This window comes from Lactuca virosa, chromosome 2 (genome assembly GCF_052849685.1).
Source record: "Lactuca virosa cultivar CGN04683 chromosome 2, Lactuca_virosa_CGN04683_v6, whole genome shotgun sequence".
Classification (NCBI taxonomy): Eukaryota; Viridiplantae; Streptophyta; class Magnoliopsida; order Asterales; family Asteraceae; genus Lactuca; species Lactuca virosa.
In genome coordinates this window covers 71,770,166-71,842,254 of record NC_136427.1, presented here as the reverse complement: position 1 = coordinate 71,842,254, position 72,089 = coordinate 71,770,166, and the positions used below count along the sequence as shown (strand labels likewise).

Below are 72,089 nucleotides of genomic sequence, written 5' to 3'. Positions count from 1 at the left end.
AGTTTCACAACCAAGTTATCAAATACATAATTATCCCAAAACAACTAGTATCATAATTATCAGAGTTCATAAACATGTCCCAATAGTAAATCCCCCAGCGTGTGTGTGTACAATTAGACCTTCACCTTCCTACGGTCTTGATAAGTACGCGTCACATACAAATCAACAACTGTAAGAACAAAGCTTAATGAGTTCCCAAAGATACCACATACATCACAACATACATAATAAACTATGGGTTATCAGCAACCCCAAGGACTATCAGCAGTCCCGATGAGCTAACAGCATGCCCGGTGGCTTATCAACAACCTTGGTTGGCTATCAACAGACCCAGTCACATACAAATAGGATAACATAATCACAACAGCTAGACCGAGCTGGTCACCATAAAACACAACTCTCCTACCATACAGGTATGAGTAAGTGAGGAGACTCACCTGATACAGACGACACGAAAACCTAGCACCTGAACTGTCGGATCTAGACTTCGCCTAATTAACAAAATAATTAACCCTAATTAATAATTAAGGTCGAAAAACTCACTTGCAATTCGAAATCCCACGACTAAACCTTAAAAGGGAAAAAGGACCATTTTTCCCTTCTCATGGTCCAAAAACCCTAAATATTGACCAAGGTTCAAAGTCAACAAAAGCCAACACTCAGCACGTACGCTGAGCGTACCACAACCTATGCGGAGCATACAACTTGGATCAGCAAAATGACGGGGCTAGTACCAGCTATGCAGGGCGTAGCCAGGAGTACACTCAGCGCACTCCGTTTGTTCCCATTTCTACCAACTTGTGTCTTAAACCCTTAAGAAAGTTACTCCCAAGCACATATATGATCATTCATAGATGTCTAGAACCATAAAGTCATCAACTTTAAGCCTTTGCATGGCCCGAAAAGTCCCAAAGCAACATTCACAAACTCCCAACATATTCTAACCTATTTTGCTCATGCATGAACGAAAAGAAGTGATCAAGCTACCATTTTTATGCATCCACAAGTCCCATAATACATGAAAGGACAGCTACAAACCCCTGCAGTGCCCCAAAATCATAAAGGTCCAATCTTTGGGGACAAAACTCTTAAAACATCAAACATGGAGATCTAATGAAAGACTTGTCAAGTATAAACTTTATACCTGAAAATGATGTACAAGGAGGGAAGTTTTCTGGATCTACAAGCTTGCTAACTCCCATTTCTTATTCTCTAGCTTCTATATATAGGAGTTTCGTTTATAATAAAGATACAATGAATATTAAAATACCTGAAAATCAGGATGTTACAAGTCTCCCCCACTAGAATCAGACTTTGCCCTCGAAGTCATCCTCATGAATCAACCCTGGATATTACTCACGCATCTCGGACTCAGGTTCCCACGTCTACTCTGAACCTCTCCGATGCTGCCACTGAATTTTGACCAAGTTCACAAGCTTGTTCCTCAAGGTTTTCACTTTCAGATCCAAAATGGCTACTAGCTTCTCCATATAATTTAGGCGATCATCGACTTGAATGTCCTCCAAAGGGACCACATCTATCTCATCAGCTATACACTTCCTCAGCTAGGAAACATGGAAGGTATCATGAATCTGCCTCAACTCCTCCGGTAGCTCCAACCGGTAGGCCAACTTTCCCACACTGGCAAAACTCGAAAAAGGCCAATGAAACTGGGGCCCAGCTTGCCGCGCTTCCTGAAGCGGATAACACCCTTCTAGGGTGACACCTTCAGGAGCACTAGATCTCCAACCTGAAACTCTAACTCAGAGTGTCGTCGATCCGCATAACTCTTCCGGTGGCTCTGCGCTATTAATAATCTATGTCGAACCTACTGTATAAGCTCAATCTTCTTGATCACTACCTCCATGCTCCCAATGACCCTCTGCCCCACCTTACCCCCAACAAATAGGAGTCCGACATCTCCTACCACAAAGGAGCTATAACGGCGTCATACCGATATTGTCATGATGGTTGTTGTTATATGAGAACACAACCAACGGAAGATAGGAGTCCCAACTCCCACCAAAATCAATAACACAAGCATACAGCATATCCTCGAGCGTCTGAATCGTCTGCTCACTGTGCCCATCCGTCTGCGGATGGTACGCAGTACTGAAGTGTTGCCAGATACCCAACTCCTCATGAATTCTCTTCCAAAACCTGGAAGTAAAGCGCACATCCCGGTCAGACACAATAGAAGTCGGCACTCCATGACGAGATACCACCTTTTAAACATAAATCTCGGCCAACTTCTATGCAGAAGAGTTCTCATTAATGGCTAAGAAGTGAGCACTCTTTGTCAAACGATCCACTATCACCCATATAGTGTCAACACCCCTCGCAGTCATCGGTAACTTTGTAATGAAATCCACAGTAATATGCTCCTACTTCCATAGAAGAACCTCCAGAGGCTGCAACTTTCCATGAGGGCGCTGGTGCTCAGCCTTGACCTTCAGGCAGGTCAAACATCGTTCCACAAACCATGCCACATCTCTCTTTATACATGGCCACCAATAATTATGCTACAAGTCGAGATACATCTTGGTAGCCCCTGGGTGGATGGAAAATATCGATTTGTGGGCCTCCATCATCATCCGTCGGGCCCCACTCGCATACGATACCCATACCCGCCCATGAAGAGTCAAAAGCCCTCAACTGTCAATATCAAATGTCGAATTCTGACCGATCACCTGGTCACTTTTTTGATTTTCCTCTTATATGGCCTTCGACTGCGCTTCCTTGATGATCTCTAGAACGAGAGTCGTCACGGTCATCCTCATGCACACATCCGAATCTAGGTACTTGCCGCGCTCCGGCTCAAAGCATCGGCCACCACATTAGCCTTTCTCGGATGATACAAGATCTCCCAGTCATAGTCTTTCACTACATCCAACCACCTCCTTTTCCTATCAAGTTAGGCTGATCCACAAGGTATCTCAGACTTTTATAGTCCGTATATATGGTACACCGAACACCATAGAGCTAGTGGCGCCAAGTCTTGAGAGAAAAAACCACCGCCCCAACTCCATATCATGAGTGGTATATCTCGCTTCGTGAGGCTTGAACTACCTCGAAGCGTCTGCTATCACATGCCCTCTCTGTGACAGCACAACACCCAATCCTACAATGGATGCATCACAGTAGATCACAAAGTCCTCAACTCCCTCAGGGTTTGCTATCACTGGTGCCTCGCACAATCTCTAGCGAAGAGTTTCAAATGATGTCTGCTGCTCAGGCCCCCAACTGAAAGCAACATCCTTCATTCTCAACTTGGTGAGTGGAACATCAACCTTGGAGAAGTCTCTAATGAATCTCTGATAATAACCTGCCAATCCGAGAAAGCTTTGAATCTCAAATGGAGATCTCGACACCTCCCACTGCATCATCGCCTACATCTTGGTTGGGTCGACCAAGATATCGTTCTGATTGACGAGGTGTCCCAAAAACTGAACCTCATACAACCAGAAGTCACACTTGGAGAACTTAGCATAAAGCATTTCCATCCTCAAAACGCCAAGAATCTCTCGTAGATGCTCCTCATGTTGTTCGCTAGTCTTCAAATATACCAAAATGTCATCGATAAAAACGATCACTGATCGGGCCAACATAGGCCTACACACCCGGTTCATAAGGACCATGAATGACGATGGTGTGTTGGTGAGCCCAAAAGGCATCACCACAAACTCGTAATACCTATAGCGAGTTCGATAGGCCGTCTTCTGAATATCCTCCTCCCATACCCTAATCTGATGACGGATGGACCTCAAATCGATCTTGGAAAACCAAGATGCCCCCTGAAGCTGGTCAAAAAGATCATCAATCCTTGGCAAAGTGTAACGGTTTTTCACCGTCAGCTTGTTCAGTTCCCGGTAATCAATGCACATCCGGTGTGAACCATATTTCTTCCTGACGAAAAGGATCGGGGCTCCGCAAGGAGAACTTCTCAGCCGAATAAACCCCTTTCCTAACAGCTCCTGCACCTGAGAGGATAACTCCTGCATCTCTGGAGGTGCAAGACGGTAGGGTGCCTTTGCGATCGGCGCCGCACCCTAAATCAGATCGATCCAGAACTCCACCTGCCTCTCAGGAGGCACTCCCGGTAACTCCTCAGGAAAAACATCAGGAAAATCACATATCAGCGGAACATCAGAAACAGAGATCAATCCCCTCTTCTTAACCCGAGTATCCACTACATACGCCAAATAACCTATACACCCATGCTGCAAACTCTGCCTTGCCCTGGCGGAAAAACTGAAAGCTGATCCCGACCTAGTACCCTCGCTGTAGATAGTCAGCACTCGCCCACCAGGGTCACGAACTACCACCAACTAATGCTCACAGTCAATCAGAGCTCAAAACTGGCTCAACCAATCCATACCCACGATCACACAAACATCTCCCATCATGATAGGGATGAGATCTATCGGATATCTAACACCGAAGATCTCTAACAGATAACCCCGGTGGACATCAGTAACAGAGACTGGACACTCATCATGTATGGAGACTCTCAAGAGGCCGCACAAGTTCTATCGTGGAATACTAAAACCGCGACAAAATGATGATGACACAAATGATGGACTCGCACCCGAGTCAAATCGCACAAGCGCAGGCACATAATTCACAAGAAAAGTACCTACACAATCGATAATATAAGTAGCATAAATAAATCCACAGAAATATAAGGAACACATACCATCCAAGATGTTTGGAGCTACGCGGGCCTCCTTTGCTATCAACTGAAATGCTCTCCCTCGATCCCTCGATGCCTCGGCCTTCCCCTGCTGGCCATCAGTGATGCCTAGGGTCGTTGGTGTCGTAGTCTAAAGCGCCCTAGATGCAAGATGAGGACAATCTACCTTCACGTGGCCCGTCTGGTTGTAGCTAAAAAAACCTAAAATCCATTGTGGTAATCCCTACCCAGATACCCGTCGTTTCCACACAGGTAGCAAGCTGACCCGGACCGACAGGGTCCCTCGTGTCCCATGCTGCACTTCCCGCTAGTGAGGCCCTTCTGGCCTCCAACTCTCTGATCAGCGGGCTTGGGCCGCTTAGTCGTCAGCTGCAACTGAACTGGTATCCTATCTCTCCCCTGGGTCTCCCTCTCCTCCCTAGCATGAGTCTCTAGCTTGATCACTCTCCTCCCGACATTGGTCTGCAGCTCAGCCAATGTCCTATACGTGGTGTTCGCCACGAACTCCCGGATATCCCTCCTCAGAATACTCAAATACCGAGTCACATGGGCTTGCTCCGTGGATACCTGCTCAGGGCAAAACGAATACCTCTCATGAAACATACTGGTGATCTCAATCACCATCTCTGTCTTCTGCTTGAGAGACAGGAACTCCTAGGCCAACCTTTCCCACTCAACTGTGGGTACAAAATCATCCCTGAATAGTTCGGTAAACCTTTCCCAGGTCATCGCAGTATGCTCTGCAATAGAGTAGTCAGTTGTCACAAACTTGAAACAATCCTTTGCTCCTAAGAGAAGTAGTTTCAATGCGAATGAAACACTCAAATTCTCCGTACAGGAATAGGTACAGAAACATCCCTCAACATCATAGATCCATATCATAGCGGCAAACGTATCGTGGATCCCATCAAACTCGGGTGGCTTCATGTTGGTGAACTCCCGATACCACAACGAATCAGCCACGTGCGGTCTCGCAGCAACAAGAGTTGCGGTGGCTGCGGCAGCAGTAACCTCAGCGACAGCGGCACAGCGCTCACCAAAAGTCTCGATCAATGTGGTCTTGACGGACCCAAACATCTCCAAGATGGCCTCTCTATTTGTTGCAGCCACCTCTGCGGCAACAATCCTGTGAATCTCATCATCAATGGCACTCGGCCTCTCAGGGTCGCTGGAGCCGGAACCTCGGGTAACCACCATACTGAAACACATAAGAAAATTATCAGCAAACAGGCTAAAGCGAATATACCGACACTCACACCCCTACAAACTCTTTAGTCCGTTGAGGTTATTCCTCAAGCTATGTACGGATCTAGTGCTTCCAGTAGAACGAGCCCAATACTACCTTCCACACCAACCCGTATTTGTCTCGAGTCGTACCCTCAAGACCCCAAGTCGCAAGGACTCTACTTCCTCAAATCAGCTGGGGACTCGCCTTGATGCTTCCCTAGAACTAGCACTAAGCATCTAGACCCTAACTTTAGACTGCTCCCAGCACTGCTCTGCCTCACAAGTTCTTTGTTGCCCTCTCCATTTGCTTCGTGTATGCCAATTATACATAATACAAGATTCAATAGACATTCGAATAAATGATTATACCTCAAATCCACAACCAAACAAGGAATAGGAAGAAAGGCCAAATCAGGCATTTTAAGGCTATAAAATCCTAACTATGTACAACTATGTAGCATACACTAAGCAAATAGTAAGTACAAATTCAATCTCACAGGAATGAACTCCTAGGCTAAGGCGTCACAAATCAAGCAACTTTACCACACTATTCCTGCAAAGACCCAACCCTACACCGGTTAGACTCAAATGAGAGCTACGCAATAGGGCTGAATCAATTATTCTAAAATTATTTAACCTTTGCAACATGTAACTTAACATATTCATTGCATAGTTAACTCCATCAATAAGAGTCCTTATATGCAAATCCTGACCACGAGGCCTAAGCATCTAGGGTACACATACATCCTATATCTACTCACTTATGAGTAACTTATTTGTTGTCTTACTAATAACCCCACTTGGTCATGAAACTTCCACTAACACTGCAATCGCCTTGTGTATGATAATCATACATAACACTGGATTCGATAGACAATCAAATAATTGATTCTACCCAATGTCAACAACCAGACAAGGAACATGAAATAAGGCTAAATCAAACATTCTCAGACTATAATATCTTAGTTATGTACAACCATGATGCATACACTAAACACCTACAATAATAACGTCAGTTTCATTTAACATATGAAGAAATCCCCTAGTTTATCATGCATCATAAATCAGGAAATTCTATCATGCAATTCTTGAAGATCCCTAACCAATAATCTAGCATGTATTTCTAACATATCATCAATGAACATAACACAAGTGTAGGTATCTTGGGGAATAACTTTCCTTGGGCTCTGACTGATTTAAAACATCGCATCCTATCGTTTGAATATTTAATATTATTTATGAAAAATATTTTGTACATCCATAGTTTGAGTCTAGAATTACACAAGTGTTCATCCAATTCTCTTAAACCAGGACTCTGATATCAACTTGTAACGTCCCAAAATTCATAGTAAGACTTTTCATTTTTCAAAACCATTTTCTAATACATAAGTCATCCAAAACATCGTTTCCAGAAACATAGTTATGAAATCAGAGTACCCAAAAACATCTCTCAACATAAATCCTAGGATGATGTGTATAATCACGCATTTGCCTTGCCCCGATCATTTGATATACCTGAAACCATAAAATCAATCTCTAATCCAAAGCTTAATTAGTTCCCCCAAAATACCCCGCATAAAAGAGCATAAACAAACATACATGATGGGTCCGCAGTCATCGGACTGGATTACCCCCGCTTCACAATCATCGGACTGGATTTCCCAGCACAATGGGTCTACAGTCATTGGACTGGATTAGCCTCGGTCCACAGTCATCAGACTGGATTACCCCCAGCCTGCAGTCATCAGACTGGATTACCTTGGCTCACAGTCATCGGACTGGATTGCCCCAGGTTAGTTGACTTATAGCATAGAGCAGTAACGATTCAACCCAACCACACTATGTCAACATATGCAATAGATAAGATATAACCAACAAATACAAGTAATCATACAGATCTACCAACCTAACATATATCCAACAAATACAGGTAATCATACAGATCTACCAATCTAACATATATCCAACAAATACAGGAAATTATACACATCTACCAATCTAACATATCACTACTGCATAACATCATCCTATATACCAGGATACATGACACAACCTGGTGGTCCGACATTAGTGCCTTTGACCCATGAGTACAGTGAGGAAAACTCACCTTAAAGTCCACAAGATAACTAAACTGATCACTGCTCCAAATACCGGCTCTACAAGTCACTAAAATCAAACTTGGTCAAAGTCAACAATCAATGGTCAAAAGTCAAAGTCAAAATCCAGCCTGAGTATGCCAAACATACCAGCTCTACGCCTAACGTAAAGCCCAAGATCGCAATTACAGGTGGAAATGAGGCTACATGTTGCGTAGCCAGAATTATACCCTATGTAATAAGTTGTTGTCCAACTTTTCCCATTAAGTGCTTACTACAGAAAGTTAGCCATACAATTCTCAGATTCGGTTCCTAATAGCTCCATAATGGATAAAGATTCCAACTTTATCCATTAGGATGGTCCAAACAACCAAGTTCTGGTCTTTAAGTCTCAAAGGGACAAAAAATGCATCTTTCTCAACTTAATCCATTAAGTCAAAGTCACCAACTTTCAGATCTAAATCAATATGATATTTAGATGGATAAACTTTAAAACTTTATCCATAACAAGGTCACAAACTTTCAAGATCTAAACTTTATGCATTAAAATGACCAAAATTGGTAACATAACTTACATGGCTTAATGAAAAAACAGCAAAGCACAACTTGCCAAGTCCAATAAGTCCCAAGAGTGTTCCATAACTCAAAGGTGCTGGAGTTGCCTCAACTCCAAACACAAGCTCAAAGGACCAAAAAGTGACAAAAATGGCCAATAAAAAGATCAAAGAGATCAGTAAGCAGTATAGAAGCTTTTTACTCAGAATAGTCCAAAAATAAAGCAACCTTGCTAGATCTATATATAATTGAACTCTTCTTCTATACACTTTTCCGCCAACTTGTTCTTCAAGATTCCACATTCCAATGAAGAAATAAGCTCATAAATAATGTCAAGGACAAAAAATATGTAAGAGGAGGCTAGGGATTCTCAAGGAATGATCTTAGGTGATTGAGGTTGGTTATGAGAGGGTTTCCCACAAGTTAGAGCCCTTAAATTGGCCTCAAAACCGAAGAATTGGGGTTTTGATCTGTTGTGATTACGTCGTGTGTAACATAAATTATGCCATGTGTAGTTAATTAAAACTGCATCCCAGATCAGCAAGTTACACCCTGTGTAATTTTTAGTTACGCCATAAGTAACAGCTATGCCCTGTGTAACTTTCCTCGGCCCTGCGTAGAATAAAAGCCCCTAATTCCACTTTAACTTCAAACAACCATAACTTCTTCGTTTCAACTCCATTTTCAGCGTTCTTTAATGCACGAAAAGGTATTGAAGAGCCCCCACAATCCTATCTAATTACTTTCGAATTAAAACATACCAAACTAAAACCATAATCCATGCAAGAAGCCCAAAATATTACTTTTCCCATTTTACCCTTTTTGCTTCGAAGCACAATTCGATGGCTTTAATCACTTAACCCAAATATGTCAACATCCAATAGGGTCTAAACTTTATTCCCTTGAAGACCAAGGACTTTACTTGATCCATTTTTTGTGCACAAACCTGAAATAAGAAACTTCTCGAAAAAGGATGTTACATCTATCTTTTTTGGTTTATGAGATCGCTCCTTCAATTGTTTCTTCTAACAAATCATACCTCTGAAGATCATTCTTTTCGACCAATCATTCCTTCCAGCGATGGCATGCCTGTAACAACTACCACCTCTGGTGGCCTTCCTCCATCTCCCTATATTTCTCTCTGCCAAAACAAAAGCACGTTGTTCCATTACTACTATCACCGACGACAATGAAACTCCAAAAAATCGTCGACTCCTTGCTCCCAATGACGTTCTAGAATCCATCATCGTCGTTAACTGATGTGCAAAAAAGTACCTACTAGTTTTAAATTTATAAACCTAACTAACTCAATTAATTTATGCAACTATAGGCAGTGTACCTAGTCGGATTATAGAATAGCTTAGGTAAGTCGAGCATCGAACACATGGAACGGAACTTAATTAATAAAATAACTACTTTTAATTAAACTATGTAAACAAACTTAAAGTGGGGGGATTTTTAGTGATTTTGTAAGATCATAATAACTTAATTCAAATTACTACCAAATTAACAACCAATCAAGCAAATAAAACGAATTTACTTCAATATTTAAAGAGTATTGTTTAGTTCCGATTTCCCCTAATCCTATGGTTGATTTCTAGTGGATGGATTAAATTAATTACCAATTCATTAAATTACTAGTTATTATGATCAAATACCTAGTTGTATCAGTTTATGAATTACCATGCAATGATCAAGAACAGTTTAAACACAAAATCGATATAAGCACCAACTGGACTATGAATGATAAATCTTCTAGTTACTTTTCTATGATCAAGATAAGCAACCAAGCACAAATTAAGATTTATTATGCTCTCTCTAACATAGTTAAATTTACCAACTTTAATTACCTAATCTAGGATGTGATGAATCTTAGTGCTAATTATTAATAATCATAAACATTTAAGTAACCAATTCATGTAACGAGAATGATCATTTGTCACACATAACTTGATTAAACAACAATGTAAACTATAACTTCAACATGCTAGGGTTTTGATTATTAAACACAAGTAAAATCAATATAAATCATCCATAATCAAAATCAACACATAAGGATTAGGTTCATCTTCACCAAGTAGAAGTATAAGGTTTTTAACCTCTCACCATAACATAAAAACACACTAAATTCATGCAAATAAGACTAAACATGAGTAATGCTTGGCTAACCGAATAGATTTATGAAGATGCAGATTTCTTTTAGATCACTTCAAATCTTAAGCTCGAATCAGTTTATGATCTTACCAGGGTTTTCCAGAGGGTTTTAGTCACAATCCTCCTTAGAAAACCAGCCAAAAGTCTTACCATTCAACCTAAAGTTCGAATATATATATATATATATATATATATATATATATATATATATATATATATATATATATATATATATATATATATATATATATATATATATATAGTTTCCATAAATTTGATCACCACGGTGTGGTGAATAAGCACCACGTCGTGGTCTTCTATGAAATATCGTATTCTCCAAGTCGGCTCATTGGTCGCGAAGTTTCCAATTTCCACGGTGTGGTTGGTGATCACCACGTCGTGTAATCCAATTTTCAAGCTTTCTTTGTCTTCGATTGTTTTGGCTCATTCATTCCTGATTCTAGCTCCACATTTGCTTCCTTTTTATCGTGAGCATGTCTTTGCTACTACAAAACATATTTCAAACTTAATAAGTATCGTATATCCCAAAATAAGAATAATTGTAGCTAAAAGTTTTAGAAATATGCATGAATTATATGATTAAATATGCACATATAAAAATACCACACACTTGACTTTTGCTTGCCCCAAAGCAAAACTAGTTTTTATTATTATCATACTATCACATCAAAATTCTAGCTATCATCATCGCACAAGACAATCCATTTTAAGCATCTCCATTACATCAAGACTGCAATGCATGTATTTGTGTCTAAATCCTAATTACCTCCGAGTCCTAAATACTTATGATCCTCATAAACGCTTCTAACTTATTTTGAACAACTATCATTTTATGCATCCCTCCGAATCCATCTCCAGAAAGCTTTCTTAACCTCAAGGTATTTTTGGTTAAGCTCCCAAGCAAACATATGGGAAAATAACTTAGAAAGAAAAATTACAATAAATAATAACTTTGCAAATTGCCTTATTCTTGAGTATCCGATATTTGATTTTCTTGAACTTTTCTTCATGATAATTCTTGATTTTCATAGTTTTGTAGAGTCTTATTCACTCAAACTTTGCAACTTTTTAATTATTGTAGTAAATAATCAACAATTCCTTCTTCAACAAGCTTTAGAAAGCAAGCACCATAAATCTCGTGCCTCTAAAGATTTGTACCCAAACCCTAACATAAAAATACTTTAGAGGAGAGAGGAGAGGGTAATGAATTTCAGCTCTAAGGCTCTTAGAGAAGGAGTGCCGAAAATATGAATCCCATAAGGTGTTTATATAGGTGAGTAAGGAGTCTAGGATAGGTCAGGTTTCCCTGGATAACCCTTATCCATTTTCTTGCTTCCTAAGGTTTCCAAGAAGCCCTAGGAACCTCCTCTAAAACCGTTTCCATCATGGGAAGGTTCTGGAATACTTCAATGCTTAACTTTTGAATATTATCACCTTTAGTCGCTACACTTTTAATTAATCCAATTAATCCCAAAATTAATTCAAATTATTTCTGATTAATTATTAATTAAATAAAATGATTTCTAATTAATATATTAACCTAATAATATATTAATAAATTATTTATTTCTATTTATTAATCTTATAATAAACCAATAAATTAACCTCCCTCTCCAAAAAATCATTTCCTTAATTACTAGGTTTGAGAGCAACCCAAAAGGACTCTGCTTTTAATTTAAGTACATATTAATTTAGTTATTGGCTTAGATACTTAATCCAATAGTCCTGACTCTAGACGTTCTGCTATTGGTTATTATGTTTACTTGGGAGACAACATCATTTCCTTGTCTCCCAAACGCCAAGCTATTGTTTCTAGATCTAGTGTAGAAGCTGAATATCGAGGGTGGCCAATGCCGTTGCAGAAACTTGTTGGCTTTAGAATCTCCTTCGTGAACTTCATTGCTCATTAACAAGGCCACCATTGTATACTGCAACAATTTCGGTGTAGTGTATATTTCTAACAATCTCGTACAACATCGGCGGACGAAACACATAGAGATTGACATTCACTTTGTACGGGATAGAGTTGCTATTGGTCAGGTCAAGAGTTTTACACGTTCCTTCCTCACTTCAGTATGCAGAAATATTTATAAAGGGGCTACCATACTCTCTGTTTTCTGATTTCCGGTCCAGTTTGAGTGTTCGACCTTTATCTACCCCTCAACTATGGTGGTGTATTAGTGTATATTATCCCAGCTATTAGCCTAGTTATTGTTTAGTCCATCAATGTATAGTATAGGCCCAATTTATACATCTTATGATGTATATATTTGTTGTATACACGTTAATGGAAAGGCAATCGGATGATATTACAATCCAATATATACAACCTTTTTACGTCAGGATGACAAAGAGCCATGTAAGCATTCATGTGCTTACATGGAGAAAATGAAAACGGAACTAAAATGTGTCACCACAAAATATATTTGTGATTTTATATAAATATCAATTGATGATTTACTTAGATAAATTACTGAATTAATTAGAGAGTCACCGACACAACTTTTTTCATGAAGATTAATGAAAAAGAATTCCACGATAATGCATATATAGTTTTAAGAAATTCTGCTCGACATCAAGAAAAAAAATTGTACATAACTTGCTAATTTTAAAGATAAAGTGCAAAACAAATCGAAGATTTATTATCTCTCTTGCATCACTTCACGTATTTTTTGCTCTACTTGAAGATGGAGGTTAATCGTAAGGAAATCACAATCTACGCACTCTTATTGCTAGAGAAGACTTCCCCAATCCGCCAAGCCCAAGGTCATGAGAGTCATCGGTTAATGAGCGACAACCGGCAACGATGGCATGAACTGTGGAGTGACAGTCGATAATGGTGGTGTGGTTCATCAATGTTGATGTGACGCACGTGGGATGGGGGCGTAAGGGTTTCAAATTTAGACCTTTTGGTTTTTGGTTGTAAAAAACGTAAGTTTGTTGGGTTGGGTGGGGAATAATGGTTAAATTAAATTTTGCTTAAATTAATTTATTACAATTTTGTTAGAATCATATAGAGGGAATATCATTTGCACTTTTATGAAATTAAGTGGGTGAATATAAGCGGGGAAAACAAAAATAAAATACAAATGTTAATTTTAGATTAAGTTACACGAATCATCCCTCGTGTAGGTGCCAAAAGATACATTGGGTCAGCATTTTCGAAAATTAACCTAGACAATACATTGTTTGGTTAAAAGTTGCACGTTTCATCCCTCATTAGCTTAAATTTGCACATTTCATCCTTTGTCAGACATAAAATAATTATATTGCCCTTTCGTTGATGATGTTGGTTGTCTAAGTAAGAGAAAGAAGGAGAAAAGTGGCGGCCTCTAGTGGTAGTTGACATTGGTTGTAAACGGCGGTGAACGATTGTTTATGATAGAGAAGCGGTAGTCGTGGTCTCTGTATGAACGAAGAGAGAAGTGGTCTTTAGGTTGTAGGGTTTTGAAAACAAAGGGTATTCATTCAAAGGGGATGAGAGTGTTATGGTGGGGCCCACTGCCATTTCTAACAAAATAATTAATAACAAATAAACAAATTAAATTAAAATATTTTTAATAATTAACATTAATAAAACATTAAAATTAATTAGAAACATTAAAAATAAATGAAAATAATTTGAAAAGACGATATGGTAATTTCATTTTTGTTAGGGACTAAACGTGCAACTTTTTACGGTTCGGAGGACGGTTCGAGTTAATTTATTAAAATAGGAAAAAACATGTCTTTTGACACCTACACGGAAAACGATTCGTATAATTTACTCTTAATTTTAAATATTTGTATTTTATTATTTATTATATTAATTATTTTATAATTTTTTTAATAAAATAAAAATAAAATATTAATTACCTAGCATAAAAATAAATCTAAATTTATTGAGCCTCTAAGACCCTTGTTATATACATAAGCCGATAAAATATCAAAATTTAAAATAATCATAATTTTTATTTTTAACATGTCGCTATTTAATGTAAACAAAACTCCTAATTTAATAGTACATGTTATTAGATTTTGTTATAAGTCATATTAATCCATAAACCTTTAAGACATAAACATTAAGCCATAAGCTCTAGGCCTTAAGCCCCATTCTTCAAGCCTTAAACAATCAACCTTAAGCCCCAAACCCTAAGACATAATATTAAAGCCATAAACCTTAATCCATAAGAACCAAACATAATACATAATACATATTACATAAAGCGGAAACTATAAGCCCTAAACCATAAATCCACAAGCACTAAGCCATATGGCATAATCCTTAAGCGCTAATCCATAAGTCATAAGCCCTAAGTCGTAATCCCTAAGCATGAGCCAATATTACATGCCTTTAATCCCTAATCCATAAGCAATAATCCCTCATATATAAGTCATAATCTCCAACCACTAAGCCATAAGCCCTAAGTCATACATCATAAGTCATAAGCCATAATTCTTGAACACTAACTGCTAATCCATATGCCTTATGCCCTTGATCCTCAATCTATTAGTATTGAGGCATGTGCCCTAATTCACAAGTTATAAGCCATATCCATAAGACTTAAACAACATGCCTTAATTTATAAGCCCAAATCCCTAATCTCTAAACTATATGTTATAAGTTTTAAGCCCTAAGCCATAAACTATAAGCCACAAGCCCTAATTCCTAATTCATAAGTCATCAAATATATGTACTAACATACGTTATATATGCCATAGCTTTAATCACTAACCTATAAGCCTTAAGCCTTAGGCCACACATCATAATTCACAAGCCCTAATCCCCAAGCTATAAGCCTTAAGCCTTAAACATAATCCCTAAGCCATAAATGATAAGTCATAAGCCCTAAGGTTTAAATCTTGACTCATATATTCTGAACTATATCACTAAGCCATATACCATAAGTCATAAGCCCTAAGCTAATAGCCTTAAGCCCTAAGCTATAAATCATATGTCATAAGTCATAAGCCATAAGCCATAAGTCATAAGCCGTAAACCATATTTCATAAGCTATAAGCCATAATCCATAAGTCGTAAGCCATATGTTATATAACATAATCCATAAGCCATAAACCATAAGCCCTAACTAATAAACCTTATGCCTTAAGTCATAATCAATATGCCATAAGTTAAATGTCGTAAGCCCTAATCCTTAGCCCTTAAACCCTAAGCAATAAGCCTACCCACCCATGATGCCATCGATCCCCATCTTGATGTGATCACCATCACAATAAGATATATTTACCTTCCAAAAATTAAAACCTATATTGTTATTTTCTATCCAATATTACATGTTTTTTATCTAACATAAATCGTAAATCATGATTATCCCTACCAATTTCATCTTGTTGATTCTTCAATTTATTGAAAAAACTTCTTAATTTTCTATGATTAACCTTCTTTTTTACAATTTAAGAAATTATATAACTCAGGTTATCTTAGCATGAAATTTCAAAAACATCATTATTTATTTTCTTTTACTATTTATTTAGTTAAAAATACATATTTTCTTCATAAATCCAAAATCAACAAATCAAAATTTAAAATAAAATATATACTTCTGAAAATTTCATTTCCCCTTAAATAATTTTCCCCAAAATGAAGTTTTGGGTTCCCTCATTCTAATCACCCAAAAGTCGGATACCATTTTGGTTTCAAATTTTCATAACACAGATCTAGCTCACACAAGAAAACCTTAATCTCTTCACAACCACTCACCATCATTGCATCTCACCGTTCCCTGACTTCGTTACTATTTTATCTCTAACCCTAAACCACCGTCGATCTAAACACAACTCTTAAAACCGTCGCTGTTTTCACCATCAGGTTTGCTCACTACCGCATCCTTCTCTTAAAAAAGCAGCTACTGGTGAAGCATCCACTAAAAACTCTAATTTATGTTTGAGTCAGAGATTATGGTGGACACCAGCTTCGACTAATCCCTAGTCTTTAAACTATGTTTTTGGTGTGTTCTCTGTTTTCTCTCTTTTCTCTTTTTCTGTTATCGAAACCCCAATAACCCCACCCCATCGGACACCTCACCCAATCCCCAATTTCAGTAAAAGCACCCACCAGCCTACCCATGCTACAATAAAGATAATGAAATCCCATTTAATGACCTTGCTTTAATCACCAAGCGATGAACCCCTAACCTGGATTATTACATTTCTATTTATTTTGTAGATTTGTTGAAATATGTATCTAAAACATAAGGGTTTAATATGTTTGAGTATTGTATGGTTTATCTTTAAAGTAGAATGCATTTAGCATCATCACTTCATCTGATGTAAGAAATGTAACAATAATTTGGTATGTGATTGTATGCCATCGTGTCTATATATGTTTGAGTGTGTATATAACTATCTATGTATGAGTTTATATGTGACTATGTTACTGTATATGTCTGTGTAAGTAATATGATAAAGAGTAAAGTAAAGTAAAATTTTATAGATTCTGTATAAATAAAAATATAGATAAAATAAAAGTCCAATGTTATAGTTTGCTTTGTAGATACAAAGAAAAGTTATCGTTTGATTTGTAAATACATAACAAGAAATGACATTATACTTTTATTGATTCCTTTATCACTGAAAGATCTTTACGTCCCAAAGTCATTATAGAATGATATTTTCTAATGAAATAAATATGATCTTATAGGGTCACAACTTATACAAAGTTACTACTAATTGCTTATTTATTAACGTAATTTTATTATTAATAAATATTATCAACACTTGTGCTTTAATTGGATAATTATTATTTTATGAAAATAATATTTTAAAAATTAACTGGAAACTATTGTTTCTAGGAAATAATAATAATAATAAAAGAACAAAAAAAACTACTTATATTCATATAACATGAATATATAAGTCATGTACAATTAAATGGACATTTTGAGTAACCATCTATTTGGAATTGTAACTAGCTAATTTGTAAGAAAGTGTGCAACATACTCTTGGTTTTGACTTTCTTGTCAAAACCTCCAATCTCCACTAGAGGTTGAGTTTGTGTGTTATCTTTCTTATTTCTTTTCTTATTTCTTTAAGACATGTTTGGCATAAAGTTCCATACTTTCATTTAATGACAAGCTTTGACTTGGTTTATTAATGGAAGTACATAAGGAAGACATGAGGCAAAAACTAGCAAGTTTTTCACTCTTCTCTCTCATTTAACGGTTGCCGAATTCATGGTTTTGGAGTCCTCTTTCTATCTATTATTTCTTGCAATTTGGTGCAAGAACTAAGTGCTTATAAGTTTCTTCTGCTTAAGAATTATTTAGTATATGTGTCGATTCCTTAAGAACAACTTATATACAAGTGAAGACTAGCATCTTGAAGTGGTTTATCCTTTATTGTTGGATACTTCTAGAGAAGCTCTCATTTGAGTCTTTTTCCATCTTCATCAATTTCCAACCTCTTGAGAGGAGTCAAAGTCTTCAATGGTTGTAACAGTTTTTCCTTCTATGGTTGTTGGTAATCTTTCCATGCTTTGCAAAATTATCACTGGTTGGTTAATAAGAGTTTTATTTTTTATTCTAATTATAAAGTTTTCGTTTAGGTTTTAGCTTTTTTAGGAAAAAAAGATTTTGAATAAAACCCAACAATAATAGCATCCTACTTTTTTTTAATGATGGTAGGATGCTATAATAAAGGAAATAAATGAAAGTATGTTGTTATATTGTGCATTTAGAAGCTACTGAAAAGTTCAAGTATATAAATTCATATTTTATTTATGTTTTATTTAGATATGAGAAGGGTGGTTTCAAAGAACATTAGATGCTAACATCTAAAAGAATGGCTTACTAATTACATCTTGATATGTACGAATCAATTCATCTTGTCAATGGATCTCCTTATTTTTATATACTTTATGCAAACTAAACTTGCTTAACTGGATCCCTATTGTGCACGCAAATAAGAGTTTTGTAGAATTTGAATGACTATTAGTGGGTCATTCATATGAATTGTTGGAGGCTTGTTAAATCAATGAAGATTATGGAGGTGATCTCAAGCCATGGTTGAACTTTAGAGGCGCAAGATGTATGGAAAGTATTTAAAGGTTCCTTAGATCGTTTTCCCTTATTGTTAAACCATTTTACTTATTTATTTTATTATTTGAAAAAGTGATAAATACACGAAAATAGAAACCCCACTTTCACTTAACTGTGTATTACAACAACCTAGTTTGATTTCTTTCATCCTTATGTTAGTTTTAAATATGGATTTGTACAAAAAAAAAGTTGTATTTTGATCCCATTAATCAAATGATCATGGATATGTGAAAGCAATTGATGGTGGGGTGGGGTGGTTAGTTTTTGTCTTGTGGGATGAAGATAAGTAAATGTCTATGTGTATGGTTTGGTTAGTTGATGGTGGGGTGTTTGGTTTTTGTAATGTTAGTTGATGAAGTGAAATCGTGTTTGGCCAGATAAATGTAATTAGATCGTAATATGAACAACGGGTTTCTTTTGTTATCAATGATCAATGAAAACATATTAACTTTGTATGTTAAAAATTAACTCTTATTTGGTATTTTTAGAATTTCTTAATCTGTTTGTTGTAATGCTCTTGATGAGATGCCAAAAATATTTGTGTCAGGTCACTATAAAAACACAAATTCGTATAAATTAATGTTTACGAATTACATATGACCACACAACTAGACATATGTATAAAGCAATAACAATCATATCGTTTTTCTTTTATTACGAATATTGTTTATTTTTATACACACATAAAAAATTACATCGTGACAATAAAACTATTATATTAATAGGTTCATTTCTAAAAGTGGCAATAAAATAGTTAGTTACATGTTTTTTAGTTAATCATTAATTTTTTTTTTTGCTATTATAAACACATAATAAATAAATCAATTACCAATACATAGTTACGGTCATATTTTCTTCTTTTAATATGATTATTTTAAACTTTTAGACATAGAACATAACGAAAAAAGTGACCATAAAATACTTATAGTCACAATATTTTTGTTTAATCAATAATTTAATTTACATTTAGACAAACATAAGTAGTACCACTATCAGCTACTTATGTGAATTAAGTTTTTCAAGAACTCTTCGGGAAAGCACATTTCTTTGTACAACAAAATATAAATTAAGTGGATTCGTATATCTGATAAGTATTATTTGTATGTTAATTATTAGTTTTATTAGTTATCCACTATTTTGAAGAATTTAGATCAATGATCTTGACAACTATAACACTTTCAAGTGGATAATTTGATTCCAAGGAAAATAAATTGCTTTGTATGGCAATTAATGAAGAATAGAGTTCCAACAATTGATGATCTCATTAAGGCTATTAGGTGTGGGCAACGGTGTCCCATGTTATTACATGTTATAACATGAAGTGGGGGTGGTGTTCCCCATGTTATTACATGTTATAACATGGTGCTAACATGAGAGAGATAGAGAAAAAAAGAGGAAAAAATGATTTGATTGGGTGTTATCTCCCATTCCCGTTACTAGATCTTAATAACACAAAGTTGGGCCGGTGTTCCACTGCGTTTTTAGGCATTTTTAGGGTAAATTGACATAATAACGTGAGTGGGCATTGCCCACTCCTAGTAGTCTAAAAGAGGGGTGATCGTTTCTTCTGATTTGTGTAGGTTCTGCAACAGCATGGTGGAGGATATCGATCATGTGTTCTTTTCACGTAGCTATAGTTTGAGGTTGTAGAAATGGCTTATCAATTGGTCATCTATCTTGCAAAACCAACCATTCGCCTGTTCTGATCTAATGAAGCAATTGAGGGTGAACACATGATACAAAAAAATCAAAAGGTTGCAATTATCTTTGGTGTACTCACCCTTTTGGACTATATGGAATGCCCAAAATGTGGTGGTTTTCCGAAATGAGAGAAACGTTGTTATGTTCCTTGAAGATGACATTAGCATTTTTATCGTTAATTGGATTAGAAATAGATTCAATTTTTGTTTGAGTGATTGGTCGATTTGGTGTATGTCTCTCATTCCAAACTTTTTTTTTTGTAATTTGTCTTGAGCACCGTGCTTAAGTCTTTCTGTTAGTGCTAATGCTTTTGTTTGCTGTTAAAAAACAGGATTGGAATTATATATATATATATATATATATATATATATATATATATATATATATATATATATATATGGAAAAGTTCAATAGAGAACCATTATTAATCAAGGAACCAATCCAAAGCGTCGAAATTTAAAGCGATCAACGACAAAAGAAAAGGTTGTAGACTTTAACAATAGACGCACATGCACCGGATTATAACAAAACTCACTTCATTTTTTTCGTTTAAATTTTTTTAGGCCATGTTTTTTATCGAAAAAAAAAACCGAATATACCGTTCTTCACGATTTTTCGTCCTCTTTTCATAGAGATTCATGATAATAAATAAAAAACGAACTTTTTTTTTCGAAAAATACCCACTTAATTTTCTTTGTTGAAAAGTTAAGGTCTATTTTTTTATAGAAAAATATTAATAAATATATCAAAATTCATAATTTTTGGTACTTTTTAAACATAGATTCATATTCATGTGGAAAGGAGCATCAAGAAAAATAGATTGTGCTCTTCGTTTAGTAAAGTTTATGTTGGATATAGTGTCTAAGTCCATAACTATATTTGGTATGTAATTGAACAGACTTGGCATGGTCCATTTGGGTTGCATGGCATCACAACAATTGGATAGACAAAATGAGAAAAAATGACACTTATGATTTATTAATATATTATAAGTTCTAATATATTAATATGAAATCATATTATTTAATTAGTATTGATCAAGAATTAATTTGGAATTAATTTTGTGATCAAAAGGAAACTATTTAAATATATGAGGATTGATTGTGTAAATCATTCATTCTTATATAATGGGCTTATGATCCATGGTTCATAAGATTGGGCTAAAACCCATAGGGTGCTCCATGGAGGTTAAAACCCATGGATCATGGAGTAAGTGAAAGGCCATGAACATTAGGGTTTGCATGGTGTAACCCTAATTGCATGACACTATATAAGGAGCCTCATATGGAGCAAAATCGGCACTTAGACAAAAAGGAGAGGGCTGGCCGAATTTGTGACACAAGTGTTCTATTCTCAAGTTATTCCAAGAGTTTTGGTGTTGTGTGAAACATTTGAGGCATCACACTTAGCGTGTTAGGCTCACAAGGTCTTAAGGAATCAAGCAACAAGAAAAAGGTATGTCATTCTACTAGTTTTATATTACATGTACCTTATGATATGCTAGATAGGATGAAACCTTGGAAAAATCAATATTTGCATTTATAATAGAGAAAACATAGATCCAATGTTTCTAGGGTTGCATGTACACCATAGGAGTGTTAGAATGCTCAAAACCCAACAATGGTATCGGAGTCTAGGCTTGTTTTCTGTTATATTGTTGTTTATATGTGATTTTGCAAAGCTGGAATGCTGTCTGACAGATCAACTCGCCGAGTCCACGAACAGACTCGACGGGTTGATCTTTTTATTCATGGACTCGACGAGTCTGTTCTTGCACTCGGCGAGTCTGATGAACTGACAGCATGTTGTTTGAGTTTTTTTACCAGAATTGGGTTAGGATCATTACCTGTAACTGTTTTCAATCATTTAAACCGTTTTTTATGATATGGTAATGATTATCCTAATCTAATTACAAGGTAATTGTCATAATTTCAAGAATTAAATTAATATGATTATGCTAATGTCTTGAACTTTGATGATATGAATTGTCTTGCTTCTATGAGTTTGAATATGATCATGCTTGCTTGTTTGATGATTATGATTAATTAAATCCATGATGCATATGTTTTAACGGAGTCCATAACTTGTCCTCAAGTTATGGATAACCAAAAGTCTTTTTCCTTTAAAGAGCCATTAAATAAAACTCATAGGTTATAAAATGAAGAGTCTCCATTTTATGAGCCATTAAACTCATAAGTTATAGAAATGAAAGGTTTTGAATAGTTTCAAAACTTGCACTCAAGTTTTGGAATTTGTAAAACCACTTAGAAAACTTTAATTCCAAATCTCTAGAATTTTTAAATGTTAAAATTCAACCCATATACTTTATAATATTATAAGTTAATAATATATATATATATATATATATATATATATATATATATATATAAATATCAAGTCAGTCTTACCGTTAGTAGGTCTCATTCACGAAGCCGGTCTATAAAGGGGTATAAGGTTGTCGCCTATAAAATAGCAGCTTAATGGGTGTCCACTCTCACGCACCGCTTCCTTGACTGGTGGAGCGTCGTTAGCCGAACGGGTAGGACAAAGCTAAAATTCTCATTACAAGTAAAATGATAAATATCAGTGTTGTAAAAATCAATCTAGGCGGCCGATTAATCGGCGCCTAGGCGCGTGGCGGCCTCCAACCGCTTACAAATAAATGCTAGAGAATAAGCTAATCGTCCTTGGCCTTATTCGGTCAAAATCGGTCCAATTCGGTCCTAATCGGACTAAATCGGTCCAACTCGGACACTAAATCGGACCTGACCATTCAAGCCAACTCTAAAAAAAAACTAATGGCTCAATAGAGCCACCTAGGCAAGGAATATTCCGGCTCAAAGGAGCCAGGTAGCCAAGGAAACTGCCGGCTAAAAAGAACCAACTAGCTCAACTGACGGCTTAGTTCTTTCAAAAGATGACCCAGGCCCCTTTTTATAAAGTATATTTTCCTTCATCTTTTGTTCCATTGTCGATGTGGGATATCAAACCTTGAACTTGAAGGGCGCAATCGAGATTTAAACATGTCATTGAATCGTTCAATGAATCTCAAAAGATCTAGGAGTTTCAATCTAATTAAAACTTAATAATTTATTCTGTTTTTCATGGTGGAAATTGGTAAATCGTCATTTACCTACCTTCAAATATTTCGTAGCTTGGATTACGGCATCCCTCTTCTAAGTTATAAGATATTGTGTTGGGTCCTAGCCTTATTATTTCATTTGGGTGACTTATTAAGGATTCCTTATCTAATCTAAACTTGTCTTTCTTTCTTTTCAGATGTCTTCCAACACTGCCACTGGCTCAAACCCTAGAGGCTCCTTTTCCCTCATGAACTTGTGTGGGAAAGTCACTTCTGATGGAACTAATTTCAATGATTGGATTAGGAACATCAGGATGATTACTCGCTATGAGGGCAAGGAGTATGTCCTTGATAAGGAACTGAAGGTTATTGATGAGTCGTCTGCTACTCCCGATGGGATTGTTGAGTACACTACCCATGAGAAAGATGCCACTAAGGTGTCTTGCATCATGTTGGCTACCATGTCAGTAGAACTCCAGAAATACTATGAAGATTTCTACCCTTTTGAGATGCACCAAGACCTGATGGAAAGGTACCATTAGAGTGCTCGTCAAGAGAGGTATGAAATCATCTCTTCCATGATAACAGCCAAGATGAAGGATGGTGAACCCATCACCGGCCACTTGTAGAAAATGCAAAGGTTTGTGGACCGGCTGCTAAAGCTAAATATGGACTTTCCTGAGGAGATGGCTATTGATATCATTCTACACTCCTTAACTCCAAGTTATGATCAGTTTCGCATGACTTATCATATGAACAAGGAGGAGGTCACACTTAGCAAACTTCAAGGACTTTTGAGGACCGCTGAAAGTGGTCTTAAAGGTAAATTGGTTGTTACTTCTACTCTTACTACTACCCCTGTTCTGGCAATCGGGCAAGGTAAGGGGAAGAAGAGGAAAACCCCTTCGAATGGTACCAAGAGAAAGTCTCTTGATGGCTCCTCTTCAAGTGGAACCAAAGGTGGTCCCATCACTCCTTCTTCAAACCCAAAGGAAGCACAATGCTTCTACTGTCAGGAAAAAGGGCACTGGAAGCGAAGCTGCCCCAAATATTTGCAGGATGTTAGGGATGGGAAAGTAAAACCCACCCATGCAGGAGTTTACACTATATTGTCTAATAACTCATCGCATACTAATTCTTGGGTTCTTGATACAGGTTGTGGTATTCACATTTGTACTGATTTGTAGGGCCTAAGAAGAAGTGAATAAGTGGAGCACGGGAAGATAAACTTAATCATGGGCAATAGGAAAGCTTCACCTGTTACCAAGATTGGAGTTTATTCTTTATTGCTTAGTAATGGGTTAACATTAGATTTGAATAAATGTTGTTACTCGTATGAAATGGCAAAAAATATTATTTCCTTTCATAGTTTGTACAAGCAAGGATTTACCTTTTCTTTTGATAATAAGATTGGTGCTATTGATGCTTTTTATAATGGTGTATTTTATTTTAAAGCATTACCTTGTGAAGGTGTATATGAAACTGTGTCGATTGTAGACAACTTAGGAAATAATGTATTACATATTGATTTTTCCATTAGTTTGGATAAAGCATCCTTGTGGCATTGTCGTCTTAGACATGTTAACAAGAAGCGCATAGGCCAACTCCAAAAGGCTGGAGTTTTGGAATCATTTGACCTAAAATCAGATGATAGTTGTGAATCTTGTTTACTTGGAAAAATAACAAAGTCACCCTTCACTGGTACTTGTGCTAGGGTTGAAGGTTTGTTGGACATCATACACACTGATGTGTGTGGGCCCTTCAGAACCGCCACAAGGTATGCTAACCACTTCTATGTGACTTTTACTGATGATTACAACAGATATGGTTATATCTACTTAATCAAGCATAAGTCAGAAAACTTTGAAAAGTTCAAAGAGTTTAAGCAGGAAGTGGAGAATTAGCTGGGCAGGAAGATCATAATGCTTTGATCTGATCGGGGTGGTAAGTATCTTAGCATCGAGTTCCTTGACTATCTTAAGGAATGTGGAATTGTTTCACAATTGACACCTCCTAGGACACCACAGCTAAATGGTGTGGCTGAGAGGCGCAATCGAACCTTGTTGGACATGGTTCGTTCCCTGATGAGTCGAGCTTCGTTACCAATCTCATTTTGGGGGTATGCCTTAGAGACTGCCGCCCATATCCTTAATCTAGTCCCTACTAAAAAGGTTGTCAAAACACCTCACGAGATGTGTACTGGGAAAGTTCCCACTTTGGACCACATAAAGATTTGGGGTTGCGAGGCTTTCGTGAAGCGCGATTCTCACGACAAGCTCGAACCTCGAAGTGAGAGGTGTATTTTCATCGGCTACCCACAAAAATCCTTTGGTTACCTCTTCTACAGACCCAGTGATAATGTGGTCTTTGTGGCAAGGAGAGGAGTCTTTCGTGAGAGAGAGTTCATAAGCCAAGGAAACAGTGGGAGGCAAATTGACCTTGAAGAGCTTCAAGAGTCAAGTGGTGAAGGAACCTCAAACCCTAGCAATCAACCCGAGGAGGAAACTCATGTTGAATCAACTGACGAGCCCGTACCTCTAACACGTTCCACTAGAGTTAGGAATGCACCTGAGCATTATTATGGTTTCCATATTACTGCGGAAGGTGATACATTTATCAGTGATAGTACATTGGTAAATCTGGATGAACCTAACAACTATAGGGAAGCCATGGCAGGCCTCGAGTCTGCTAAATGGAAAGAGGCTATGGACAACGAGATCCAATCTATGTATGACAATCAAGTTTGGAACTTAGTTGACAATGTACCGGGTCGTAACACAATCGGGTGCAAATGGATATTCAATAAGAAGACCGACATGGATGGGAAGGTACACACCTATAAAGTGCGAGTGGTTGCGAAAGGCTTTACTCAAACTTCGGTAGTTGACTATGATGAGACCTTCTCACCAGTAGCAAATATTAAGTCTATTAGGGTTGTGCTAGCCATAGCTGCATTTCATGACTATGAGATATGGCAAATGGATGTCAAAACCGCTTTCCTTAATGGAAAGTTAGCTGAGGATGTTTACATGAATCAGCCAGAGGGTTTTGTCAATGCCAAGTACCCTGATAGAGTGTGTAAGCTTGAGAAATCCATCTATGGATTGAAACAAGCATCTCGCCGATGGAATCTTTGTTTCGATGAGAAAGTCAAAGAGTTTGGCTTTTCGAGCAAAGATGAGTCTTGTGTATATGTCAAAGCTGGTGGGAGCATAGTTAGCTTCTTGGTATTGTATGTGGATGACATACTACTCATAGGAAATGACATCCCAACCTTGCAGGATGTAAAGTCCTGGCTTGGGAAGTGTTTCGCTATAAAGGACCTTGGAGAAGCTACCTATATCCTAGGGATAAGGATATTGAGAGAAAGGAGTAAGAGAATAATTGGACTTAGTCGGAGTACCTACTTGGATAAGGTGCTGAAAAGGTTCAGCATGCAGGATTCCAAGAAAGGAGAATTACCGATCCAGAGTAACGCCAAATTGAGTAAGACTTAGAGTTCGAGTACAGAGGCTGAGATAACTAAGATGGGTCATGTACCATATGCTTCCGCAGTGGGCTCAATCATGTATGCTATGACTTGTACTCGCCCTGATGTGGCCTTTGCTTTGAGCATGGTCAACAGATATCAAGGGAACCCTGGCAAGGCTCACTGGACTGCGGTGAAGAACATTCTCAAGTACCTGCGGAGGACTAAGGACTGGGTCCTTACACTCGGTGGGAGTGATAACTTGACAGTGGTGGGGTATAGCGATGCCAGTTTTCAGACGGATAAGGATAATTTCTGCTCTCAGTCAGGCTGGGTCTTTACCATGAATGGAGGAGCAAATACTTGGAAAAGTTCCAAGTAAGAGACAATAGCTTATTCTACTTGCAAATTAGAGTACATAGCAGCAAGCGAGGCGGAAAAGGAGGCGATATAGCTGAAGAACTTCATTGGAGACCTTGGAGTTGTACCAGCTATAAAGGAGCCCATGGAGATTTTATGTGATAGCGAGAGTGCAGTTGCCTTAGCCAAGGAAGTAAGGGATCACAGCAGATCTAGGCACATCGACAGAAAATACCCTTTCATTAGACATCGTATAAAAGAAGGACTCCTCGTGGCAAAGAGGGTATCATCAGATGAGAACCCAGCAGATCCCCTCACGAAAGGACTGAGTAAGGTTAAGAATATACAACATGTGAGGCGCATCGGGCTGAAGGATGATATTAGTTTTAGTAATTAGATAGCTTTCGAAACTTGTAATAATTGAAATGTAATTGACATTTGATGTTTAAATAAAAGGTGTCTTTTATTTACTAGTATGGTACTGTCTTGTGTCAATCATTTACTATTGTTTCATTTTGCATGTTTTGACTTCTAGAATAATTTTATTATTCAAACTATCCACAGTCGATCATACTTTGGAAGTAGGTATTGAAATAAGACTGTCATGAATTGGGTTTGTAGATTTGTCTAAATTGTATTGGACATAGCAATGGTTTCTGCAACATTCATGAGTGCTCATAAGGTCTGAGTATTGGATTCAACCCACACTCATTTGTATCACTTCATGAAATTCATCTCGAGTGATCGTGAGATGGTAATATCATATAAGTCTTAAAGCCAAGAGATATGAGTTGTTGAACTGTGAGTTGGCTGTACATTGATAGTACGAAAACGCATCAGTAACTTGATGCTATAAAACGTGTTGTTGTGTACAATTTGATGAATAGTTACTACAAGCATATGAGTCGAAGCTTATCTGTTCCTTCTAGTCCTTGGAGGATTAGAAGCGATATCTTGGGCCCCTCGATGATTTTGTTTTGACCTATGTGTCGGGCCCGGTCAGAACTAAATTGATGTGTTCGATTAAGTTCTATGTCAAACAGATCGGAAATCGAGAAACAAACTGCTACACAATTAGTACGACGGTGTTCCATGTATTTGTCCAGCTGATATCTTGAGAACAGAGGATTATATGATCATTTATCTTAATGGCGCATCATCCTAGTTCCACGAGACTTTGAAAGAGCTACGATTGCTGGTCGGATTCTGAAGTTATACCTGTAACAATAGTTATTAGACTTATCCATGTGGGACACTGTTGGATATAGTGTCTAAGTCCATAACTATATTTGGTATGTATTTGACCCGACTTGGCATGGTCCATTTGGGCTGCATGGCATCACAACAATTGGATATACAAAATGAGATAAAAGGACACTTATGATTTATTAATATATTATAAGTTCTAATATATTAATATGAAATCATATTATTTAATTAGTATTGATCAAGAATTAATTTGGAATTAATTTTGTGATCAAAAGGAGACTATTTAAATATATGAGGATTGATTGTGTAAATCATTCATTCTTATATAATGGGCTTATGATCCATGGTTCATAAGATTGGGCTAAAACCCATAGGGTGCTCCATGGATGCTCCATGGAGGTTAAAACACATGGATCATGGAGTAAGTGAAAGGTCATGCACATTAGGGTTTGCATGGTGTAACCCTAATTGCATGACACTATATAAGGATCCTCATGTGGAGCAAAATTGGCACTTAGACAAAAAGGAGAGGGCTAGTCGAATTTGTGATACAAGTGTTCTATTCTCAAGTTATTCCAAGAGTTTTGGTGTTGTGTGAAACATTTGAGGCATCACACTTGGGGTGCTAGGCTCACAAGGTCTTAAGGAATCAAGCAACAAGAAAAAGGTATGCCATTCTACTAGTTTTATATTACATGTACCTTATGATATGCTAGATAGGATGAAACCTTGGAAAAATCAATATTTGCATGTATAATAGAGAAAACATAGATCCAAGGTTTCTAGGGTTGCATGTACATCATAGGAGTGTTAGAATGCTCAAAACCCTACAGTTTATTCCATTTTTCTTAAGCTCTCATCTTTTTTTAGAAGAACGCCACATGCCTTAAGAAAGCCATTTAGTAGTTTCTATGTGAATTGGACATTGAATATATGTTTGTGTGGTGCAGCTTTTAAAGATGATAATTAATTGGATATAGAAGAATAAGTGAATAACCAGTCTTCTAATAGATCCCAAAAGCTCGCAATTAATTAATGCATGAACTTGAGAAAGGAATTTAGGAAGTGTAGTAAACTGAAGTATGGACTATATAAGTTATCCTTGTATAGATGTGAATCATGAAGAAACGCAACGAATTCAGCTACGAGGAGAATATAGAATAAAAATTTTCAAATCTAAGCAGCTAACGAAGTAAACAGTTACTGCACTCATAAGACTATGATTTATACCTTGGTGCCTTCAATTCCGAATTGCAACAATTGAACCCGATTAGCCTTCAAAAATTCCACGTTATGCTCCTGATATGGTTTCGGACACAAATATATAGAAACACAAAACACCAAAAAAAATCTGCCAAATTTTCTCTTAAATTAAGCAAGCAGATTGATCCGAAGCAGCCACATGACCGAACATCATTCCAGCCGTCGACTGAAAAACCTCGTAATTATCTCCAATTACAGATTTGAATTAATTTACGATACTAATCCAACATTAAAACAAGTGATACATAATTACACACAAATAGTGACTTACACAATGGAGCGAAGCCATAGAGTTTTTGAGAAACAAGAAGTGAGCGGTATTGGGGAATCCTGAACGAAATATGCCATTATCAACCATGGAGAAATTAAGCCGGTGCGTTAAGAGCTCTTCCCCATTCAAATCGAAGTTATCAACGGTGGAGGTTGATAGCTTGCTGACAGATTGAACTACTTCGACGAAGATTTGCTAGTTTTGCGATGATTTCGAGCCTCGCTACAAAATAAGAAATCGATAATCAACAAAAAGAAAAACTTCACGAAAAACAGAATTGAGAGGTTTGGAGAAAGAAATCTAAAATGGAGAGCCATACCCTAGATGACCAGCTTCAATTAAGCCTGATAGTTCGAGGATTAGTGAGCATGGTGGATGGTCGGAGACAGGATGAAGGGGAGAAAGAGAGAGACGTGATGATGGGTTGAATTTGATTTAGGGTATAAATTAACTATGTTATCCCAAAATGTCCTTCGTTCATTTTAGTTTGATACCCTCGCGTCTTTCTTTTTCTAAGAATTTACAAAACTGCCATAAATCATCTTTACCTTCTATTATTTTGATCTAATGGCTTTTATTTGGTTATCAGGTTCTCAGGAAACTATGAGTTCTCAAATGATCCTTCCTATATATATATATATATATATATATATATATATATATATATATATATATATATATATATATATATATATCCAAATTTGCTTATATTGTAATATGTTTCATATATACATATTTATTTTTGAAACGTTTTTCAACACAAATTTTTATGCATCTATGTAAACTTTTTTTTTTTTTGAAAGAAAATCTACAACAAAAATTATCCATGAGTTCTTACGAACATAAGAGTTCTCAAACGACAAAAGATGCTGACCCTATTTATATCACTTAGAAGACAACGGGTCATCGTTCAAATACAAATGCCTAGTTTGAAAAAGATGCAGATGTTCAAATACAAAATCTGGAATCGGTGCTGATCAGCCTCTTCATTTCAAATCAAAACATGAGAATTTATCAATACATTGATAGAAATGAGACATAATCCAAAATTTAGTTTTGTTCCAAATCAAGTTCGAACATTCATTAAACTAAGTCAATACATGGATAAGAAATTACATAATTTCGTGCTTACTTCATTAGACATTCCATTTCCAACCTTCCCTAAAGTACGAATCAATACCAGCAAAAAGACAAAAACTTCAACTTCACTTTTTCTTAAACGGTGTTATCTTAATAACAAGTCCTGGAAAAACATCATCAGGATCATGAATATGCGGGTTTTCTTCAACAATATAAGGATCCCCACACTTTTCACTTATAGTATGCAATGTCTCTCCTTCACGAACCACGTAAATCTCGTCACACGGTCTGTACATTGAATATTTGACAGAAATTCTAATTGCCGTTTCTTCGTCTTCTGTTGCTAATGACTCACAACAACTTAAAACCAACATCAAGGCTAACAACAATGAGCAGTACCATGAGATTGTCTCTGCCAATATAGTGGATGAATGAACTCGACCCATAATGATGACCAAAATGTATGAAAGAATGGAAAGAATAATTTATTTAAGATGATATTGTTTAGGGTTTTTAAAAGACAAGAAGAGAGTCTTTGGAGTTGGTATGATTTGAGTTGAGTTGGGAGGGAAGTTGAAATGGATGCTTTCGATGTAGTAGGTAACCATCAATACCAAAGAAAACAAGAACACTATGGGGCAAAATTTGGTTTAACGACATTTCTTTCAAATGGATCTGTTTTATTCATGATATTAAAAAAAACATAATATCTTATTTTACCTCTTACGAGCGTTAATTTTCTTTTTATGTAAGCAAGTTATAGTTTCATTGATTAAGTAGTTATTTTTTATTTAGTATACGTTTTCTATCAATTATATACGTAACCGATTTTTCTTTGTAGTCAGCTAAATTAAATGCAATTGCATAAATTTGAAACCGGTCGATAATCCTTATTGCATAAATATGTCTTAAACCTTTGTATAAATTATTTTGATTTATAAATTATAACCAAATGTTGTAATTTTAAGAAAAACATAATAAAAGAAACTTGTAAACCTTAGAAATTATATTTTTTAAACAACACAATAATGTATTGTGCTTTTCTTTTCTTTTTTAAATAAAGAGTTTTAACTGATTGTGAAGGATGAGAAGAAAAAAAAATCTCTAATCCATAACTGCAAATAGCACATAAATTTTTTGGGTTCTACTCTTTTTCTAGCAAAGAAAAGCACCAGCAACAAAAATCCAGTCACGATAGAGTAAGAGAAGATGGAGATATATGTGTGGGGATAGAGTGGCTGCTACCAGAAATTCTAGAATTCCAATGGTGTCAAAGACGTGAATCAATTCTTATTGATAGCTTGAAAACAAAGCAATAGACAAGAGTTTAAATAGGAAGCTAGCCAAACAAACAACCTAAACAATAGGAAGAGATTAAGGTAAATATCTAAACAATAGCTATGCTATCAATATCTAATACTCCCCCTCAAGATGGAGCATGTAGATTAACAATGCCCATCATGCCAAGTAGAACTGAAGTTGGTTAGCACCACGAGCTTTCGTGAGCAAGTCAGCAACTTGCATCTTGTTGTCTATCTTCATCAAAGAGACTTCTCGAAAAGCCCCCCGTTCTCAAACAAAAAAGCAATCCATTTCCACGTGCTTTGTCCTCTCGTGGAAAAATGGATTGTTTGCAATATGACGAGCCGTCTGGTTGTCACAAAACAAATTGGTTGGAGTGTCATGACAATTTGTAAATCCTTGTGGAGCCATCTAACCCACAAAACTTCACTAACCGTCGAGGCCATGGCGCGATACTCAGCTTTAGCGGAAGAGCAAGAGACGACGGATTTTTTTAGTTTTCCAATAAATAGGAGCACCGCCACGCAAAAGCAGGTAACTCGTTCGAGAACGTCTTGTGTATGGCTTTGGCGAGATAGGTTCTCCAGTGCGTGGTAAAAGAATTCCTTGACATGCGGTCTTTTAAGTACCTTAGGACTCATGTAACTCTCTACATATGGCTTTGGCGAGGGTCAAAGACAAACTGACTCAACAAGTTAACAACATATTTAACATTAGGACGAGTTGCTTGAAGATAGAGATGTCGACCAATAAGTCTGGAATACCGACTAGCATCAACCGGAGCTTCTTCTTGTCGTCGATCTAACTTCAAGTTTTGCTCAATAGGAAACAAACTCGGTTTGCAACACAACATTCCAACATCTTCAAGGATATCCAAGATGTACTTTCATTTACTCAGAACTAATTCATTTGAAGTTTATGCTAATTCTATTCCAAGAAAGTATTTTAGTTGCCCAAGATCTTTAATGTTGAAAGCTTTCTCGAGTTGTCCTTCTATTTGTTGAATCCGGTCAGAATTATCACCAACTATGATGATATCGTCTACATGGTAGTAAAAAAACCATCTCAATTTTGCAAAACAAGGGAATGATCGGCCTTTTACTAAAAAAAATTAATGCTCAAAAGAAATTTTGTCAATTTGTGGTACCAGTTGCGAGAAGTTTGCTCTAGACTGTAGATGGATTTTTTTTAGACGACAAACACGAGTATCATTTTCTTTTGAAAAGCCTTGTGGAACTTTCATATATACCTCTTCATCAAGGTCTCCGTCCAAGAAGGGATTGTTTACATCAAGCTATTGTGTTAACCAGTTCTTCTTGGCATCAATTGCTAACAGAGTACGCATTGTTACCAGTAGTTTTGCAACTGGAGCAATAGTGTCATGATAATTGACACCTTCAAATTGAGTGAATCCCTTTGGCAACTAATCGAGTTTTGAACCATTCCACTTCTCTAGTTAGTTTATACTTGATCTTATAAACCCATTTTCAGTTAATAGGTCGTTTTCCCTTTGGAAAATCAGTAAGGGTCCATGTTCCATTGTTTTCAAGGGTACAAATTTATTGCTGCATAGCTTGTCTCCGGTGCTCATCCGGAGAAGCTTGTTTAAAAGTTTTAGGCTCATTATTGGAGGTAATGGTCATTAGGTAAGCTTTATGACTTTCAGAAAAACTCTCATAAGAAATAAAGTTAGAATTAGGGTGTACCGTTGAGGCAGCTTAACTGGAGTCGGGTTGTTGATGATTGATCGAAGGGGGAAGCTTGACAAAATAATCTTTGATTCTTTGTGGTTGTGACTTGGTCCTGGTGCTTCTTGAGTTATTTCTATTTTCTATCTCATCACTTTGCATCTGTTCACTCGTAAAATTGTCGGGTTTGTCATATGGGTCTGTTTCGGTGTCACTATGTTGCATACCCTCCTCATGGTCTTCGCTTCGAGGACTAACAAGACAATCATGGTCATTATGTGTTGACTTTTCCATGAAAACGGATTCTATTGGCTGGTTTACGGTGAGTTTTTCATAACAAACATCGTCATGATATTTGGTTGGTTCTTCATCTTTGCTGTAATACTCAACCTTATTACTCCTGAGTGGAAGGACGTCTTCACTAAAGACCACATCCCTACTGATGACGATTCTCTTGGATTCAACATCATAAATTTTATACCCTTTGGTTCCTTGTGGATAACCTAAGAAAGCACTAGGCTTTCCTTTCTTCTCAAATTTATCTACCTTTGTATCGGTAATCTTGTAATACACAAGGCAACCAAAAACCTTCGTATGATCATATTGGGGCTTTTGGTTTCAAATGATTTCATAAGGGATTTTATTGTTAATGACTTTAAAAGGAAGGAAATTGATGATGTAAGCAGCTCTTAGGATGCATTCCCACAACCCCCCCCCCACCCCAAAAAAAAACATTTTTGGAAATTTTGCTTCAAAACAAATTGATCGGACTGTCTCAAGAAAATGTCTATGTTTTCTTTCCTGTTGGGTCGAATGTATATGGTGAGAAGTCGAAAGTAGTCAGAGTCTGTAAGTGCCGAAAGTAGTATGGTTTCGACACTTTATCTATTTACAAGGCAGTTTTAGCTTCGACACTTAATGTCTAGTCCTTGTATTTTTTTTAAGTCTGTTGTACCCTATGAATAATATAAGTACTTAGAGTAGAGTAACGAACTAAGCGTCATTTTTCATCTTGTACTTAAATACTCTCTTGTACTCTTCACACGTTAGCCAAAAAGATCTTATTTAGATCTCGTGTTCGTTACTTCTTTTATTGAATCAATTGTGTTCTTAATCAATTTATAACACACTTCAATTGGTATCAGAGCAGGATTAACACAACCAATTGAAATTTTCTCGTATTTTTCATCTTTTTGAATCGCTCTTTCCGATTCAAAATATTCCACAGATCGAAACAGAAAACTTGTGTCAATTGATTAGATTGAACTGATTATGCACTATGGGTGTTAGATCAAGTGATTTCTGATTGAACTCTGATTAATTTCTTTCATATATTTCTACTTGAATCAAAAATATCTTTCTTCAAAATCCGTACAACAACGGCGAATTTTAGTTTGAACACGATGACTAATTTCTCTCACTTTCTCGGATCATCAACAAAGATTCCAATGTTGATTCCAGAGTATTATGAGAGATAGGCTGATAGAATGGAAGGTTATCTTAATGGTATTGATGAAGACCTGATGCGATCGATCAATAAAGGTCCATTTCATCCTAATATGTTGGTTACTCTTGGAACTGCTTCTACAAATGAAGACATGATCACACAAGGAAACAAGATGTAAACAAATGATAAGAAATGTTTGCATGAATTACGTGGTGCTCTTCCACCAGTAGTGTACAATTACATGCGTGGATGTTCTACAACGAAGCAGATCTGGGACGTCTTGAAGGAGAAATATCAAGGTAATGAGAAGACGAAGAAGAGTTAAGTCAAACAATGCTTGCTAGAGTTGGGAAAATTCTAGCATAAGGAAACAGAATCAATCCAATCATACTATGATCGGTTGAATGAATTAATTTTCAATAGTTCTTGCTATGAAGTGACACATTCGACACTAGAGTTCAATCTCACCTTTCTCATGGGTTTACGAAAGGAATGGAGAAACATCAGTTTGATGATCAAGACACAAGAAAGCTTTGATGGCTATTCTCTTTCAAATCTTTACAATATATTGAAAGCTCATGATAGCGAAATTATTGATATTACTAAAGAAAGTAAATCGAATTTGGGAGGACCATTAGCATTGGTGTCGAAAGTTGTTGCTAAGGAATTTGAATCTGAAGAAGAATTTAAGGGTAGTGAAGAAGGATTCTTATTCAACTCCGATGATGAAGTAGTCGCATATTACACAAACAACAAGGTCAAGAAATTCTTTAAGAAGCCATTTAATGGAAAGTTCAAGAATAATTCTGACGGCAAGAGTGTATCATCGACTGGGAAATATGTGAAGGAGGCAGTGAAAGTAGAAAAGAAAGAGGTGGAGAGTTCGAATGAGAAGAAGAAAGAATTCAAGTTGAAGGGTGATTCCCGTTACAATTGTAACTACTGCAATGGTTAAAATCACCTAGCGAAAGATTGAATTCTGAAGAGGAAAGAAGAGAAGAATGGGAGAGTTAAGTATGAGGCTTATTATGTCGACAAGCGTGAGGTAATTCGATCTCGAACAAAGAATGTTTCACTGATTGCTATAGGAGATGATGAAGAAGAGGGCGTGTATCAAATCTGGTCTTCAGGATCAGATGATGAGGAAATTCGCCATCCCACACATGGTGAAATGTATGCAAAACTGGTGGAGATTGATGATGGGAGGGAGGATGATGATGAAGAAAGAATTGTAGGGAGATGCTTTGTGTCAAAGGATGAGACCAAATCACCAATGACTGCAAAGTTACGTGATCTTCTAACCTCATTTAAAATTCCTTCATCTTCTTTTAATGATGTTTTATCTGAGTTTGATAATACGTGTTCTTATCTTAATGACATGTTAATCTTGTTGGATTAGGTGTCTAAGCCCATAACTATAATTGGTATGTACTTGAATTGATAGCAGCACAGTCCTTTTGGGTTGCCCTCAACCTAGCAACTGGACAAGGAAATTATGAAAGGAGAGATATTAATTTATAAGATTAATGAATTAATATAAATGATTTATTAATATGTTAAAAGATTAATATATTAATTAGAAATCATTATGTTTAATTAATAGTTAGCCAGAAATTAATCAGAATTAATTTTGGGGTTAAAAGAATTAATTATAAAGTGCGGGGACTAGTTTGCAATTAACTAATAGTTGAGTGGAAGGTTCCAGAACCCCCTTGGAAGGAGGTGGACGAAATTCTTAGGGGAAACCCTAGAGATTTCGTCCAAGGGGTCCAAATAAGGCCTTTGGATCTTGCTTAGGCCCTAAGCAAAGGATAACTAGGGTTTTCCCTAAACCCTAGATCCCTCAGCTATTTAAGGAGCCTCATGGCTCACATTTGAGGTCACTGATTTCTTTGGAAGAAACCCTAAGGCCGAAATTGCATGCTCTCTCCATCCTCTCTCCTCCAAGTTTCCTTCTTGCTAGTTCTTGGGTGTGATTCCATTAGAGGCATTACATTTGTGGTGCTAAGCTTCCAAGAAGATCAAGATCAAGATCAAGATCAAGAGGATTATCAATTGTTTGCTATAACAATTGAAAGGTATGTAACTCCTAAACCCTAGTTTGTTAATTTCGAAATTAGCCTCTCTCCTCTAGGGTTCTTGTTTTGCAATTCAAAGTTATATGTTCAATAGTTAAAACATAGATCCAAAGTAGGTTGCATGTGAACTTAGGAATTGTTTTCTAGTTTATTTGTTTTACCTAAAACCCATCAGTGGTATCAGAGCCATTGTTTGTTTTAAATTGAATTGCTATAATTGTTGAATTGCAAATTAGGGTTTATAACTATTAAACCCTAAAGGCCAAATTTTCGATTTCTAGGGTTTTGGATAAAAGGGTTTTTTCGAAAACCCTAGCCTCCAAAGAACCCTAATCGAAATTAGGGTTAGGGTTTTGAAAACCCTAGCCTCCTCCCTTGTAAATTTTGAAATTGCTAGAAGTTTTAGGGTTTCTTGTTTTGGATAATTGTTACTTAATTAGATTAATTGGATAATTATCCTTACCCTATTTTTCGAAATTTAGAGGGACAAGGATTAGGATTAAATTAATTGATTAATTTGATTAGATAATCCTTACAAGATTTAATAATTTGATTAATAGTTAATTAAAAGATAAATATAAAATCTAGTTAATTGGTTTATTTAAATTTAAATTTAATAGTTTGAATTTCGAAATTTATATAAACCCTTGAAGTTTTAAAATGTTTTAAAACACACCCTATATATGTATTATGATTAAAAGTTTAATATTATATATGTATAAGAATATGGTCAGTCAAATCGCTAGTATGCCTCATTCACGAAGCTAATCTATAAGGGGGGTATAAGGAAACTGCCTATAAAATGGTAGTTGAATGAGTGTCCACTATCACCCACCGCTTCCTTGATTAGTGTAGGGTCGTTAGCAGAACGGATTTGATAGGACAACTACTTCTCATTAAAAGTATAATGACATTAAAGAAAGTACTAGAACATTATTTTTAAAATCCCAACTCTAGTTACTTTAGGAAAAATGTGAAAAGTATGCTAATCCATGAAATTGCACATTATGCTTTATTGGTCGTTAGTGGAGCGTGTGTGGTTAACCAGCACACTAAAGGGCACTAATAAAGAGTAGTAATAGGTATCTCATAATTGTCATTTTGATGGAGCGTGTGTGGTTTACCAGCACATCAATAGTTAATGATAAGGACAATGAGGTTACCAAGCACATTTGCATGGTTATTCACATCTTGTTTGTGATCCTCGGCATCCCAGTCACAAATAGAAGAGCATAATCTGAGATTAAAACATGCCATTGAATAGTTTCAATGTATCTCAAAAGAATTAGGAATTTCACTTCGTTTGTTTCGTCTAATGGTGGAATTGGTAAATCGTCATTCACCTACCTTTATGAAATTTACACTTGGATCTCGGCATCCCATTTCTAAGTTGTGAATCTTCATAGTTGGATCCTAACCTTGATATTTTATCTTTGGGTTATTATATTGAGGTATCTTGAAATCTAACTAAAACTTTCTTTCTTTTCAGATGTCTACTCCTGGAAACACTTCTGCTTCATCCTCCTCCAACCAGAACTTCTCTTTGCTCAATATCTGCTCCAAAGTCGTTATGGATGGCTCAAACTATAACGATTGGATGCGCAACATCAAGATGGCTCTTCGTTTTGAGAACAAAGAATATGTTCTTGAAAAGGAGCTCAAAGAGCTTGATGAGTCTGAAGCTACTCCTGAAGATCTTGCTGCCTACAAGAAACATTACGATGATGCTACCAAAGTGGCGTGCATCATGGTGGCAACCATGTCCCCAGAACTGCAGAGGTACTATGAGGACTACTGGCCTTTTGAGATGAACAATGACCTTATGGAAAAGTACCATAAACGAGCTCGTCAAGAAAAGTTTGAAGTAGTCAAGTCACTCATGGCTTGCAAGATGAAAGAAGGGGAATCGGTTGTGTCACATCTGCAAAGAATGCAAAGCTACATAGAGCGTTTGGTCAAGCTCAACATTCACTTTGATGAGGAATTGGCCATTGACATGGTCTTGAACTCACTACCTGATTCTTATGGTCAGTTTATTCTAACTTACCATTTGAACAATACTGAGCAGACCTTGGCCCAATTGCACAACTTGTTGCAGACAGCTGAGGCAGGAATGAAGGGTAAAAGTATACCCTCCACGCCTACAAGTGCCCCTGTGTTGGCTATTGGACAGGGAAAGGGGAAAAAGAGGAAAGGTCCTCCCAAGCAAAACTGGAAGAGCAAGGCTCAAGCTGGGTCGTCTAGTAATGGCCCAAAGGCTAAGCCCAATGGTTCCACTCCCCATGTTTCTGATCCAAAAGAGGCCGTTTGCTTTTACTGCAATCAAAAGGGGCATTGGAAGAGATCTTGCCCACAATATCTGCAAGATATCAAGGATGGCAAAGTGAAGCCATCTTCGGCAGGTATTTACACTATTTCTGCTAATAACTCATTATCTTCTCGTTCATGGGTCCTTGATACAGGATGTGGTTTTCATATCTGTTCTGATTTGCAGGGACTAAAGGAAAGTGAGGAGATAGAGCGAGGAAGGATAAACTTGATCATGGGAAACAGAAAGTCTTCACCAGTGACCAAGATCGGAGTTTATCAGCTTCTGCTTAGCAATGATGTTAGATTAGATTTAATAAATTGTTCCTATTCGTCTGAGATGACGAGAAACATTATTTCATTTCATGCATTGTTCAGACAAGGTTTCAAATATTCTTTTAATGATTTGAATGGTTCAATTTCTGTTTATAAGAATGGTGTTCTTATGTTTGAAGCTTTACCTTGTGATGGTGTGTATGAAACAGTGACTTGTGTTGATAGCTTAGGAAATAGTGTACTTAATATTGACTTGTCTAATAGTGTAGACAAGGCATGCTTGTGGCATTGTCGTCTTGGACACATTAACAAGAAACGCATAGCCCAACTCCAAAAGGATGGAGTGTTGGAATCATTTGACCTAAAATCAGATGATATGTGTGAATCTTGTCTTTTGGGAAAGATGACACCATTCACAGGGTCTTGTGAAAGAGGTGAAGGTCTGTTGGATCTCATACACACAGATGTGTGTGGGCCCTTCAGATCAACTACAAGAGATGCTAATCGATTCTATGTGACTTTCACTGACGATTATAGCAGATATGGATATATCTACTTGATCAAGCATAAGTCAGAAACTTTTGAAAAGTTCAAAGAGTTTACGCATGAAGTCGAAAATCAATTGGGCAGAAAGATAAAGATACTTAGATCCGATAGAGGCGGGGAGTATCTTAGTATCGAGTTTAACAACTATCTGAAAGAATGTGGGATAGTCTCACAATTGACTCCTCCTAGGACACCACAGTTAAATGGTGTAGCTGAGAGACGTAATCGAACCTTGTTAGACATGGTTCATTCTATGATGAGTCGGGCTTCGCTTCCCATTCACTTCTGGGGGTATGCCTTAGAGACAGCCGCCCACATCCTCAATCTTGTCCCTACAAAGAAGGTTGCCAAAACACCTCACGAAATGTGGACAGGGAAAGTTCCCTCGTTAGCACATATTAAAGTCTGGGGTTGTGAAGCTTTCGTAAGACGAGAGACTCACGACAAGCTAGCAGCTAGAAGTGAGAAATGTGTTTTCATTGGTTACCCAAAGCAGTCTTTTGTATATTTGTTCTACAGGCCTAGTGAGAACGTGGTCTTTGTAGCACGAAGAGGAGTCTTTCTTGAAAGAGAGCTCATATTCAAAGAGGACAGTGGGAGCACTATTGACCTTGAAGAAATTCAAGAGTCAGGCAATGAAGGAACCTTAGATGACACTAGCACTCAACCAGAGGAAACAGTTCTTGTTGAACCAATCGATAACTCATTACCTCTTAGAAGATACACTAGGGTGAGTGTGCCACCTGAGTTGTATGGTTTTCATATTACTTCAGATGGTGACACATTCATAAGTGACAGAACACTGGTAAACTTAGATGAACCAGTCACTTATAAGGAAGCAATGGCAGGCCCAGAGGCTTCCAAGTGGAAAGAGGCAATGGACAGCGAGATTAAGTCCATGTATGACAACCAAGTTTGGAATTTGGTTGATAGTGCACCAGGTCGTAAGACAGTTGGGTGCAAATGGATCTTCAAGAAGAAGACAGACATGGATGGAAATGTGCACACATTCAAGGCTCGACTGGTTGCAAAAGGTTTCACTCAAACCCCAGGGGTTGACTATGATGAGACCTTCTCGCCAGTGGCTAAGATTAAATCTATTAGGATATTGCTCGCCATAGCTGCCTTTCATGATTATGAAATCTGGCAGATGAATGTCAAAACTGCTTTCCTTAATGGGAAGTTGGCTGAAGATGTTTACATGAGTCAGCCAGAGGGTTTTGTTGATGCAAAGTTCCCCAATAGAGTGTGCAAGCTTGAGAAATCCATTTATGGATTGAAACAAGCATCTCGCAGTTGGAATCTTTGCTTCCATGAGAAAGTCAAAGAGTTTGGTTTCTCTAGAAGTGAAGATGAGTTCTGTGTGTATATCAAGGCTAGTGGGAGTATAGTAACTTTTCTGGTGTTGTATGTCGATGACATATTACTTATTGGTAACGACGTTCCAACCTTGAAAGAAGTTAAGTCTTGGCTTGGAAAGTGTTTTGCCATGAAAGACCTTGGAGAAGCTGCCTATATTCTTGGGATTAGAATATTGAGAGATAGAAAGAAGAGACTAATTGGACTTAGTCAGAGCACATACTTGGATAAGGTACTAAAGAGGTTTAGTATGGAAAATTTCAAGAAGGGAGAGCTACCTATCCAGAGCAATACCAAATTGAGTAAGACTCAATGCCCGAGTATAGATGTTGAAATAGATGACATGAGTCGTGTACCTTATGCTTCCGCTGTCGGATCGATCATGTACTCGCCCTGATGTGGCATTTGCTTTGAGCATGGTCAGTCACTATCAGGGAAACCCAGGTAGAGCTCATTGGATAGCAGTTAAGAATATAGTCAAGTATTTGCGAAGGACAAAGGACTGGGTCCTTGTGCTTGGTGGCAGTGATACTTTGAGAGTAGATGGTTACAGTGATGCCAGCTTTCAGACGGATAGAGATAAATTCCGTTCTCAGTTGGGCTGGGTGTTTTTACTGAATGGAGGAGCAGTTACTTGGAAGAGTTCCAAGCAAAATACGGTGGCTGATTCTACTTGTGAATCAGAGTACATAGCAGCAAGTGAGACGTCGAAAGAAGCAGCTTGGTTGAGGAACTTCATCGGGGATCTCGAAGTTGTTCCAACCATCCAGGAGCCTATGGAACTGTTCTGCAATAATGAAGGAGCGGTTGTCTTGACAAAGGAACCGAGAGATCATGGTAAGACCAGACATATCGACAGAAAGTACCATTTCATCAGACATAGAGTTGAAGAAGGCCATCTTATAGTAAAGAGGGTGTCATCTGAAGATAACCCAGCAGATCCCCTCACAAAGGGTCTGAGTAGGGCTAGCATATTCAGCATGCTCGGAGCATAGGACTGAAAGATGATATTAGTTTTAGTAGTTAGATTAGTTTTATTCTGAAACTTGTAACAAAGTAAATGTAATTGACTTTTGGTGATTAAATAATAAAGTATTATTTATAAGTTTGGTTTCTGCCTTTTGTCAATTGTTTATTATTGTGTTTCATTTTTGCATGTTTTACTTCCCGAATAATAAGATTATTCAAACTTCACAGTCACTCATACTTTTGGAAGTAAGTAGTGAATTAAGACTGTCATGAACTGGATTGTAGATTGTCTAAGGATAGACATGGCAATAGAATTGCTGCAACGTTCATGAGTACTCAGAAATTGAGATTTGAGTACTGGATAAACCCTCGCTCAGAGTATCACTTCATGGAATTCATCACGAGTAATACTGAGACGATAATATCTTATAATCTTGAAAGGAAGATATATGAGTTGCAATTTACAAGTCGGTCATGCATTGGTGATACGAAAACGCATCAGTAACTTGGTGTTATAAAACGTATTGTCATGTATGATTTGATGAGTAAAAGATACAAGCATATGAGTCAACGTTTATTCGTTCCTTTTGCCCTAATAGGAAAAGCGATATCTGTGGGCCCCTCGATGATTTGGTGTTGACTTATGTGCTGGGCCCAGCCAGGACTAGATTGATGTGTTCGATTAGAAGTCCTACATCATCACAAATCAGAAATCGGGAAACATAGATTCTGGATAAAGAGATTGATTACATCCCATGTCTTTTGTCTAGGGACATCTGGCAGAACGAAGGATTATATGATCATTTATCTTAGGACACGTAACTGACTGGGTCAGAGTTCGGCAGCAGCTTTTTGGAAGCTACAATTTGCTGGTCAAATTTAGAAGGCATACTAGCAATTATAGTTACAGACTTATCCAAGTGGGAGACTGTTGGATTAGGTGTCTAAGCCCATAACTATAATTGGTATATACTTGAATTGATAGCAGCACAGTCCTTTTGGGTTGCCCTCAACCTAGCAACTGGACAAGGAAATTATGAAATGAGAGATATTAATTTATAAGATTAATGAATTAATATAAATGATTTATTAATATGTTAAAAGATTAATATATTAATTAGAAATCATTATGTTTAATTAATAGTTAGCCAGAAATTAATCAGAATTAATTTTGGGGTTAAAAGAATTAATTATAAAGTGTGGGGACTAGTTTGCAATTAACTAATAGTTGAGTGGAAGGTTCCAGAACCCCCTTGGAAGGAGGTGGACGAAATTCTTAGGGGAAACCCTAGAGATTTCGTCCAAGGGGTCAAACTAAGGCCTTTGGATCTTGCTTAGGCCCTAAGCAAAGGATAACTAGGGTTTTCCCTAAACCCTAGATCCCTCAGCTATTTAAGGAGCCTCCTGGCTCACATTTGAGGTCACTGATTTCTTTGGAAGAAACCCTAAGGCCGAAATTGCATGCTCTCTCCATCCTCTCTCCTCCAAGTTTCCTTCTTGCTAGTTCTTGGGTGTGATTCCATTAGAGGCATTACATTTGTGGTGCTAAGCTTCCAAGAAGATCAAGATCAAGATCAAGAGGATTATCAATTGTTTGCTATAACAATTTAAAGGTATGTAACTCCTAAACCCTAGTTTGTTAATTTCGAAATTAGCCTCTCTCCTCTAGGGTTCTTGTTTTGCAATTCAAAGTTATATGTTCAATAGTTAAAACATAGATCCAAAGTAGGTTGCATGTGAACTTAGGAATTGTTTTCTAGTTTATTTGTTTTACTGAAAACCCATCAAATCTCTATGAGTATTGAAGCAGAAAAGTCCAAAACCCTTTATTATGAAGCTAAGAATAAACTAGAAGAAGAGAAGGGTTTAGTTGAATCTCTAGACTTAAGGATTACTAGTCTTTTGGTAGAGAGAAATAGTATATGAATGGACAATATAATGCTTGTAAAACAACGAAACATCTATTGTAATAATGCTAAAAGATTGTATGTGAAATTAATTAAAGTTTATCATTCTATTGAGATTTATGATGAACAACATCGAAAGCTACTTCTTTTTCTTGCTTTTAAAAGAAAACAGATAGACGAAATCACATATGACTGTGAAAGCAAGATAGCATATTATGATAAAATTTCAAATGATTCATATGCATATGGTATTGTGGATATTAATGAATGTTTGAATATTGATGATCTTGTGAAAACTGTGAATGAGACCTTAAGCAAAAATGAACAAGTCAAGATTTTGAACATAACTGAGAAGTCGACACATTGTTCTCAACAGAATTTTGCTGATATCAAAGATAATTCTTACAATATCAGTGTCGATTGCTCATGATTGTCTATCATTAATGTCACTTCAATGGCTAAAGGCAAAGAATGTAATGATTCAATGTCGGAATTAAACAATGATCAATCTTTGACATCGAAAATATTCCTGATGAACTGATCATGTTAGGAAAACAATTCAAAATTTTGAATTCCAAGATGAGTTGGATTTTACAGTTCTTGGCTGATACAAGTAGCAAGCATTATGTGAGTGGAGTCGAAGTTGAGTATCTTCTCAAAGCTCAAGAGTCTCGACTGCGGACTCTAATAGATGATGTTCATAAGCGTAATGATGAACGAGTTCTTAATCATTCTCAAACTCTTAATGGTGAAATCTTTAAGCTTCGTGATGTTTTGAAAGAACGTCATGAGATTCTTGCAAAACAACTTGAGGAAACAAAAGTCTTTTTACAGACTCAGATAAAATACATCAGAACCCTGTTGGAATCTGAAGTTAAGAAGTTTGATGAGAGTTCTACTATGATCTATAAGAAGCTAGATGTGGTTGCCGAATCAACTACCAGATTGATTGAAGATATCACTTCTTTCAACAAGGATTACATGACTGGTCTTCAAGACAAGAAGAAAGGGGATGCTAAAGTCTTTGCTAAAGTTGAAGAGTTTTTAACCAAAATCAAAGCCATGCTCTTGACACAGTCAACTATTTCTCTAGAATCCATTTCTCAAATGGTTTCTCATATCCAGTCAAACATTAAGGCTGAACTGGATCGTATTAGGGATTTAGTTCTTCGACTTCCAACAAATGCTCCTCGTGTTGTGCAAGTTTCGCAAGGGGAGAAAAAGGGGGAGTTGGTTCATCGAAAGCTTCATGTGAAAACTCTGGAGTGGTTGTGAGAAAGGTGATAAGTACTCAAATCACAACAATTATTTCGATGAAGCCCATAAGTTCATCTTCAAAAACTACTACGACAACAACAACTACGAGAACTTTAACAAAAGGAGTCTCGATAAACGAAGATATAGGAGGTTCGAGTTCAATCCCTATCAAATCAACTTCAAGTGTTGATCCAAAAGATAAAGGGAAATCTATTTCAGTTTTTTAGTTAGATAAAAAGAAGAAAAGGCAACAAGCTATCAAAATCGAAAGACAAAGGCAGATAAATAGCATTCTAAGGCAACGAGAAAATAACCCACCTGGCTTGAACAAGGGCGATCCCAACAGGCAGTGGTGTTAGGAAACAATAGACGATATTGTTGCAATTAGATCAAATGATGAGTTTTGAAAGTGCAAAAGAAGAGCTATGACACAGAAAATTCTGATTTTAATCAGCTTAACTTTCTAATCAATCATATGTTGTTCACTTCTTCATAATTCAATATTGCAGATAACTTCAATAATAAAGAATAATTTAAAAAATTAAAGATTCACTTTTGCACAGTCTTGGGTAAGAATGAAGATGAGGTGTGGTCTTTTGTGAAGATTGTTAAAGTAATGACTATTGTGCGTGACAGATTGTTCGAAGGTATGCTATAAAACTTTCATTATGTTGTCGTAAGGGTAAATAATGTTATGTTTGAGTTCACTATAGTAGATTTCCATTTGATGAATTTGAATGATCTAATCACGGTCGCAAAAAATTTGAGCATTGTTGATGTATCGAAGATAACAGAGACCAATAACAATGATTTCGTTATTGGGTTTGCTCATCTCAAAGCCTTTCTTGACAACTACTATGATTATTTGGCAATAGCATACATTGATCTTGCCTTAGCTGTCAATAGGACATTGAAAGTTCCTTAGTCTTTATTGAAAGGAAAGTTGAATATCGATGATTTTGACGATGGTGAAATTATTCATCAACTACTTGGTGCCGTGTTCAAGGGAAAGAACAGAGGGCAACTGACAATATTTGTGTTTCAAGTTAGTGATATTGAGAGGTACACAAACTCTCATTACACAAATCTCCTAATTCGAATCAACAATTATAAGAAGAATGATAATGAAGACAAAGCTGAAATTTAAAAGAAAAAAAAAAGATTTTATGGTATATGGATATTCGAAGGGAACTTTTGCAGACTATGAAGATGATTGCTTGATATTCGACTTTTCTCACTAAGGGGAGAATGTTAGGTCAAATGTATACAGTGAGAAGTCGAAAGTAGTTAGACTTTGTAAGTGTCGACAATAGTATGGTTTCGATACTTTATCTATTTACAAGGCAGTTTTAGTTTTGAAACTTAATGTCTAGTCCTTGTATTTTTTGTGAGTCTGTTGTACCCTATGAATAGGGTAACTAGAGTAATGAACTAAACGTCATTTTTCATCTTGTACCCAAATACTCTGTTGTACTCTTTAGACGTAATAGAGCCAAAGCGATCTTATTTAGATATCGTGTTATTTACTGCTTTTATTGAATCAATTGTGTTCTTAATCAATTTCTAACACGCTTCATTTCCACAATACCATTTTGTTGTGGTGTGTGTTGGCAAATTGTTTCTAATAAGATCCATTCTTCCTTATTGAACTGGAGCATGAGACTATTTTGTAATGTTTTATGTGTCGGGTACAATTACATTACATACCATAATATTTTCCGTATGACATATCGATCCCTAGGATTAATTATGTGTAGTATAATGGATATGATATTTGTCCATAAATCGAAGGACCAAATATGCATGGTTCTAATATTTTCCCATAAGGTATAGTTAATCAATTAAACGCACTTTTAAGAGGGCATACAAAGAGATTAATGCTTCTTCTCTTTCAACTCCTAAAGCCTCTCTATAAAAAAACCATAATTGTGCGAAATTCTATCCATCATATTTCTATCCATCAGAATTCATGACTATGATACCAATACTTGAAGTGAACGAATCATAATATGAAGTCAGACATCTTAAACATCATTGAGTTATCATCTTCTTCAAGTAAATATTCTTCAATTAATGTTGGTTTCTTCATGTATATGAATAAATTGATCTTGGATTATGCCTAGATAACAACATGTGGTTTCAGAGCATGGTTTTAATTTAACTTATTTAGCCCTAATTATCTGTTTGAAGATATTAAATCTACGTAGCAATAAGTTTAAACCCTGTAACCTTAATACAAACTATGTTTTATCAACTAATATTTGGCGTTCATTTATTGATAATCAACTGATTTTAGGATTGAAATTGATGTCTGAATTCCAAGAACCACATGTTCGATGTTATGAGCATCACTTTCAAAACCCACTTTCATATATGTTTACATGCAGTTTTCTAATTGATACCATCACCGGATCTTCACATCTTTCAAATTTTGTTTAACTTGCTCCACCAATCAATAAACAACCTAAAGTTTATTTATTTTCACTTTTAGAAATTAATTTTAAATTTTTTTGTTGGTTCTTTTGAGGATAGTGCTTTGATCTCTTAAAAAAGCTTGATTTCATTATTTTTTAAACTGATATGAAGATATATAAATCGACTCACCCTTAGTAATATTTAATTATTGCGAATCACATTCAGCAAATACTAAAGAAAATGAAAATGGTTTTTGGCATTATATCGACGTACCAAGGCTGTGTTTGGCGCGCCACAGCTAGCTGATAAACTAGCTTATTTTTCGAGCTTTTTTATGTTGTTGTGTTTGGTAAGCCAAAAAGTACCTTATAAGCTAGCTTATAAGCTAGCTCTTTGAAAGGCTACTTAGACTAGCTTTTTAGGGGCTTTTTTAAAATTTTCGAAATACACCCCTTAATTAATTATAGAAACACATACTCTTACATGTCCTTTTATGTAATTTTATATATTTCAGCTAGTTTTACCAAACGTTATTTTTTTATCAGCTAGCTTTTCAGCTATCAACTAGCTTTTTATTTAACAGCTAGTTTTTTAACTATCAACTAGCTTTTCAGCTAACAGCTAGCTTTTCAGTTAGTAAGCCAAACATAGCCCAAGTGTTAAGAGTTTGGACAAGCTTAAAGTTTTAAACGGTGCTTGAGAATTGAAAGGGGAAGCCTCTATTATTGAAATACAAGTTGTTAGACCTTAAAAAAAAAGTTAAATCCCAAAGTTTAAATATTTGAAAACTTTAGATTTATAAGAAAATAAAAAAAATAATAAATTATTAAAATTGAAATGTTTTTTATCTTTTAAATTTTAACAAATAATTTAAATAAAGAAACAAAAAAACTAATGAACTTTAATTTGAAAATTACAAGGTAAGTATATTAATGAAATTGATATCCATTTATTACAACATTTATTGTCATTATTACATTAAAATATTAAGTTAAATTTAATATAATAGGAAAACCCAAAAAATGACATATAGAAAAAAAAATTAATTCAAAATAACATTTAGCAAATTTAATGAAAATGTAACATATGGCAAAAAAATCTTTAATTATTAGAATAGATGTTCAAATTTATATAAAACATAATGGTAAAATTCGGATATTATGTTGCATCGTCCTAAAGACCATTTCATTAGAGATATAAATTTGCTATTTAGAATTAGATGTTTCATAAAATTAATTAATAAAAAAATCACTGCATAAAGAAAGGTTCAAAGAGTGAAAACTAAATTTTCTTTGGGAAAATGACTTGGGAAGGTAATTAATTTTTCAGTAAGTTCACATTTGGTTAACTATCTTTTTTTTGTACACATCTAGGTAATAAACTTGTTGGAAGTGTTCACATATGACCATTATGACTGGCTGTAGCAGGTTACATCCTAGATGTGAACACTTTCAACAAGTTCGTTACCTAGATGTGTACAAAAAAAATAGTTACCCAAGTATGAACAAAACGAAAAGTAAGAGTAAATTACATGAATGGTCCCTGTGGTTTGTTGAAATTTATGTTTTTGGTCCCTAACTTATTTTTTTAACTCGGATGGTCCCTACTGTTTATTTTTATTGCGCGTTTGGTCCTTGTCTTACCTAAAAAGACTATTGTTCCCTTATTAATTTATTTTTTAATTAATTTTCTTATTTATGTATTTATTTTTTATATATTTAAAAAAATTAATAAACCTCATATATTTGTATCTCCTCATCTTTAGTGCTCAATATCATTTGATTTAATAGTTGACCCAACCCCTTGTTGGTTGAATAAACCCTCCACTTCAATTGGTATTTTTTCACGAAAAGCAGACATGAGATAACAAATCTAGTGTTATACTAAGATTTCGAATAGTGGTCCCGAATTCAAGTTGGTTCTATTTTGCCTCTTTCTCAGAGAAAGACGATCAAACAATTCCCAATCATGATCCTTGTGGATCGGATCATCCCTATAATATACATTGTCTCTTCATCTTTAGTTGGTGAGGAGATACAAATATGTGAGGTCTATTAATTTTTTTAAATATATAAAAAATAAATACATAAATAAGAAAATTAATTAAAAAATAAATCAATAAGGGCATAATAGTCTTTTTTTAGGTAAGAAAAAGACCAAACGCGCAACAAAAAGAAACAGTAGGGACCATACGAGTTAAACAAAATAAGTTAGGGACCAAAAACACAAATTCCTCCAAACCACAGGGACCATCGTGTAATTTACTCTTACTTTTTGTTTTATTCATATTTGGGTAACTATTTTTTTGTACACATCTTGGTAACGAACTTGTTGAAAGTGTTCACATCTAGGATGTAACCTGCTACAGTCGGTCATAATGGTCATATGTGAACACTTCCAATAAGTTTGTTACTTAGATGTGTAAAAAAAATAGTTACTCAGATGTGAACTTACTGAAACGTTAATTACCTTCCCAAGTCCTTTTTCCATTTTCTTTTGTTAGTTTTTTATGCCACTTAAGTATATGATAGTTACACATGATATTATTTAAACACTATTTATTTTATAGACAGAGAGCATCGTGCTACTAAAATAATATATATATATATATATATATATATATATATATATATATATATATATATATATATATATGTGTGTGTGTGTGTGTTTAGGTTCTATGGAAAACAAAAAACCCTAAAAAACCCCTAAAAATGCATAAAAATGCATAAAAAAATACTTAGAGATCACAAATCTTTCTTTTTTTTTTTTAACTTTTTTTACCAAAAAATCGCAGCTCTTTCATTAAATTCGCTGAAATTATTTTTGAAAAAAACCAAAAAAATAAAAAAAAAAATTGATTTTTTATTTTTTTTCAGCGAATTTGTAAGAAAACTTGCGATTTTTTGGTAAAAAAAGTCAAAAAAAAAAAAAGATTTGTGATCTCTAAATATTTTTTTTATGCATTTTTATGATTTTTAGGGTTTTTTTTTCCATATAACTCTTCCATATATATATATATATATATATATATATATATATATATATATATATATATATATATATATATATATATATATATATATATATATATATATATATAGGGCTAGGGTATTTTGTTTATTACATTTATTGTGTGCCCGTAAGCACAATTCTGGACCAATGGATGAATAAAATCAATGGTCATGATCTGAGGGTCTACGATATTACAATAGGGTAACATGTAACAGAATGGTGTTTTGGTCAATTAACCTATATTAAAAAAGAAAATTTTCGGATTTTATGGGATAATTAATTTCCTTTTTTTTTAAATCTGAATTTTTTAAATTAATTCAAATTTAATTCTATTATAATTTCTAATACTAACCAATTTTATTCTGTCAAAATGACAGAGTCAAACATAAACTAGTAAATATATTTTCGATTTTATTCTTGCAGAATATGGTTCATTTAATATAGTTTTTATAATTAACATGCTTAAAGAATTATACAACATATTATCAAAAATAACATTTTCTAAAGAATACGAATTTTATTTTTTAAGAATCATTAATTACATTAATTCGTAAAGAATAGGACTTACATTTATTCTTACAGATTAAAACTAAGAATTGTTAAAAAAATAAAAATAAAAACATCAAAATCTAACAAAAAACACTAATCCATTATGAAAGAATATTATTGTAAAGAAACACTTTATACATTCTGACAGAATACATTATGCTAGAATACTCTCGTTCTCCATGTTTTCTTATTTTTCCATATCAATCGCAGCCTCTTCAAAATCTATATCCACAAAGAAAACATAGTCAACTTTAAAATATTAAAAACTTTTAGTATATCTAAAAGAATAAAACTATAAATTTTAATAGAATGTGTTAGACATTAAAGACTTTTAATTTATTCTAACAGAATGTAATACTCGAGTCACTTGATCAAGTATTCCCCGAGTCACTTGATCCAAATAATCGACTTAATCTAATTACAATGATTCTAGAGCCTACATTGTAGCTAACACAGAGGACAATATGTTGAAAACATATCATATTATTACAAGCAAGAATGTGGGAAAGATGACAGTTCAAGGATCACAAAAATTTTCTGAAAAAAGTAGAATTGCTAAAAATATAGATGTAACATCCAATGTTCGAAGGACTGTAACGTAGCCAATTTTAATCCAATTAAAATGACTTCAGAACCTAGCTTGTATCTAACACAAAGGAGAACATGCATAAAAAAACTTCAAATCATTCCAAGCTAGTATGAGAGAGATATGATAGTTCAAAGATTAAAAAAGAATTGGTTGAAATATTTGATTCAAGCATTTTAGCAAACAATTGGCGGGTAAAATCGGATGCACATATCTTTATACTCTATTTGATGAAACATACAACATATGTAATTAATAAATACATGAATGTGACTAAATTTACAATAAAAGAGTGTATACCTTCAAATACTAACGAGTAATTTGAGATTCCATGCCATAAAATCGAGATTCCATTATGACATAATTAGAACTTGATCTCCATTCCGGCACAATTGCTATCAGATACACCCATAATCAAAAATTTGTGGTAATTAACCAATCATAAGAATCAAAATTGCAAAAGGGGAGAGAGGTATAAAGGACTTATAGAAACGAATTCTTTCCTGAAATTTGCTAATTTCACCATCACCACGTGACATGATTTCCAACTCTACTATTTTAATCAAGCCAAGAGAGAGGCAGAGGGAGAAATAACCCAAATGGTTCCTTGTGCTTGGTTATGATTTTCAATTCAAAATCAGGTTAGGTTGAATGGAGGTGTTGAATTTGGTGCCACATAAGGAGGATTGAGATGAGGGGAGGAGTGAGACAGAAGGCTGCATCTTGAGGTTATGCTACACCGTTGCAACACCACCTGCCATGGAGAAGCTGGTGAAGACGAAGATGAGAGCATGGGATTGTACCTAATGAAGAAGAAGAAAAAGAGTAGTCTGGTTTGCGACTCATATCCTGTGTCGTGGTTTGTGAGTCTCATTTTTTCAGGGAAGAAGATAAGACGAAATGACCCCACAGTCGTTCCTTCGTTTTGACATGAAATTAGGGCTTCCACCTTCGCCGCCTTCGTTGCCTACCAAGCCGCCTTCGTTGCCTTCCAATTTCTATCGGGTTTGACTTTGATATCCCATATTTAAAGGGATAATAAATATATTAATTATCTACCATAATTAAATAGCCAAAGATTACTATAATACCCTCAAATTATTTATTTTTTCCTAAATTCCTATTGGTGCATTCATGCACACAATAGTTGTAGGAAACATTTGAACCTAACTCTATATATATATATATAATCAATGAATGGCGCGATGCCAAGCTACCAAGCAATTTACACCATTTTTCTGCAAATAAAATGTAATATAATGGAAAAGGGTTTCGAATCCATGGGAAAATGGTTGTAGTTAATCACCAATATAGTCCACATGATACAAGTGAAATAAAACTAAACAACTAAATTCAACTAAAAAGGAGAAGGTGGTTGTCGTGATATGTTTGAAAACTAAAAGACTTAAAGACACTAAAATTCTTGCAATTAAGCAAGATAATGAGATGCTCAAATATAAGAGAGAATTGGTCAACTAAGGCAATTCACCACCATGAATATTGAATACTTATTTGTTTATCATTATGATTCAATACGTAAGCTTATCATTCAAACCGAATTGGTTCTAGCAATCATGAAGCTTAATATACCAAAATTCCTCAAAGGTAGTATGGAGGTTGGGGAATCCCACAACGCTCCTTCTTAATTAAAGACAAGGATCCAATTAAAGCAATTGGACCCAAAATAATGATTAGAATTAAGTATGACGGAACTCCCAATTCTTAGAAGACGTTAATGTCTACACATCCATAAAGGAGTCCTGACCTATAAGCTAGAGATGATTTCTACCATCATAAAGCTCTTGTTATTTACCAATTCAATTATCATTACTTAGTCAAAGATAAAGACTAACAATTGCTCATCAAATACCAAGCTAGTGAACAAAAGTATCAAAATGGCATAAGAACTACGAAATAGGAATCATAAACATAAGCTAAATAACTAACCAACATGAATCCTTAAAAAATCACAACTATTTAGGGATTTTAGCCAATAAGGTACTGAGCCACTCATGGCAACAAAAAATAATAAAAATTATGACTACATATCAAAGATTAAGAGAATATAAGAAGAATGAGATGATGAATGCTCCTCTTCTCCAAAATCTCCCCAAGCTACTCTAAATCGTGTCTAATATGATATGGGGATGCAAGACCTAGCCCCTAAAGTAAACGAGTAGCCAAATGATCAAAATTCCCTTGGGAGGGTTCTCGTATGGGTAACCGCGAAGATTTGCATGGGTAAACAGCTCACCCACATGCTTAATGTTGAAATGCCATTGGATGATCCCTCCATTACTCCATCTCACTAGACAATATTCTTTTGGTTACCTTTACACCCCACATATTCCAAATTTGGTCCAATCATCTTCTAGCACCTAAATGAATAGTCTAAACCCATCTCCAAGAGCTCATGATCTATCCAAGTCTTCTATACATCATGGCCAAAAACTACCATATGGATCCGACAATGCCCAATAACTCCTTAGAGGTCCATAAGGCCAAGCAACTCAGCAACAAGATGATCTGTGACCGCAATGAGGCTCCAAATACCTCAAAATACCTTATGCAAAAGAAAAAGTATCTTGTACGATCCATAAAAAAGGAAAAATAAAATATACAACGCAAAAATAACAAAAAATATTAAAAATGCTAGACTAAACTAAATAAAAGAAGTAAATTAAACAAACTATCAATGAAAAATTAGACAAGCAGTCTAGATGTTAGAAAAATAAAATCCAAATACAGTTACCAATTAATTTAAATGTTTCTCATCTTTTTTCTCTTTTTTATCAATATTATAATATTACTCATTTTATATTCATCTTTTCTTTTTATATCACTCACATGTGTCCATGATAAGTTACCATAGGTGTCCATTTATATGATAGGTTACCATATAATTTGTCAAGAAAATAATAAAACTGGTGGTGTGCTACAACGTATTAATTGCATATTTCTCCTTTTTTTCATTATAAGTTCTTCACAAAAAAGAGGTTATACTATTAGACGTTTCTTCAAGCTGATTGACAACATAAATGACTCCTCTTGATCTATCCACAGTGATACTAATTTGACAAAGAAGGGAACTTTGATGTTTACATATGTTCCATCTATAGGATGATATATTGATTCTCTAAGAATATATTCGTAGATGGTTTATAAGGATGGATGATTGGTATAATATTTACATGTTATGTTTAGAACAATAGTGAGAGCATAATAAGTGTATTCATAAGTTGGGAATTTAAAGTGTGATGTGGCTTCAGATGTGTTCACTTGAAATACAAAGAAAAAAAATAGAAAATCAATGAAATTATGTACTACTTGATGAGATTTTTTATAACAAATTATACCAAATAGTGTAAGGTCAGAAACCCGATATACCTTGGTGACCAAGGTATAACTCGAATAGCAGAGGAAGAAAGAAGAGTCAAAACATATGAATAAAACAAAATTGTTGTTGAGGTTTATTTAGTACAAAAACATTGTTTTGAATGAAAAAGAATGAATCGTAAATACCTTATTTAAACTAAGAAAAAGAGCTTTGCCCAAACATAAAAGCAGGGGAACATAAAAGCAGGGGAAAGGACTGAATAAATGGAGACTTTCCAAAATTATCCTTTTACATAATTTCTCTAATGTAATCCAACATTCTCCTCCTTAATTCAAAATGTTCTTCACTCCTAATGACTTCGTGAGTATGTCAACACACTTATAAACTAAGATTGAATCAATCACACATTAATTATGTGCGTGAGAATTGTATTTATATAAAAAATAATACAAATGAATATCCTATGCTAAAGGAGTAACAAATACAAGATAAATACAACATAAACATTTGAATATAATTAAGACTAATTATCTAATACCCCCCCCCCCCAAGTGAATGGGTGGTGGACCAAGACGAAGCAAAGCCCGAAATTGTTCAAATTGAGGGAACAGAAGACTCTTGGTGAAAATATCCGCCACTTGAAGCTTGGTATAGACGAACTTAGTATAGAGCTTTCCTGAAGTAACTAGCTCTCTAACAAAATGATAATCCCGATCAATATGTTTAGCTTGTTTGTGAGACATTGGATTTTAATTCATAAAAATAGCACTCTTATTATCACATAGCAACGTGAGTCGATTAGGAGGCAGCGCATGAAGCTCTCGTAGAAGGTGAGTGATCCTAACAATCTCAGCTGTAGCGTTAGCTATGGCATGATACTCGGACTCGTAGCTAGAACGGGAAACGGTAGGTTGCTTCTTGGCACTCCAGGAGACTAAGTTACCGCCTAGAAAATAGAATATCAATAAGTTGATATGCGGGTTTCAATACAACGAGCACAATCTGCATCAGAATAACAAAAAATGGTAGTAGTTTGAGGTCAACGATAGATTAGTCCAAAGGAAAGAGTCCCTTTAACATATTGAAATATCTTTTTTACCGATTGAAAATGCAAGGTGGTAGGTGCATGAAGATACTGACTAGCTTGGTTAACAACATAAGAGAGATCCAGTCGTGTAATAGTTAAATATTGAAGAGCACCAACCAAGGAACGATAGAGTGTGGGATCAGCAAAAGGTGGTCCATTAGTGGTAAAGGTTTCATGAGTGACCAAGGGAGTAGGACCAGTTTTGAGTCAATTAAATCTTCTCGTGTAAGAATATCGGTTGCATACTTTGACTGACTCAAGAAGAGACCATCAGTGGTATAAGAAACTTCCAAACCAAGAAAGTAGTTTAAGTCACCCAAGTCTTTTATAGCAAATTCGTTATTTAGTTTGCTAGTAAAAGATGTGATAAGAGATTCATGATTACCAGTGAGAATCAAAACGTCAACATATACCAATAAGTACATAATATTGGAATATAAGGCAAAAACAAATAGAGATGTATCGGACCGGCTGCAGTGAAACCCATTGTCAAGAAGAAAAATGCTAAGGCGATGAAACCAAGCTCTAGGAGCTTGTTTAAGCCCGTACAAAGCTTTAGAAAGTTTGCAAACGTGATTAGTGAAATTCGGATCGACAAATCCCGGAGGTTGTTCCATGAAAATAGTCTCGTTGAGTTGCCATGAAGAAAAGCGTTTTTAACATCAAGTTGATGTAAACGCCAATTGTGTAAGACCGCAAGAGAAAGAACGATACGAACCATTGAGGCGTTAACAATAGGACTAAAAGTATGAGAATAATTAATACCGGGAATTTGTGTGTAGCCTTGAGCAACTAAGCGTGCTTTAAATCGTTCTATTGACCCATCAGGATTAAATTTCGTCTGATAAACCCATTTTGAGCCAACAAAATTTGAGGAAGATGGACGGGGAACAAGGGTCCAGGTGTTGTTGTGTCGTAATGCCTCCATTTCCTCTTGCATTGCAAGCATCCATTGTGGGCTTTTAGCAGCAGTTTTAAAACCCTTAGGTTCAATGGACGAAAAAAGTGAGACATGTAAGGCATGAGATGTGAGAGATGCAATATCAACAAAGTGCTTTTTCTTGAATATTCCTGCTTTTGAACGGGTCACAATGGGGTGAGAAGAACTGGGTTCAGCTAAGGGAGGAACGATAACTGACGATTGGGAAGGTGTAGGAGCCGTCGGTTTAGGTGATACCGGGTCAGGAGATGATGGTTCAGATTGTACTGGGTTAGCAGGAACAGCAGCAGAAGTCGGAGATGATGGTTCAAATGATATCGGGTCAGGATTACACAGATTACATGGTGTAGTGGATGATCTGGGCTTAGGCATAGTGGGTTGACTCGAGGAAGTTGCGTGCCGGGCAAGTGGCCCATCATCAAGAAAAGAGTACAACTCCAAGTTGTTAAGCGACTGTTGATCAGAGGAACCATAAAAAGGAAATGAAAGTTCATTAAATCTGGCATGCCTTGTAATATATATATATATATATATATATATATATATATATATATATATATATATATATATATATATATATATATATATATATATATATATATATATATATATATATATATATCCGAGAGGTGCTGGGATCGAGACACTTATATCCCTTGTATTGGGCATTATACCCAATGAAGATACAACGGATACTTCTTGGGGCAAGCTTATGAGCAGAGTAGTCGCGTAGATAGGGATAAACCCAACAGCCAAACGTACGAAAATTGTTATATTGAGGTATTTGTGAATAAAGAAGCTCAAAGGGAGAATAATCATCAAGCACCTTGGTGGGTAATCGATTAATTATGTAGGTGGTTGAGCTGAAGGCGTCAACCCAGTATGAGGTAGGAACATGAGAGTGGAAAAGCATAGCTAATCCCGTTTCAACAATGTCCATATTTTTCCGTTCTGCACGTCCGTTTTGTTGAGGAGTGTAAGGACAAGAGACTTGATGAAAAGTGCCATTTTTTCATATATTTTACGAAGAGTATGATTGATAAATGTTGTGCCTCCATCACTTTGAAAGACTTTGATTTTCTGGGAAAGTTGAGTTTGAACAAGCTAAATAAAGGCTGTCAAAACTGAATAAAAACCTTTTTCGTTTTTAAGGGATAAAACCGTGTGAAGCGTGAATGATCATCAATAAAAACAACATAATATAGATAACCATAAGAAGCAATGGGTGCAGCCCCCATAAATCACAATAAGTCAAATCTAAAGGGTATAAAGAACGCTTGAGATTCAAATCAATTGGTAATTTTTGTCCATTAGAAAGTTGACATGGTTCACACATAATAGGTTTAGGTAAAACGGAAGTAACATGAAAATATCCTAATTTGTTCAAAACAGAAATAGTATCAAAATATGTGTGTCCTAAACGATGATGCCACAACTCGAAGGAGGCCTTGGTAGAAGCTCCAGAAAACGAAACCAAAGCTGTGAATCCATCACGTAGAACATAGAGTACATCTTCACACCGTCCTTGTGCTATCACTTGTTTGTTTTCCCTGAATGTAAAAAAATTGTTGAGAAAAAATAGCATCAACTGGTCCAATGTAAGTTTGCTGATAGAGAGGAGATTTTTGGTTAAATTAGGAATGAACAGAACATCACATAATAAAAGTTTCGTAGATATGATAGAATTACCCATATGAGCAACAGGTAGTTTAGCACCATTTCCAAAGGTGACATGCATATTACCCGAGCAAGGAGCCGGTTGAGAAACATTATCTTGTGATGAAGTCGTGTGTGTAGTAGCACCCAAATCAACATACCAATCAGGATGTCCTTGAGTTACATAGCACTGAGATTGAAAAGCTTATGCTAGATTGGAACCGGAAGTGACAGAGTTTGAGGCATAAGTGGACAGGTTCGGACATGACGAGGCATAACACTCGTTCGTCCTACATAATTGACAGTGGGGAGGCCGACGACCACCACGAGAATGAGTTTGACCACGACCCCGATTATTATTGTTGATGTTGAAACGTGAGTTCTGAGAAACAAAGGCAGCAGGTGGTGTGGTAGAACAATGAAATGACTGAAGAAAAATCTCATGGGATTCAGCCTGAGCAACAAGATCCTGAAAACCAGGAGGGGGTTTGGTGGTACGAATAGCAGTGGAAAACATTTCAAAAGAGGAACCCAAACCACATAAATACCAATGGAGCTTATCAATATCTTCAACAGGTTGAGCAATAACAGAAAGTTGATCACAAATAACCTTGAATTTTCGACAATATTCAGGGACAGAATATGTACCTTTAGTGATGTTACGAAGGTTAATACGCAGAGAATGAATGTGTTCAACTGAGGAACTGCTATATGCAGCTTCAAGTGCTAGCTTCAAGTGCTAGCCAGATAGAACGAGCAGTTGATAATCCAAGTACTTTAGAAGCTGCTTCTTTTGTCAGAGAGGAATTAAGAAGGATAATAGATCGTTGGTCGAGATTAAACCAGGTAGCATAAGCAGGATTCAAAGTGAGTTTATTTCAACCTTAATCTCTGTGGGTGGGGCTTTAGAGGAGCCATCAATGTGGGTGCTAAGTTGCTGATATGAGAACAAGGGCAACATCTGATTTCGCCACAATAAATAATTAGAAGAAGAGAGTTTAATCGGTATCATATGCAGCAACATGTTCATAGTGAATGTGGTATTTGTAGACGTCGCCATGAATAGATCCCAGGAAGAAGGGAATCGGTAGAAGTTTAGGGTTTAGGAAAGAATGAGGGAAGAAACATTAGGCTGATACCATATAAACTAAGATTGAATCAACCACACATTAATTATGTGCGTAAGAGCTTTATTTATATAAAAAAATAATACAAACGAATCTCCTATGATAAAGGAGTAACAAATACAACATAAATACAACATAAACATTTGAATATAATTAATACTAACATCCTTATATTTACATTGAAATTTGTTTCTTTGAGAAGGTGTAGGAGTTTTCCTTTCAGCTCGAAATTAGTTATTGCATGTATAATAGGTTTGAGAGTCCAAATTTTGCTTCATCAATGACACAACTTGAGTACTATTCTAGAGATATGTTGGATAAATCTGTCACCATGTCTTCTTTTTATGTTGTTGATTCTTTGTCGGTATCGGGCTTGGTTTTCCCTTCACTTTCGCTTTCGGTTTCAAGTTCGGTATCTCATTCACTTTCTATCCTTAATCCTTTATTTTTCTCTTTCCTTAACTTGTTTAATCCTTGCTTTGGTTCGTTGATTTGTGGGATAAGATCATTTTTTGTATTTATGGTCACACACTACAAAATAGAAAATCAAAACAATTAAATTAAACAAAAATTAAATAAAAAACCATAATTTGTTTACGCAGTAAACTTCTCAATGATGCTTAGGGAACCAAGTCGCATAAAGTGAAAAACAGTGTTATTTAAGAAAAAACTTAACTTTTTGCACCAAACCTCGAATAAATGATTGATTAATTAATATACAACAATTTAGGCTAAATAAAATTGTACCCTAACAGCTTTGCCAAAACTTGGTATGGTTTGAAATAGTCATGTTTTTTAAAAATGTTAGGCAAGTGAACCTAATCGTGTAATTAATAATATAAAAACGGTAAGACCAGATGTCGAACTTAAGGGGAACATATATAATTCAACCTAAATTTACATAGATTATATACTCTACACAATAATTACAGGGGTTTTTTTTTCTACTAGTAATGAAAACTAGAGAAATTGAATAAACTTTAGAAAATTTGAATAAACTTTAGAAAATTAGATTGAGAAGGATGATGAGAAGATACTTTCACTTAGAGTTGATTTCCCTTTTATATATGTTTGATTTTGTGATGTTCAATGCATTTTCTTCTTTATTTACTAATTCCTAATATGGTTAGGTCTCTTGATCATATTCTAAACCCTAATTTTTTTAATTATAGTTAACATAATGGTCATCGATTAATTATCCGTATACCAATTGTAGTTCGTATTAAATTAGATTCAATCTTGTACTGATCTCAATGATAATAAAAATAAGCTAACTTATATAGAATTGTCTTATATGTAATGCATACATATTAAAGGTACTAACCTCACTACCTAATCCTAGGATTTCATGAATCACTATCTATAAAAAAAAAATTAATGGCCATAAAGCAGCTATGACTCAAGAAAACATGACTAGATTAGTCATCTGACCACATAAACTCAGTAATAACAGTAAAATTGTAAAGTTTAATATATATATATATATATATATATATATATATATATATATATATATATATATATATATATATATATGAATCTTTGACTGAAGTAAAGTAATAAATTAAATAACAAAAATATCCAACTCATAGAATCAAACCAAAACATCAAAGGTTTATCGCATCCAAGCGAAAGTAAACGAGGGGTTTAGCCCATGATTAGAATATCTAAACAAAAAGAAATCAAATAAAGAGTGATAAACATGTTTAAATAGAAAACCAAATGCTTCTTGAATGAACAAATTTCCAATTCTTTTGATCATTTCTTTAACAGTTGTCTCAAGCCTTCAAGACATCTTTTACAGGTTCTTTGGCCATTCATATATGGTTGTCTCCTCAAAATATTGATGGTGTCATATTTATATCAAATAAAGAATCCCTATCTATAGATAATTCCAAATGACTTTACATGCGATGCGGGAAACTGATCGATAACCGCATCGCAGATTGTATTCCTTACCAGACAAGTTCAACATTCTTCAATATTCGTGTCGTGTGAAGATGTGTTGTCACATCGTACATGTAAAGTTCTTATTGTTTATGTATGCATTCCTGCTCCGACTCTTTATTCCATTCAACTCCTTTATGCTCCAAATCCGTCTTTCAGCTACAAAACACTATTTCTTTATAAATTAGTACATTTTATCTTCATTTATAACAAAATGTAACACAATTGTACTTGATATTGCACAAGGTAAATGGATAAAATTGTTTATATCATAAATTTCATTTCTCGTCTTTTTAGTTCCAAATTTGCTTCCATGGGGTACTTAGAAACATTATTATCAAGCATTCGAAATTTTTTGAGAAGCCTCTGTACATATGCCCTTTACTTCAAGAAGATTTCCCCTTCCTTATGATTTACTCCCAAACCTATATAGTAATTAAGCATTCCAGGATCACTCATTTTGAATTCTCTATTCATTTTCTCTTTAAAGGTATTTACATATTCTTCAAAACTACTAATGATAATTAAATCGTCAACATAACCAACGATTATTTACACCTTTGAATTTCTCTTTCTTGAGTAAACAACTTGCTCTTGTGGGCATTTAAAAAAGAAAATCCCTTTTAAGCATTTCTTTAGTCGCGAGTTCCATTCTCTTGGTTCTTGTTGAATGCCATAGAGAGACTTTGAAAACGTATAAACTTTCTAGGATTGTTTCCTATCCACGAAGCCTTCATATTCTAATACACAAACTTTTTCATCGATGTATCAAGGTGATTTATTTTCTAACTATTTTTTCTAGCAATGGAAAGTAGTATTTATACTATTTCAATTCAAGCAACATGTGAAAACACTTCGTCGCAATCTTGACCAGGTTTTTGCACATACCCTTCTCCCGCAAGTCTTTCCTTGTGCTTTATGACATTACAAATAAGATCTTTCTCCACTTTATAAGCCCATCTCAATCCAATGAGTTTCCATTTTGTTGACAAAATCAACAAGCTTCTAGGTCTTACCTTTCTCAATTACTTAAAGTTCACTCTTCATTGTTGTAACCCGATTCTCCTCTTATCTAGGTTTGGTGAATGATTAAGGTTCGCCATCATGTAAGAGAAACATTGCCTCACAATCTTCATAAGTATTTTCAAGAGTTTCAGTCGTTCATGAGCTTCACCGCTAGATGATGTCGAACTTGAGTTTGTTTGATCTACATGTGGTGTGGTTAATGACAAATCATCTAACTCACCGTGATGATTTTATTTCTCCTATTCATTGTCACTATAGGTGACATGTGGGATCATATTTTTTCTTCCAGCTCAGCGACTGTTGGTTAATGTTCCATGAGCATAAAATTTCATGCACGCATAAAAATAAATTTACTTAACTCCTTCGACTTCCACATGCCATCTTCCTCAAATACAATATCTTTTCTTGTATATATTTTCTGATTTCTAGATCAAGCATCTTGTATGCCTTACTGCTCGTTTAAGTCCCAAGCTAGAAAAGATTTTTACTTTGATTTTCTATCTTGTGTTGGTTACTCATGGAAACTTTTGTATGTGCAATGCACCTAAACACCCTTAATTAGGTGTTCGGGGTTGGATTTTCTCATAGTCTAGGATTTATAAGGTGTCAGATTGTTCAAGGATGTAGTCGTTACTCGATTAAGTACGTAAAAAACATGACGTATCGCCAATCCCAACAATAGTTATGGTATACTAATGTCTTTCGTAATGTAACTTGCCATCTTGAAAACATTTCAATTTCTCATTTCCACCGACCCATTACATGTAACGCACCATTTCCCTCTTCGATACACCATAACACGAAAACCATTTGCAGAAGAATCGATAAGAAGAAAACCATTTGCAGAAGCATCATATAACATAAACGAAGAAAAATGTATTCCGATGAAAACATGAACGAGACCATTTCCTCACTCTTGACAATGAAAGGTAACCATCAGCGTTTTTTCTCGAGTTTTTAACGATTTCGAATCATTTCTAAAATTATCACTTGATTACTTGAAATTTCTCGTAATCTTCGATAATTATTAGTTGATTTAGAACTAAAAACATTGTTTTCACACTGTTCATTCTTCAAAAAAGGTTGTTTACTTCAAGTTTTTATGATACTCGTTCATTCTCGTAACCCTCCTTCGTTATTACTTTATTTACTTGAAATTTTTGTAAGAATCATCCATTATTAGTTGATATATAAATTATTTTACATCATCTCTTCATTTTTCATCTTTATTCAAAACTATTCTGTCAAAATACAAACGTTACTTCACATTTCGCTTATGTTTTTCTATTATTAACTACTTACCCTTACAGAAACAACACCAACAGTGAAGAAAACATATAAACGAAAAACAAGAACAAATCAAAAAGGTAAATAAAATATGTTTTGTTTACTTCTGAACACAAGCAAAACTAATATTCAAATGTGCATATGTATGTTATATTCATATATGAATAGAACATAACTTGTTGTCATACATACATTATTCAAATATGAATACAACAAGAATGATTTATATATGTTCTATTCACAGATGAATATAACAAAACATATTCATATGAGAATAAAAAAATATGAATACATATGTTTTATTCAAATATTCATTCGTGAATATGTATGTTATATTCATATATGAATAGAACATAACTTGCTGCCATACATACATTATTCAAATGTGAATACAACAAGAATGACTTATATATGTTCTATTCATATATGAATATAACAAAACATATTCATATGAGAATAAAAAAATATGAATACATATGTTTTATTCAAATATTCATTCGTGAATATGTATGTAATATTCACATATGAATAGAACATAACTTGCTGCCATACATACATTATTCAAATGTGAATATAACAAAAAATATTCATATGAGAATAAAAAAATATGAATACATATGTTTTATTCAAATATTCATTCATGAATATGTATGTTATATTCATATATGAATAGAACATAACTTGCTGCCATACATACATTATTCAAATGTGAATACAACAAGAATGACTTATATATGTTCTATTCACATATGAATATAACAAAACATATTCATATGAGAATAAAAAAATATGAATACATATGTTTTATTCAAATATTCATTCGTGAATATGTATGTTATATTCACATATGAATAGAACATAACTTGCTGCCATACATACATTATTCAAATGTGAATATAACAAAACATATTCATATGAGAATAAAAAAATATGAATACATATGTTTTATTCAAATATTCATTCGTGAATATGTATGTTATATTCACATATGAATAGAACATAACTTGCTGCCATACATACATTATTCAAATGTGAATACAACAAGAATGACTTATATATGTTCTATTCACATATGAATATAACAAAACATATTCATATGAGAATAAAAAAATATGAATACATATATTTTATTCAAATATTCATTCGTGAATATGTATGTTATATTCACATATGAATATAACATAACTTGCTGCCATACATACATTATTCAAATGCGAATACAACAAGAATGACTTATATATGTTCTATTCACATATGAATATAACAAAACATATTCATATGAGAATAAAAAAATATGAATACATATGTTTTATTCAAATATTCATTCGTGAATATGTATGTTATATTCACATATGAATAGAACATAACTTGCTGCCATACATACATTATTCAAATGTGAATATAACAAAACATATTCATATGAGAATAAAAAAATATGAATACATATGTTTATTCAAATATTCATTCGTGAATATGTATGTTATATTCATATATGAATAGAACATAACTTGCTGCCATACATACATTATTCAAATGTGAATACAACAAGAATGACTTATATATGTTCTATTCACATATGAATATAACAAAACATATTCATATGTGAATAAAAAAATATGAATACATATGTTTTATTCAAATATTCATTCGTGAATATCAAACTCATTTATCTTCTACTTACTATTGAATGAAGGTAAGAACACTAACATTTCCGATAAAGATTCACCAACAATGAGAGAAACAAGATCAATACAGAAAAATCAAAAAGGTATAAAATACATATCATATCTTATAAATGAATATTCTATATTCATTTATGAATATAATATATTTTCTTTGTAAAATGTATTTCAAAATTATTTATCTTCTACTCACTCTTTCATGAAGGTAAGAAGATTTGTATTTCTGATAAAGACCCCACAACTATGATAGAAACAGATTTGAAGAGGAAAAATGCGAAAGGTACAAAATTCCTATCATATCTAATATATTCATATATGAATAAAATTGTATATATTAGTTATATTTTTGTAATAAATAAATATTAATAAATCAACAAGCATATATCATATTCATATATCAGTAACTTATTCAAATATTATATGTTTTCATTTCCCAGATAAAAAAGAAACAAAAGTACCAAAGAAAATAAAGCATCAAAGCAGAAAAAGTCCATCAAAAAGGAAAACTCCTGAAAAACAACAACTACAAGATTCAGACTCTGATTTTGAAAGTAGTCATCCATCGAAGAAGACAAAAAAAAGGAGTCACCAATCAAAAAAGACAAAAAAAAACAATGGTAAAAGAATTTTACTCAATGAAAAATAGATGTTCACCAGAGGCATTACTATCTATAATCCTTGGGATGAGCAAAGAACAAAAAGAATCTGTAAGATCTATGCGTTTTGGAGCTTTGTTAAAAATGAAAATCACAGATATACCACTGAAGCTGGGATTTTATGTTCTTCAAAAATTTGATTCTGAGAGAATGGTGATAGATATTGAATGGAAGCAACAATTTAAAAAAGATTCAATCATCCGACTGAGTGCAATCAAAAATGTTATTGTTTCTACCACACAAGCTGATTTCAATTTCAAATTGAACTTCTTAGTTCTTTTTGTCAACACGTTTTGCGAGTCAACATCAATGGGAAGATGCAACCTGTTTCCCTTGAGTTATATTTCAAGAAAAACAGATATCAGCAACATAGACTGGTGCAGCTATGTTTTGGACTGTCTTGTCAGAACAAAAAACTCATACATACCATACTCAGATACCAGCTTCTTTGTTGGACCTTCAGCTTTCTTGGTGGTAAGTTATTATAATGTTTATACTCAATTTTTAATAATATTGATTATTCATAAACTAATAGCAAATATTCATATATGAATAAGAAAAATATATTTGTTCACACGTAATGCTTTACATTACTTATTCATATATGAATAAGTAAAAAATAATATTACTTGTTCATATATGAATATCAATTAGTTATCATTTATGTGCAGTTGTTCTATGCTAATAACATCCACTCAGAAGCTTTAACAGTAACACGTAAACGTCCAACAATTTGTTATTGGAGTTCAGAGAAGATTAGATATCGAGAGACATTTGAACAAGAAAAAGGTAGATTTAGACTTGGAGAATTAAACGAAGAATTTGTTAATGAACAAGTGAAGGAGATACAAATCTCGAAGACAATGATTCTGATAAAGATGAAGATCATTCTGTTGAGGTAATTAGTTTGAACATGTTAATAATATATGATTACATTAAATTCTAATCATACTTCTTTTTATTACATAGGCATATGAATCAAAAATATCTAAAATGCTTAATAGTTCCAAGAGGATGAAGGAAAAGCTGAATTCAAAGCTCAATGATGCGATAACAAAGTTCCTTGAAAAGGAAAGTTTTAGGATTTTCGAAGAAAAGATGACAAATATAATTGGTGAAGAAAAAGCAGAAGGCACAACTATTTTTGAATTTCCATGTAATCAAACTAGATTTGAAGGAATCAATTTGACACCAATAATCTGTCAAAAAACAAATGATCAAAAAGAATATGAAGATAAAGAGGGAAATGGTGAAGAAGACAATGATAATGATGGAAGTCAACCAGAAGAAGATTATTTGCTTGATTCAAATGAAGCAGAGAATGAAAGAATAAAGAATGATGGAGATAATAATAAAAAAGAAGGTGAAACTGAAGTAAAAGAGAAAGATGGAAAGAACAATCAAAATGACAATTATGAAGAGAAAAAAGCTGATGATAATGAAGAAACAAATAATCATGAAGAGACTATTCAACAAACTGAAAATGAAAATTTGTTGGATAAAGTTGTTGACAACATTGTGGACAATGTCCTTGGAATTGGAATTTCAAGTTTAAATAGTCAAGAAGATGAAATCTGGAATCACCCTGAAATGAAAACTATTTTCGATAATATTGATATAGGTAAATTTTGTCTTACTTTTATTTTAAAAAAATATATAAAAATATTAATACACAATAACAATTTTGTTTATTAAATTTTGACCAGGGTCACCAATGAGTACAGGTAAAACTAATACTCTTGCAGAAAAGGAAAAATCAGAAGGTGTACATGAACAAGGAACAAAAGTTGAAAAAACAAAGGGAGATGATACAGGTAAATGAATGATTTAAAATATATTACAATATTTATATTGATTTTTTTAATAACATTGTTTATTCATAAGTGAATAATACACAATATAAATGAATAAAAAATAAAAAATATTCATATATGATGTATATGTTTCAGGCAAGGAAAACTCTGAAGATAGAAATAAAGGAGGAACAAAAGCTAAGAACACGAAAGATGGAGGTGAAGATAAACATACAGAAACTGAGAAAGGAAATGCAGAAGATAAAGGTAAATAGTAGAATCACTAATAAATGAATATAATAAGTTTTATTATTCACAAATAAATAACGCAATATACAAAAAAATAAAATTTTAATATTTCTTATTCATAAATAATGATATGCATTACTTATTCATAAATGAATACATTACTTATTCACATATGAATTACTTAATCAAAGTTCTTTATCTTTCAGGAAAGAAAAAGTCAGAAAATGAAAACAAGAAAGGAAAAAAAGCTGACAAGACAAAAGGAAATAAAGGAGGTAACAATTTGGATAAACATTTCAAAATATAAACTCAAATATTATAATTAACTTACAACTATTTATATGATAAATCTCCTGGCATGCAGATACTCATCCAAGCTTTAGTCTAGGTCTCAGTCAAGATTCAGATCAAACTTCAAGTAAAAAATCTAATGAATCTTCACCAAAAAAACCACTTACAAAGAAACAAATCAAAGACGACCATCAGAAGGTTGTTATCAGATTAGCAAAGAAAAATGTTCTTAATCCAAATACAATCTCTGTATCAATTCCTACTGAAGCAGGACCATCAAAGCATGATCTGGATCAACCAAGAGAGAAGAAGCTTGATGATGCTTTCAAATCACCTTTCAAATGCAGAATAACAGACACAAAACCCAAACTGACACATCAGGAGAGTATTGTCTGTGAATGGTTGTTCAACTTACAAGGCAATACATCGTAAGTAACTTTATTTTATATACATTCATATATGATTATTATATAGATAATAATCTATGACATTTTGATTATATATTTGCAGAGATGTGGTTGTCCAGACAAAATATGGTCAGATAACAGAAAGAGCAGTTATGGAAAGTCTATATGCAAACACAGAGATTTTTGGAGAAGTTTAGACACTTGGTCTGATTTACTTAACCACCAAGAACTGGAAAGGGATTTTGGAAATTCACCATATAGACTCTTCTTGAAAGTTGGAGTTTCTGTAAGTTTATGTTCTAACCTTAATTCCTTCCTTATTGATAAATGAATACACCAATATGATGTATTCATTTATGAATATTATATTTTTTTACAACTGAAATTCACATATGATTATACAAATATGATGTATTCTTTAACATAATTATATATATTCAACTGAAATTCACATATGATTATATTGGTTACAGACTGCTTATCTAACTTCAACATTGTCTGATGAAAGAAAGTATGAAAAATTCAAGGAGAACTTTCATGATAGTACCAATGGGTACAAAAAAATCTTGAACATAAAAGATATTGACATGGTATGCTAATTAAAGTTGTTTTTTTATATATATATATTTTATCAACAAAATACTTACCATTATATACATAAAAACAGGTATTCTTTCCAGTTGTTAGAAGTGCTCACATTTTTGTGATTGTCTTCAACTTAAAGAAACCATCAATTGAAATTCTAGACAATAGTGCAGTTGAGGGGGATTATGAAGGGAAATACGGAGTAATATTGAAACCTTTGGTATGTACCCAATTCACAACAACATAAAAGAACCAATTTATTACATATCTAACTTTTATTTTATTTAATGATCAGAAAAATTTGTTTGTGAGATACTTTAAAGAAATAAACCATCCAAGAGCAAATGCAATCTCAAAAGAAAGTATCAAACCCCAACGACTTGAAATGTCATGGAGAACAGTTAAAAACAAAGTTGATTGTGGGGTCTTTGCAATGAGACATATGGAGACCTATATGGGACAACCACTCTCAAAGTGGAAACCAGGTCTTCATAAAGAAAGTGCAATTCAGCAAACTACTTTAGAGAAGCTCAGGCAAAGATATGCACACATAATGCTAACTTCTGAAATTAACATGTTGAAGGCTAAGGTGTTGGATCTTGCTGAAAAATATCAAAAAGTTGAATTCAAAGTGCGTACTGATCATGCATACAAGGCTATGCAAACAATTCAAAAAAGGTTAAAAGAATATTGATGATTGCTTGTGAAGATGAAAGAATGTTGAAGTGTGATGCTATAGAATAGTTTGTGTTGAAGATGAATGGATTTGAAGTACATGTAAGATGATTCTGCGAAACAAGTTTTAAATGGTTTGTTAAATGTTACTGAACATCGTTTTAATATTTTGTGAAACGCTTATGAACAGCTTGTTTTATTGCAACATCTTGATCGGTTAAAACAAGTGTTGGTTCTTTCCCATGAGTTTTAAGAAATGCTTTAAGCAACCAAGAGTAAGACTCAATGCTTTCATTGCTTAGCAAACCAGATCCAACAGTAACCGATTTTTTATGATGGTCAATAGCAGTAAACATAACAAAAACCATTCGATACCTAACACACAAAAAAATGTTCATTAAAGTCAATTTTTGATGTATTAATAAG

At 34.7% G+C, this 72,089-nt stretch overlaps 1 protein-coding gene across 1 annotated transcript; it reads right to left on the bottom strand.

Moving 5' to 3' along the window:
* Positions 1–57,736: 57,736 nt before the first annotated feature.
* LOC145157504 (uncharacterized) lies at positions 57,737–60,998 on the bottom strand. Its single transcript, XM_079076537.1, has 4 exons — positions 60,822–60,998; positions 60,220–60,677; positions 59,493–59,832; positions 57,737–58,735 (listed from the first exon to the last, which is right to left on the bottom strand). The coding sequence occupies exons 1-4, from the start codon at positions 60,996–60,998 to the stop codon at positions 57,737–57,739; spliced, it is 1,974 nt and encodes a 657-aa protein (XP_078932663.1).
* Between the last annotated feature and the right edge of the window lie 11,091 nt (positions 60,999–72,089).

Coding starts and splice junctions, on each gene's coding strand:
- LOC145157504 (XM_079076537.1), bottom strand. CDS start 60,998: ATGGCGACGTCTACAAATACCACATTCACTATGAACATGTTGCTGCAT. Junction 60,678..60,821: donor CCCCACCCACAGAGATTAAG/GTTGAAATAAAC, acceptor CTATCTGGCTAG/CACTTGAAGCTAGCACTTGA. Junction 59,833..60,219: donor CAATTATGTAGGACGAACGA/GTGTTATGCCTC, acceptor TTTTACATTCAG/GGAAAACAAACAAGTGATAG.